Consider the following 54,010-nt stretch of genomic DNA (forward strand, 5'->3'; position numbering starts at 1 on the left):
CAGGACAGTGATATTTTGAAATTTACCTATTTCCAATGAGAAAACGGGCAAATTTGTGTCTTTTCGTTCACATAAAGTCAGAAAAAAACAACATATGAATCCAAATTAACATGTATTTATACTAAAGTAATACAAAAATGACTACAAAAGATTTAGAAGTGAGTAGTTTTTTGAGATTTACAATTATACTGTAAATCACTTTCACGAATCAGCCCCCAAATGTAGTCTCCCATCATGTTCTCGTTATACTGTCCTTGGTAGCGGTGTTCAAAGTCCAGTATATCCCGGTGGAAGTGCTCGCCTTGCTCCTCCGAGTACGCTCCCATGTTCTCCTTGAATTTATCAAGATGAGCATCAAGGATATGGACTTTGAGGGACATCCTACAGCCCATTGTGCCGTAATTCTTCACCAGAGTCTCAACCAGCTCCACATAGTTTTCGGCCTTGTGATTGCCCAGGAAGCCCCGAACCACTGCGACAAAGCTGTTCCAAGCCGCTTTCTCCTTACTAGTGAGCTTCTTGGGGAATTCATTGCACTCCAGGATCTTCTTTATCTGTGGTCCGACGAAGACACCGGCTTTGACCTTTGCCTCAGACAGCTTAGGGAAGAAGTCTTGAAGGTACTTGAAGGCTGCTGACTCCTTATCTAGAGCTCTGACAAATTGTTTCATAAGGCCCAGTTTGATGTGCAGTGGTGGCATCAGCACCTTCCGGGGGACCACCAGTGGCTCCCACTTGACGTTGTTCCTCCCCACAGAGAACTCGGTCCACTGTGGCTAGTCCCGCCTGTGGTAGTGCGCCTTGGTGTCCCTGCTGTCCCAAAGGCAAAGATAGCAGGGAAACTTGGTAAAACCGCCTTGGAGACCCATCAGGAATGCCACCATTTTGAAGTCTCCTATGACCTTGATGCCATCTCAGAAAAATGCAGATATGTATCCACTTAGGCAGCTGGAACTAAACTGAAATTTATACTACTATTTATATTACTGGAAAGTTCTGGAAAGTTCTGGAAAGTTCTAGAAGTTACTCCAAGTTTACTCAGCACTGAATCTATGTGGAATGTTCTGGAAAATAGGTCAATTTCAAAATATCACTGTCCAGGTCACAAAAGCAAAGTTTGTGGGGAATAATAACCATGTTCTATACTTTTGAGGCATAAGCAATTAGGAAATAACACTTACTACCCCGGAACCAAAAAAAATAAAAAAATCTGTTACATGGTGTTATTCACTTTTCATAAACAATGCATGTTGTAAAACTAGTTAGAAATTAGTAGTGCACTGAAATTAATATTCTGAACTGTTTACTTATCATTATTATTATTTTTTTGTTGTTGTTCACACCCAAGATCTAACATTAAATCTATCAAACCCTAATTTTATATTTGTTTTCTGCAAGATATTGTGTTTTATTTTACAAACAAATGCTATTCATTTAGCTCTTCAGCCATTTTAAAATTTGAAGCACTGCTTATTCAACAAACAATGCCTATTAAAAGCTATTGATTATATGCATGCATCTTATGTATCAATAACGACAGCAGTAAGAACCTTGACCCAATGACACCACAACACAATGGAACCAAGTAACACAAATAAACCCCAACTAAGGAGGAAACCTCTGGGGTTCTTCTTCCAAAAAATAATAATTATCCAATGATCCATATTATGATCCCAGCACTTGTGACAACCATGGATAGTTTTAAATCTTGTTTAGTTATTTGTATATGTTGGTCCACCCCCCCGCCCCCACTCCCAAATAAATAAATACAAAAATATACATTTAACTACAATAAAACGTAAAACATTATTATTATTATTATTATTATTATTATTATTATTATTATTTAGCAGACGCCTTTATTCAAGGCGACTTACAGAGACTAGGGTGTGTGAACTATGCATCAGCTGCAGAGTCACTTACAACTACGTCTCACCCGAAAGACTGAGCACAAGGAGGTTAAGTGACTTGCTCAGGGTCACACAATGAGTCAGTGGCTGAGGTGGGAACCGGGGACCTCCTGGTTACAAGCCCTTTTCTTTAACCACTGGACCACACAGCCTCCTTGTACATACAACAAGACAATTGAAAACAAACAAAAAAAACATAATTATGGTGATTATTCTTCCTGAAAAGGCTGATTGCTTTTACTTGTCCTGTTCCCATCACTTTTTAATGGCATGATAATTTAATATAAGCCCTACCTCTACCACACATGTTACTGCGTGGAACCACTGGCAACAGAAAGCATCCACAATCCACAGCATACAATGTAATGTTGTATAATTTGGAATTAGGAAAGGAACAGCACAACACACACATGGGCATAGTCACTGCAGTACACATTAATGGTTTGTACATTCAATGCAATTGACAACTGTATTAACATACCAAGCAAAACCATGATACAACATTGTGTATACATGTTTAATTAAACAGTTGTATGTTCCTTTTAATCCACTACCAAATGATGTTTTCATAATTCTCCTGACTATGAAGCAAAGCAAAAAGAAGGTATAATACTTTTAAGCCCACAAGTCTTGTAAAAACTATTTCTGACTAATTACATTTGCCATCTAAAAGGGGCGAGAACAGGAATGGATCACTGTTGGTTGCATTGATACTTACTTGCTAACTGAAAATGTCACTTTTGCATAAGCATAAATGCTCAACATTTGTTCATTGTGTTTATTTTTTACACTAGTAGTTTAAATTCAAAAGTTAAATAAGAAAAAAAAAATTGTGCAGCTTTGATAAAGTTTGAAAAAAACAGTTTTCAGTATCATCATTTATTTCATTTTTCATTATTGTCAAAATTTACTAAAGGTTAACATACCGTGCTGTTTGTTTTTTGTTGACAAAAAGCACCATTCCCAGTTCTATTTCCTCTTTCAGGTTGATTTGATTAAAAACGAAAGAATTGCGAGCAGAAGTAGTGAACTGCAAAATCAATTGTTCTATATTGATAAACCACCTGCATATCAAGAGGTGCGTCATTTCTAATATCTGTAAAAAGGTGATCATCACGCTTAAAAATTAAAGATATTTTACTAGTGTGTGAAAATTTCAAATGAAATAAAAAAAAAACTAAAACAAGGCTTAGCATTCTAAAAAGAAATACAATGTTGTTGTGATTACCAACTCCAACAGCAACAATTTTTCTAAAATTGTTCCTATCCAACAAAAGCAAGTACGGATGTGCATACAGTGAAAGTGAAAAGTATATTAGAAAAAGATGTAACTTGGATGGTTGTGCATGCACTGTGCCAGCACATTGTAAAGCTCCTATTCATTAACATCACTCTAATACCAGTTCAGCAATTTGATATGAGACATATGATATGAGAGAATTACAGAGATACAAATAAAAAAGATGTTCCACTACACAAACAATGAAGGTGTAAATACATCGTCAGCCAAATGCTGGTGTTGTGTGATACACTGCCATTACAGATTCTGTTCTGGCCTCTGTCAGGTTAGAAGCTCTAAGACCACAAAACCAGGCGAGCCCGGCTCTTTTGCATGGTGTAGATCAAAGGTGCGCAACCAAACTTTTATCACGGGCCGCATATCCAGAAAACTAATTTAACCTAATGTGTATAGCAGGCTGCACATTACTAAAGAATAATCCGAGTTTAACTTTTAGCTGCAATATATATATATATATATATATATATATATATATATATATATATATATATATATATATATATATAGGCAATTTCCATTAGGATTACTGTTAATTTTATTTCTTACTGCACGAAATAAAATTAACAGTAGCAGCCAGCAATGTAGCAAAAGTCACAGGGGAGTGACGTCACTTCCCTAGCAACAAGCCTCCTATGTTGTTCTTTCAATGCAGCGGGTTTGTGCATTTAAGAAAGAAGAGGAAGACTCATAAAATTAGTTGGAGACAAGCTGATGAGAAGCAATTATCATCCACAGTACGAATTAAAATGGTGCGCTGCTTTTTATGCGAAAAATTTGAAAAAGCAAGTCAACAAAGTTAAAAAAAATATTTACGATAAATTCATAAGTGAAATGGAATTAATACACTGGGCTGCAGTCAGACAATAAACGGGTTTAGATGCTTGTTTGTGCTGCGCCTTGTCGTCGGTTCGCACCTGGCCTTCACCATGTTACACCTGCAGTTATTACCACAGCTCATGATATTTACAGAAATCTTTCACCTCAGAGTCATGGTAAAACACCACCCATATTACAGTGTCCAAAAAGCCATTGATGTCAGATCATTTGTATAACACCATTGAAAGTATAAATGTAATAGCTGTCAAAGTTTATTATTTAATACAGTAGTTGGCCCAAGTATAATAAGAATAAAGAATACCCCAGTGTTCTTATCGCCAAATGGAACTGTAAATAACCACATCATCAATATACGCTGCTGCATACTCACGAGGTGGGCGTAAGACCTGGTCCATTAGTATCTGAAAAACAGCGGGCCCACTATGTAGCCCAAGCGGCATCGCTATGAAATGAAACAGATCATCAGGGGTAGAAAATGCAGTTTTCTCCTGTGAAGGGGATCTGCCAGTATCCCTTCGTCAGGTCCAAAGTTGAGATGAACCTTGTCATTCCCTGTCTGTCGAGAAGCTCGTTGACCCGAAGCATGGGGTAGGCATCGAACTTGGCAATAGCGTTTACCTTATTGAAATCAACGCAGAAGCGGTTGGTGCCATCCTTTTTGGCGACTATCAATTGGACTGCACCACTCGCTCCTGGAAGGCTCAATCACCCCAAGTTCCGGGATCCAGTAAGGTCTCTCTCGAACCGTGATACCTGGGGGAGTGATAATAAAATGCTCAACAAGGTTAGTTCTGCCAGGCACATCAGAAAAAACATCTTTGAACTCTCCAATTAACTCACGCAGATCTCTTTTCTGATCTGGAAGTAACTGTTCCCCCATCGGAATGCTCTGAGTGCTAGGGGCCTCTATACAGAGTCCAAAATCATCCTCTACCTTGCCTGGGGCTATAAATAAGGCATCCCTTGCCTACCAGGGCTTCAATAAATTGATACGTGATAAATTTCACACTCATTATGCCGATTGGGCTGACCAATTTAGATATAGTAAAGCATGTTAAAAAACATGGCAAACCATGGAACACTAAGATAAAGCCATAGGATAACCATGGGATAAGTGTTGGAAAACTGCAACATTACTGTGCAAATTTACTGTGGTAAACTTTTATAAGGGAGGTACTGAACTAGCTGTCCTGGAGACTGAAATCCTGACTTTTTCTATTCTATGCAGTTGCAATGTGCACTCCCCTAATGACAGTGAGGACCACCTACTAAGTGTGTGAGAGAGCAGTTCAGCCTCCATGCCATCCAGTTATTGGCCCTTCTATTCAAAGGTAAAAATCTTACTCTTTTCAAAGCTGATGTCATAGCATTTGATCTTCAAGTCCGCAGACAGAGAATCATTCATGTGATGGTCATGGGAGTCTCCAGGCCTTTCTGAATAGGAACACAGGTTCTCTCCACACTGCATATAAAAGGAACAGGTACACTATATATATCCCAATGCTTCGGTGTGTTTGTAAACAAACATTTGAGGTATTTACAGGCTTTTTGATGCCATGGTAACTACACATTTATTTCTCTTTAAATCTACTGTCTTTGTGATGTCATTCACTATCTAACTAATGATGTAACGATCTACTGTTCCTTTCTATTTAAACCTTCAGGCATCATGGTATCAAGTCTATTTATCCATTTATTTTATTTTATTTTTCTATTCTGTACATTAGCTAATGAAATTTTTTTCTAAAAACACAAACTTTAGGTCATCCATGGTGTGTCCCTTGTAAAGTGCTGAACTATTGGTTCATTTTTTTAATTTATTTCTTATATTTGATAAGTGATTCTGTATTCTTTTATATAATGATGTACCTGTCTCTCCTACATATTTTATTTTATTACATGTTATGCAAAATATACCATATACAAGGTTGCTATCCTTACATGACGGATATATTAAGACTGAATATTTATTTTCTTTATTTGTGATTTCACTTTTATCTTTACCAATATATTTGCACACTTTACATGTGCTTTTACAGGTTGCAATGTCTCTTAATGTATCTATGACCCCCTTATGTTTACTGTGGACTAAAATGTCAGCTAAATTTGCATCCCTTCTAAAAGCTACGATCGGTGCTTTCGGAAATATCTTTTTCATAATATATATACTCAAAATATTGTCATGACCTACAATTTGATATATATATATATATATATCTATATATATATATCTATATATATATATCTATATATATATATATAGATATATATATACAGTATATCTCAAATTGTAGGTCATGACAATATTTTGAGTAGTTTAGCCATTGGCTCCCCCCAATTACTAACAAGAATTATTTTAAAAACTTGTGTTAATTTTTTGTGTAATTCTGCTGTGAACCAGTGGGGCAAGTGAATGCCACCTATAGTTATATAAAGTCATGTAACATAGAGGTTTTAAAGTGAAGAAAAACTAAAAGTTGAACAAACCAATAATAAGGGATGTGCTGCGGAGGTCACTGGAGCTATGTACCACACGCTTACATTTCTAACTGCTTTCCCTATAGTAAATAATATGTAAAATAACAAGACCTTACCAAATAAAACTTACCTTCTCACTGACAAAGTGTTCTGGAATGGTCAATGTTGAGTCTGCTGGTAGGGGACAGGCATGCCACTCATTCTAATGGATTCCAATACTATTATTTTCTATATTAAAAAGAAAAGCTGAAAGATCTAGCGTTGAATAAATTCACCGTTACATTTTCTTTTGTTTGTTTCACTGGATCTCATTTTTTTATATCTACCTTGCATTCATTTACACTAAATCAAAAGACAGAATGACTGGGCGAATTGCACTCCTCATGAAGATGCAGAGCTTTATATAATAAAAGAAATTCCCTGAAACTCTTAGTCCACTCTTTTCAATACGTTGTACAGTACTTGGTAATACTCCATGAATGTCATATGTTTATTTCATGAGGGTAACTCATTTTAGGGAACAGGGGCCACAACCCTACATTTTTGAACCTCCAGCAAGGCAGCACGATCCCACTGATCAACAGAGGCAGCGACTAAATGGGGATCGACAAGAAATTGATTACCAATAATATTCAGTATCTATACTCTGTAATTAGTTTATATTAGTTTAGCGATTGTCTGTTATGGCCTATAATACCCATTTTGTCTGTAATCACAGGCCACAGACTGTCACAGAACAGCAGACCACTGGCAGTGACATTGTGAAATCTTTTCAAAGATGACAAATTACAAACATTACATGTATGTACAGTAGACATACGGATTGACAAGATGGCATTATATAAAGCAGATAAGACAACTTCAGCAATGAATATGGAAAAATAAACATTTCTTTACTCACCATTACGTCAGTGGTACAAATTTTCTGATGCAATAAAGTTTGGATAGTTGTTTGTAATCCAGAAATACAGGTTTATATTCCAATATGGTAATGCCATAACAACTATTTACATGTTTTGTATCCTGATGATGCACACACAATAATTAAAGTCTCTCTATAATTTCAAAAGTGAGTGCCGAAATTATGACTGTAGGTTTCTGTCAAAAATAGTAATGTAACTGAAATACTGTAACTTACTTACTTGTTAGGTAAGCAAGGAAATTAAGAAACAGACAACTCCACAAATCAGCTTTTCTGATAACCATGATCTTAAAAATTGCATCATAACCTCTTCGTAATCCCTTTGATACTTAACCCCTTTTCAACCCATTATTTCCATATGATCATTGCAGCTAGTTTTATCCATTTTCATTACTGTATACTGCACGCAATACGCACTTTCATAACAGCCTTGACTTACAAGGCGAGTTGTATGTTTCAAATTTATTTTCATTTAAAAAAAAAAACTTGCCTTATATTTAGGCTATTGTGGGTATATATATATTGTGAGGGAGTGTATGTTCCTGATGTAAGGTTGACAGCTTAAGGACACTGGATGTAAGCAACAGAATGTAAACCAACTGGATGATGAACAAAGTAAAATACAAAAAATAGTACAGACAATACATTGGGGCATTAGGACCCTGGGAAGCCGAGCGGGACGACAACCTGAATTAACAGCTTCTTTACATATGGTACCAGAAGTGGGGCGTTTGTTAGGAACCCCGAGAAATGGATGAGCTTTTACAGAGAATTCTACAGGCTACCGCTGCTCAGCAGCAAGCTACGCCTGCGCTTCAGGAAAATAATCGAATCCTCGCAGAACAAGCCGTGCAGGACCGCCTTGAATTGCACGCAATGGTTCAACAGCTGGGTACCGCGTCGCCGGCTCAACACCAGGTACGGGCAAGCCACTTCCTTCAGAAAATGACAAGCAGATGATGTGGAAGCGTACCTGCTGGCGTTTGAGAGGACCGCCGAACGAGAGACGTGGCCTGTCGACCAGTGGGCAGGGATTGTTGCCCCACTTCTGGTACCATATATAAAGAAGCTGTTACCTCCTTTGAAGAGCTTGACTGTGTTAAGTGTGCTATAGTCCAACAAACCTCTCGACACAGTACTTTTACGGAAAATAAGCCGGGTGGCTGCTTTATTTGGAGCTCCCCCCCAAACCAATACAGAATTGTACCAATAAAACAAAAGAAAACCTACCCCGTGTTTTGGGGTCAAACTCAACTTCACACGGTCCCTGTCTAACCGGGGACAGGCTATTCCTGATTTCCCCGGGTTACACACACTCCGAGATTATTTTGGTTTCGTGTCTGTCTTCCTTTGTTCGTTTCTATCTTTGTTGATTTGTTTCTTTCTCTCGTTCTTTGTTTCTTTCTCTCATCAAACTCCCACCAACATTCAACTCCCTGTGCACACACCTTTCCCCGTTTTAAACAATTCATCTCCCTATTAACCAATCAACCCATAATAGCCAAAACCAATTAATTCAGGTTGTCGTCCCGCTTGGCTTCCCAGGGTCCTAATGCCCCAATGTATTGTCAGTACTATTTTTTGTATTTTACTTTGTTCATCATCCAGTTGGTTTACATTCTGTTGCTTACATCCAGTGTCCTAAAGCTGTCAACCTTACATCAGGAACATACACTCCCTCACAATATATATATATATATATATATATATATATATATATATATATATATATATATATATATATATATATAAAATCCCATGCTATATTCAAGTAAGTCGTCCTTCAGAAAATCACTGTCGGGAAAGTGTGCGCCACAAACAACAGAATTCTTTTGGTGAACGGATTTCGTGGTGGTCCTCTCTTTTGACTTGTACAAACCGCACCCCTCGAAATAATACCATAGTATTATTACTATTATTATTATTTTTATCTTACAAACCTGTGGGCCAGGCATACAGGCAGAGAACTGTTTCCCTTTTGAAACGTCACATGTGACGTGGTACAAAAAGGACGTGTTTTTAGTAGCTGTGGTCTGTGATCCACATTAATCACATTTTAGTGGCCTATAAAATGTTTTTAAAAAAAAAAAAAATAATACTAATGCTACTAATATTCTTAATAAACACTGCTGCATCCATTTCAGTGATAAAAAAAACATGTAAGATATACAGTACTTTAAGTACAAGCATTATTTTTTAATCGCCATACACCCTGTTGCAAAGAAAAACATCTTTGAGGAGATAGTAATTAAAGCATTCAGTATATCATCAAATAAGCCTGTGCTTAATATGATGAATATAACACTTGCATAATTCTGTTCTTGTCACCTGCATAAAACATTTAACAAATATAATGAAACTAAGAATATGATACATTCAAATTAATAATACTGCTCTTAAAAAAACACTTAAAAAGTTAATATAAAATACATTTTCTACTCGTACCTTAGATGTTGAGGTCCTTGTAAAGAGTATTGAGACATCAGATCTTTTCTGGTGAGCAACTTTTAATGTTATTTTCACTCATATATCACTTTCACTTTTCACCCAAGACTGCGTCACTCTGGAAGTGTCAGTCAGGGCTCCTTATCTCCAAGATGCTATAATTCCAACCACAACATCAATAATCCCAACGACAGCATCCTTACCATCCTTGTCTCCTCCTTGACCATGAACTCTGCAGTCTGGAAATATTCATGTACCAACCAACAGCATGGCAAACAATACCGTGCCTATGAAATCAGTGCTGTAGTTTCCCTATCAATAACCTCAAAAGAAAATGATACGGTAAAGCAAATATGAAAGTCAAGTAGACAAATGCTTCTACTGCTTGTGCCTTCTTCAGTGTGCAGCAGGTTACCTTCATGACACAGGGTGGTCTATTCTATTGATGTAAACTGTGGCGGATCCAAACACCACTATGATATAAATCATTTGAATACTACTCTTCACTGCTTTCACTGGAGGTTTCAATTCCATAACCATGGTCTCGTTTTTGATTATTTAAACAATGGTGGTAATTAAATCAGCCACCTTTTTGAGCAATTGGATGAACCCTAGGATACCTGATGGGAGCCTGAACTAACACAACAGGGACCATATTAGCAAAGCATTTACACCAGTGCTGTTTTTCCAAAAGAAAACACAAACTTTATGTTACAAAGCCTCAAATAAATATTGGATGTAGGAGCTCATACATACGCTCAAGTAACATCAGCAGCTTGTTTTTCCTTTTATAAAGAAATGCTGCACAGTGAACACTAGGCATGTCCCCAGGTCTTCCAGTAATTGTTATTATACACATAGCTGACTTCCTTTCATGAGTTTACAGGGCATAATTTCTGAAATGATAGAATGCCAAAATGCAGTAGAACTCTATGTACCTACTTTTTTGTTTTAAAAAAAGAGAAAAATGACAAATCTGGCTAAAATATCACATTTGTAAGAAACAACTCGTTCATGTTTCAGTTTATTGTTTGCTTTTAGTTGAAAACACACAGGTCTGTTAAATTGATCTAAATAGGGATGGATATGAATACCGCCATCTTTTAAGTCATTAAAACAGTATAAGTCAATATCTTTATTGTGTTTTTGTCTTCAAACATACGTAAAATGGCGTGTTTGGTCCTAATTTAATATTTGAATGGCGCAGGTATTTTGATCTGCCACTGTTCATATTAATTTAATTGACTCCATGGTTATTTAGATGATGCCTCCTGTGCATGTGAGGGGAGCTAACTGGATCACCAACACCCAAAACCCACCCCCTTTGTTTTGTTTTGTCACCCAACAAAAAAGAAAGTCACCTTAATATTTTAATTTTTATTATGGAATTGTAAAAGTGTAGAATAAGGAAAACATTTTTTTTTTACATACAGTATGAATTCAATTATTTTTGGCTTACTTAAAGATATATCTGTTTACTTAAGATATTCTTACAAAGAAAGCTGTTAAAAAAGAAAATGTACACCACATTTGATATCATACGACGATCCACTGTTACAGAAAAAATAATGCATTCACATACATACAGTGCAAAACATTTCTAAATACCTTATTATAAATTACACAATTAAAATGGCAATTATGTGCCTAATATCGAAAAGTAGTTAAAATGTTATAGACCATGGAAACCAATAGTTTTATTTTTGCAAATTAAGCTTTTTACAGCATTTCACTTCATGAATGGGTCACTGAAGTTCATCCATTCATTCAGTGACTTCCTTATTCATGAGAAAAGAGAACTTTCTTCATTAAATCATATAGCAATCTCAGGTTAGGCTCATGACAGTGTTTCTTTACTGGCCCTGTTCAAAGATCTGGTGGCCAAAACCGAACTGAACAAATAGTGTGTGTTGAAGACATTAAATGGGTCAGTACCAAATTGTCATTATTGATAGCCAAAATGGTTGTGTTTAAAATGAGACTCTATGAAACAGAGTCTATTTTTTATGGTGCCCACCTGGTTATTTGATGTTTTACATCGTGATGTCATTTGAAACATGGCTTTGGATTACTGAATAGTTCAAATCATACTCTGTTTCGCAGGTGTAATTACCGTAAGTGTTTTGCCAGTTATCTACGTTGTAATAGCCCTGCTCTGTTGGGATGTATTGGTAGTACACAGTCTCCCTTCCCAATGCATGTGCCGGATTGAGTCTCTGCAACACCACTGGGTTGAACTGGTAGGTCAGCTTCCTTCTGATTTTAATGATCTCTCCGGTCCTGCTGTAGTTTCTCAGAGCCCGGGCCATTTTCTGGTAGGTCATGGTTTTACGGTTGCCTTTTCTTTTGCCCCAGCGCTCAGCCAGCTTCTCCTTGTATTTGGACACAAACTGAAAGGTGCCGTTGCCTTTGTCCACCCACTGGATCGAGTCGGACATGTTTGTATCGTACAAAGATTCGTGGAGATACTCATAAAGCCGCAGTTTTTTTCTCCCTGAATAAAGAAATTCAGTACATTGGTAATCCAACAAGCAAGTGCTGGTGCCACAAGCAATTTAAAATAAAGCATGTTGTTGTAATACATGTATAAGGGCTACATGTCCTTGTATCTGGATATTACTATGTGCACAGCGGCAGGCACTGTAAATAAGGTTTTTCAATCTTTATAATCAGCATGAAATAGTAAGCTCACAATAGTTATCAGTTATTAGTTTATTTTAAAATATGCAATGTATATATATATATATATATATATATATATATACACACACACACAGTACACCCTCGCTGTGATGAACCTGTTGGAGTCCAAGCGTTTTGTTTGTTATATTGAGGGGTTTGTTATAGCTAAAAGACAATCAAAATGAACAATACTGTTGGAGTAAGTTAATGAGATGATACTGTGAATAAAAGTAGAATTACATGTACCTGTTCATCTCATGCATGCAGTATTCTGCCTTTGCTTTATCCAATTCGTTAACTAATTAAAACACAGTACAAAAAGCAAAAATCCCAAATTGGAGCTGAACTTTTATTCAAAATCAATCTGTAATCCAACATGCAAGAATCTCAAACTGAGCTTTTATTCCAAATCAACCTAACATGAAAAGTTTGACATGAAAAGTTCATGAGATCCTCAAGTTTTTTTTTTTCATTGTTTTTTTTTTCTTTAATCAATTTTGCTTTGCCGCATGGTTGCTGAACAAGCCAAAAAGTGCTTTTACAACCTATATTCATGACTGAGATATGCATGCGTTACTCCTTTTTTCAAATTATCAATATAGTTTCCAGCTTTGTTGCAACATAAAATGATTTTCATTTCTCTATAGTTACACAGTACGCACTTTTTATTAAACAAAAGAGTTGACTTCACTGCGGAAGTGGCATCCCGGGCATACAGACCGGGATGTTGACAGGGTGTGTTTATTCTCTTTTTTTTATTTTTTTATTTGGGGTCCAGGGGCCAGGTTCATTATAGCCAAAGGGCGTTATAGCGAGGGTGTACTGTATGTGTGTGTGTGTGTGTGTGTATGTATATATATATATATATATATATATATATATATATATATATATATATATATATATATATATATATATATATTCTGTTACATTTATTTGGGAAAAAATTACATAAAAAGAAAAAAAAAGAAAAACAAAACTGAAGATTTTTTTTTTTAAATAAGCAAAATATGTAAAAAGAAGGACTAGTAATAGTGCAAATAGAGAAAATGGCATTCTTTTCTACCCACCTTTCCCACTTCTTGGTGGAGGGAAGGCAGAATAGACAAGCTGATTTTCCGGGCTGCTGGTAAAGTTGTGTGGCACTGGTCCACCTGGAATAGTGTGGACCCAATTCTAAAGAAATGAATAAATATATATTTTGTTTTTCTCTTTATGAAGTTATCTCATCAGTTATTGTTACAACTTTTTGGACTCAATTTGAAATGCTCAGTTTAAATGTCTCCTCATCGCTGGAACCCATTTTACCATCTGGAGGATATCGGATAATTGGCAAGTTCTAGTCCAGCTGTCAAGGTAATCAAAAATCTGAAAACTATACAGTATACCCTTTATATGTCTACAACACAATAATTGTTGATTGTAGTTTGAATCAGAATATGCTATATTCAGTCAGGTTAGCCTTAAAAGACTATCAGACTCCTTGTTAATGTATTTTCTGTGTGTGTTTTCATACTTTAAAAAGATTGATCTATTATTTAAGGATACCTGTTGTGTTAAAATAAGTAAGACATTATTATTGATAAGACAATAAAATTACCATATCTTAATGGATCATATGATAATGAAAACTAATTATATAAATAAAACCATGTATGTTCATTTGTGCTTGTATACTTACTGACATCTCATTCCAACTGAGTATTGGTGCTTCAGGAACAGAATAATAGTTTGGGTTGGGTCTAAAATGCATCTGGTGGTTGTTGAAATTCTCATAGTTATTATATTCTGGTTAAAAAACAAAAAACAAATGTTATAGGACATACATATTTTAAGATCCTCTAAAACAGTACATGCTTATATTATGTTTGTATTATAGATGATTATATATATAATTTCAGGATGTTTCGGACAAAGGTCCCGAAGAAGCTAAAGAAGGACTTTTGTCCAAAACATCTTGAAATAACATTTTTTTAACCATTTAACTGTTTGTTTACATCCCCAAAAAGTGTTTTTTATACAACACACTATGATTAGAAACACACTATGATATATATATATATATATATATATATATATATATATATATATATATATATATAATTGAAAATAATTGATTTATTTGTAAAAAGTAATACAATATAAATGTAGGAAATTGTACAATACCTTACCCGGTTGGTAATGTTGACTACTGTCTGAATGTTGCTGTATAACCTCATTGGCATCTTGGAATTGTTGGCTTAAGATGTCTTGATCAGTGCAACTCTACAGAAAAAAATGAACTGCAGATGAAGTCACAGCAAATAGTTTTATATTTATTACCGATTAATTTGCTGATATATAATTAATCGTTAATATATTTTAATAATGTTACGAAGTAAATATTTATAATGACAAAAATTAACTCACCATTTTGTAAATTTTGAAAAAACCTAAAATAAAAAAAAAATACAATATATCAGATAAATCAAAAATTGGTAATTAACTGACATTTATTTTAATATACAAAGTTATCATGATAAATATAGTTTTAAAATTACAAATTCCTAACTAAGAACACTTAGTTAATTGTACATACAGGTATTGCTGAATATAATTTCTTCTTTTTTATATATAATTTATATTAGATTAAATAACCAGAATCCTGTACCTCAGCTCTGTGAAATAGTAAGGTTAAGTTACAAAGATATATGACTATTTAAATCTTAACTGTAAACGTCAGAAACATCATCTGTACACACCTCTTACAGTATGAAACATTTTCACATAGTTCCTTCTACTATAAAAAAAAATACAGCATACATTATAATGGCTTTATTTTTTGTTTGCCCGAGACACATATTAAAAACGGAATACATGTACATAAGTTATACTGTAAAATATTCCAAATGACTTTTCTGAAGTTATCCTTTGTTATAAAGTATCGAGTAAAGATAATGTATTTACAATATGCAGTATTGTTTTATGGATAATTGTCACAGTGCACAAAATGTTTCCACTCATGATAACCTACCTTTACAAAACCCTGTCCAAGTTCATAGATTTATATTTTTGGGCTATTGTGTTCTGTGGTGTTGAGATCTTCATTATATAGATCATTTTGGGGAAGTTCTGGGAATGGGGATTTTTTTTTTAAAGTATATATATTTGCATCTTTAATACAGCATTTAACGAATGATCATTCATCATTATACAGGTTTCACAGTTGAAATTTTCATCCAAGATACAGTAGTTGTTTTTAGTTGTTTTAAATAGTCTGTCTGTCTGGGGATGGTAGGCATCTGATTAAATTGGGATGTTATATCTCAGTGGCCTTTTCTGTATACAGTAAATGGTTTTAATAATAAAACATGCCTGTCAATCAGTACCAATTTACAAAGAACTTGTTTTATTTATGTATATCTCTGCAGTGATATCACTACATTTCATCCAAGCTTCCTAATGACAGGTCCCCAGTCATAGTTGGCATGAACTCTTTGAGAACTGTTGATACGCTTGGGCAATACAGTGCTTACTAAGATGTACATTAAGAATGTCTGTGGGGAGAAATGGGGAATTAAAACATGAACATGTATGAATAAATACATACATTACTATCTAAGCATAAAAAGCACAAAATGTTCAGCAACATATAGAGATTTTTGTATACAGAAGCTGCTAAATGGCCTAAAATACTGCAAAGGTGTGACTTTTTTCAAGTCTGTTTTTTCAATTGTTTTGTATTGTTACCTCTAATTGTCACACATTCTATAATGTACTGTATAACAGGTCAATAAAATGAGTATAAGTCTTTCTTTGTCTTGTATACATGCACAATCTTATATGCGTATGCATGTACTCTGAAAGAAAATGACTCACTGAAGATCTTTAATGCATCTTTCTTGAGATTAAATAAACCTAAATGATTAAATGTTATATATAGCCTACCATTTTATAGTGACTTGATGCTGGGTAAGACAAACTGCAAACTTCATAATTCTTGTAGCTTCTTAATACCCACCAAACGCTGTCATTACAGGTTAAATCTACCCTGTGTAATTGTATTACCCACTGAACTAAATTCTGGTTCTACAAAATCATTACTATTGAATGGGGTTTGTTAGTTTGAACTGTGAACTTTTCTAGTGGGGCATTCTCGTTATAAAACCTCAAAAACCTTGTACATATTTGTTATTTCATCTAAACAATTATTTTCCACCAGGATTGTCTAAATGTCTTACTTTTAAGTTTGTATTCATGCATTATCCACTAAGCAGGTTTGTTGAAAGTCTTTTCAAAAAGTAACTACAAAAAAATCCTTGTTGGCAGAAATTGAGGGACTCAGCAATAAATAAAAAAAAACATCCTGGTTGAGCAATCTGGTTGCTGCACATCTGTATTGCTGAAGTGGATGAAAGTATATCCTGGGGGGGGGATGTAAGTGACAAATAAAAGGCAGAGACTGTACCTGATCTTTGAAAATACTATTTAATCCATAGGATAAATTATTTTCCTGCCACCCATAGTCTGTAGAAACTGTCACCGATTTTATTGAAAATTGACAGTTCCATTAAAGAGAGGGGTTTGTGGGACACCATGGGTGGCTGTGTGGTCCAGTGGTTAAAGAAAAGGGCTTGTAACCAGAAGGTCCCCAGTTCAAATCCCACCTCAGCCACTGACTTATTGTGTGACCCTGAGCAAGTCACTTAACCTCCTTGTGCTCCGTCTTTCGGGTGAGACGTAGTTGTAAGTGACTCTGCAGCTGATGCATAGTTCACACACTCTAGTCTCTGTAAGTCACCTTGGATAAAGGCATCTGCTAAATAAACAAATAATAATGGGAATCCTTGAAGACCCCACAGTAAATTAAACTACAATTTAAAAAATGACTATAAATCGCAGCACCTTGTTCATTCCACATATCAGTACTCTATAGAACAGACAAACAACACAAGTGCTGATGAATAAGATATAAACAAGGGGGCTTCTTTGTTTCTTTTTAGATGTATGTAACAGGATAGCATCAGGAATTAGACTCAAGAGACCAGAAAGCTGCAGTTCAAAGTGCTGGTGCGCACATTTATTAACAAACAAAAACACACAAACAAATAAACAGGCACAAGGGCCAAAATAAAAGGTTAAACAAAAAACAATTAGGCTGTCAGGCATTCACCTTCCCTGACCAGTTTCTCCATAACACAGTATAGCCACAACTCACCAGCACTCCTCTCAAACACCAACCCCTAAAAGGATTTCTTCCCTTTTCATACCATGTGGATAGAGCCTAATTAATCATCAATTATTCAATTAAGGCTCCAGCCACTTTCTCCCATGTTTTCTGGCAGGGAGAATTTTAACCCCCACCCTGCCAACCCAATATTCACACACAAATATACAATTAGGGCTTTCGTCTTGCCTTTCTTGCCACCCGTCCATACAGGCCAGCTTTGTGTAGGGACTGGCTTATTTTTTCTGTGAGACACAGAACTTTGCAGATCTCTCAAGGTCATTGTTGGCTTCAGAGTGACATCCCAAACCAGTTTCCTGCTTGCTCGGCTGCTCAGTTTGGGAGGGCGATCTGATCTGGGTAGTGTCTGGGTGGTATGATGCATCTTCCACTTCTTAATGATGGACTTCACTGTGCTAAGAAAGATAATCAGTGCCTTTGAAATTTTCTTCTACCCTTCTCCTGCTCTGTGCCTCTCTACCACTTTATCCCTGACTTGTTTCGAAAGCTCCTTGGTCTTCATGGTTGCTTTGTTGGATCACTATGTGAGTTGCAGCTTGAAAGTCTTTATATACCTGAGGGAAATTATCTACAAGTTAAACCACTTTGAGTAAACAGAGGCTGAAACCATTTCACTAATTTTGTGACCTTTCAAACAAATCATTTGCACCTGAGCTGATTTAGGGCTGCAGTAGCAAAGGGGTTGAATACTTATGCAACTGAGATTAATCTGTTTTTCTCTGTAAATCTTACTTATTTATATTCTATATGCATTTTTTTAACTTTATCAATGTAGAGTAGTTTGTGTAGATTCTACATGTAAAGTCTAATTTGAAAGCATTGTGGAGTTCCCTCAGGTGCCAACAAAATGTGAAGACTTTGCAGGGGGGTGAATACTTCTGCAAACCACTGTGTATTTATATATTTATATACACCCTCGCTATAACACCCTTCATTATCACAAACCTGGCCCTTGGACCCCAAATAAAAATAAAAAAAGAATATAAACACACACTGTCAACATCCCGGTCTGTACACACGGGAGGCCACCTCCGCAGTGACGTCAACTCTTTTGTCTTAATAAAAAGCGTGCACTGAGTAACTATGCTTCTGAAATTTAAATCATTTTATGTTGCAACAAAGCTGGAAACTATATTGATCATTTGCTTCTGAAATTTAAATCATTTTATGTTGCAACAAAGCTGGAAACTATATTGATCATTTGAAAAAAACGAGTAACACAGGCATATCTGTTGTGAATGTAGGTTGTCAAAAAGCATACTGTTTTTTTTAGCTTGTTCAGCAACCATGCGGTAAAGTAAAATTGATTAAAGAAATAACAACAACAACAACAACAACAAAAAAAACTTTAGGATCTGATGAACTTTTCATGTAAAATTGTTCATGTCGGATTGATTTGGAATTAAAGCTCAGTTTGTGATTCTTGCATGTTGGATTAAGTTTTGGTGCAATTTGAAACGATTCATGTCAGATTGATTTTGAATAAAAGCTTCACTTCAGGATTTTTGCTTTTTTACTGCGTTTTAATTATTTAATGAATAGGATAAAGCAAAGGCAGAATACTGCATACATGAGACGAACAGGGAAATGTAATTCTACTTTTATTCACAATCTCATTTCATTAACTTATTCCAACGGTTTATCGTTCATTTTGATTGTCCTTTCACTATAACAAACCCCTCAATATAACGAACAAAAGGCTTGGATCCTGTGACAGGGTGAGTGAGTGGAGAGACACGCAGGATTGGTGCGTCTGTCACGCCCCACAGGCACGCAGGATTTATTAACACATAAGAGAACGAAAGTAATCAACCAGGTCATGTGACATTACCAGCGATGGTAACGCACAGAGGACACATACAGCAAGCTGTACAAAGGCAAAATAAAACACAATACAAAAACTACAAATAAAAGGTGCCGTAAAAATGGCTAGCGCTACTCCCCTAAATAGGAGGTCCCGCTGGAATACACTTCTCTCTATACTGCAGGCTTTTGTTGCCTGAAACTAAGCTCCGTTCCTACCCCGCCCCGGATACACACACAACCGCCAGCGATTGCAGTTTCTTCTTGCGTGAATGCTGGAACCCTGACCCTGGTTAACCCATGCAGTCGTCAGCAGTCTCCAGTTCTCTCCAGCGGGATTCCAGACCTCTGTAGCGCAGAGTCTCATGGCCTTGCAGCAGCCTCGACCAATCTCGGCTGAATGTTTTTAAGGAAGCGGACTCTCAGTTGGGACACGCCCACCTACTGGTCAGGGATTAGCAGAACCAATCGTTTATTGTCTTTCCCCTCAACCAAACACAGCAGGCAGCAAGTCCCAACCGAGTGCCCACTAGCAAACAATTATTTAATTAAACATAATTACAAAAACACATAAACAAACACATTTTCACATGCAGGGGTCCCCTGCCACATATCCCCCTCCTCAGAATGGACCCCTCAGGGACCATTCGAAAACACCCTTCATTACACCATTATTTAACAGTAATCTATAATAATCATTTAACAATTGACTACAATTACTAATACTAACAATTTACAACAATTACTACCTAATTTATCATTAACAATTAACTATCACTAATAATAATCCATCAATCAACTAATCAACCCTAACATAATAATTTACAATAAACAATCACAAAAGTCTCCTCTTTATGTGCATGGCCGCAGCACTGCTACAGACCCCAACAGGTTTGTTATAGCGATGTATATATAAATGCTAATTTGAAAGTAAAATGTACCTTTTCATAATTTCCTTTTTTTGAGAAGTGCATTCAATACACTCTAGTTTTAAATATCAACTGAAAGGTGCCACAAGTTCCCTTTTCAGAAGTTAATGAGTTTGAAATGAATGGTGGTTTAATCTAAATCTAGATCTGTAAAGATTTGACAACCATGCATTGATAGATTAAATCAACACATTGTGGACTGAGGTTTTATTACAGTAAATTGCACAAAGGTATTCTAGAAATAGACACTGAAAAGAGGTAGTAACCCATCATGGCGTATCCACGGTAAAACTATAAGAGTAAAATAACTAATAGACAAACATTTCCATACCCACGAACTGCAGCTAACAATTATGTAACACAATTTTTGTTCCTGGGTAGTAAGTGTTATTTCCTAATTGCTTATGCCTCAAAAGTATAGAAAATGTCTATTATTCCCCACAAACTTTGCTTTTGTGACCAGGACAGTGATATTTTGAAATTTACCTATTTCCAATGAGAAAACGGGCGAATTTGTGTCTTTTCGTTCACATAAAGTCAGAAAAAAACAACATATGAATCCAAATTAACATGTATTTATACTAAAGTAATACAAAAATAACTACAAAAGATTTAGAAGTGAGTAGTTTTTCGAGATTTACGATTATACTGTAAATCACTTTCACGAATCAGCCCCCAAATGTAGTCTCCCATCATGTTCTCGTTATACTGTCCTTGGTAGCGGCGTTCAAAGTCCAGTATATCCTGGTGGAAGCGCTCGCCTTGCTCCTTCGAGTACGCTCCCATGTTCTCCTTGAATTTATCAAGATGAGCATCAAGGATATGGACTTTGAGGGACATCCTACAGTCCATTGTGCCGTAGTTCTTCACCAGAGTCTCAACCAGCTCCACATAGTTTTCGGCCTTGTGATTGCCCAGGAAGCCCCGAACCACTGCGACAAAGCTGTTCCAAGCCGCTTTCTCCTTACTAGTGAGCTTCTTAGGGAATTCATTGCACTCCAGGATCTTCTTTATCTGTGGTCCGACGAAGACACCGGCTTTGACCTTTGCCTCAGACAGCTTAGGGAAGAAGTCTTGAAGGTACTTGAAGGCTGCCGACTCCTTATCTAGAGCTCTGACAAATTGTTTCATAAGGCCCAATTTGATGTGCAGTGGTGGCATCAGCACCTTCCGGGGGTCCACCAGTGGCTCCCACTTGACGTTGTTCCTCCCCACAGAGAACTCGGTCCACTGTGGCCAGTCCCGCCTGTGGTAGTGCGCCTTGGTGTCCCTGCTGTCCCAAAGGCAAAGATAGCAGGGAAACTTGGTAAAACCGCCTTGGAGACCCATCAGGAATGCCACCATTTTGAAGTCTCCTATGACCTTGATGCCATCTCAGAAAAATGCAGATATGTATCCACTTAGGCAGCTGGAACTAAACTGAACTGGTGGGCTTAAGGCCCCTGTATTTATACTACTATTTATATTACTGGAAAGTTCTAGAAAGTTCTAGAAGTTACTCCAAGTTTACTCAGCACTGAATCTATCTGGAATGTTCTGGAAAATAGGTAAATTTCAAAATAACACTGTCCTGGTCTCAAAAGCAAAGTTTGTGGGGAATAGTAGCCATTTTCTATACTTTTGAGGCATAAGCAATTAGGAAATAACACTTACTACCCAGGAACAAAAAAGAAATGCAATGCTTTGCAATTTTAAATACTGTCATGTGAAATGTGAAGAGTAGTCTTACCAGCAATGTCAAACTACTTGTCCCTGTATAGTTTCTAGTATAAATACATATGTTTTGCTCCCATGCCTATAGAAATACTTCTGTTTGTGTTCATTGGTCCCCTAGAAGGATGTTGGGAACCACTAAACAAAGAGTTAGATATGCAGAATCTAAAGGTAGTGCCTATTTTTTAAATCCTTGGATATTACTTATTTTGTAATGTACATGGATTTGTTATAAGATCAACACACAGCTATGGCCACAAGTTTTGCATCACCTAGAAACTACAAAATGATATTGCAAAAGTCTACTGGAAGCCATAATAGTAGTACAGTATTTCATGTTTCAATTTTGGACAGTTTTTTGATAAGTATGTGGAAAACTACAAAGCGATATGTAATTCAATACTGTATGTTAATGTAACATTATTCAGCAGGCTTTACATGACTTTATGAAGCTAAATGTGTTAACTCTATAGGTTAATGCAAAACTTTTGGCCAAAGCTGTATTTATTATTTATTTCTTAGCAGACGCCCTTATCCAGGGCGACTTACAATCGCAAGCAAATACAAATACATTCAAGTGTTACAATACAATTCATACAATAAGAGCAAGAAATACAATAATTTTTTCAAGTGTGACAAACCACAATTCAATAATACAGCAGATAATAGTGAAAGTTACATCAGGATATGATTAAATAGTGATAGTTACATCAGGATATGATTAAGTACAAAATGTATAATGATATCTTTAGTGTTTGTTTCCCCACTTACTTACCTAAATATCTGGGCATCCCTAAATGCATGCTTTTCATATATATATATATATATATATATATATATATATATATATATATATATATATATAACTTGCTCCAAAAGTCTTCTTTTTTTAAAATAGACATCTTAAAGCTCTGTTTTCTCCAGTGGGGAATCTATAAAGCAAAAATAACAATAATATAACACTCATTTACATGAGCATAAGAATTCCATAAGAATTCCATAAGAATTTAGTTTTCGTAAAACTAATTCCGATATCAAAAGTCTTGTAAACACACTTTTCAGAAAATGTATCGGAATTTTCCGAAAGTCAGTTTTCGGAAAACAGCACCTAGAAATTTCCGATTAAATTCCGAAAACTAACACAATGTATATCATGTAAAACACACTTTTCGGAAAACTTATTCCAATAGCGTACTGACCTTCATTCCTGCATGTGGTTTTAGAAAACAGAAAATAATAATAATCTGTAGTCAGTCTGCATGCATCCATTTGTCTGGTTAGGGATAAAGTAACACATTTGTTAAAGTTCGTATGTATTTGTTAATAGCCCATACTGAAGCAGCAAATGTTTTCCAGCTTTAAAATGACGTGATAATTTAAAATAATGTCTGTAAAAGAAACTGGTAATATAGAACAGGATGAGCTGTTGGAAAGACTGATTGCACATTGTGGGGAATCTGAATAGAGGTATAGGATAGTAATCTTTGAATTTAAGACCTGGCACTTCGATAAAGCACTATATTGGATTGGTCTCTGTTCTATCGCAGAAATGTCTGATCTTCAAATCGTACTTAGGCTACTACAGTACTTTGCATGCGAAAATATCCTGCGTTTTCCGAAAACTTCAATCCATGTACTGTATACAGTTGAGTTCTAATTAGATTTTCTATCGTTAATCATGTAAACACAGAAAAGTGACGTTTTAAGAAAATCAGTTTTCCGAAAACATTAGTTTTCAGAAAACGCTTTGTCATGTAAACGTACTGACTTTGGCTTTGGAAGTATGTGTTTCAGGAATACAAAACACTGCACCCAAAAATAGTAGGATCAATGTATTGGAATTTTAAACTAAAGAAAATATAGGCTAGCATGAATGCTGTATGTAATTAGGTTACTTATCAATAAAAACATTTTGTTTTGTCAAACAGAGGGGCACAACTGGGCTTGCTGTTTACCAAAAATAATGTTCTAGGAGAATTGTTTGATGTCCGGCTATGTAAAAAAAAAAAGAAGCCTATCCTTTTGTATCCTTCACAGAGTTCTGGCAGCAATAGTGTCAAGGATTGTGCTTTTGTAAGTATTTGGTACACTAAACTAGAAAACCCATATACAGTGTACCTCATTTCAGTTACCAGCTCCTTTTGAAAAGCTGCTCAGATCCTTTGAAAACAATGACATTTAAGATGAGTGCTCATCTAAAACCATTTTACTCAGTGTGTTTGGTGGTCCTAATAAAGGGATTCCAATGTACTTTATTCAGTTCTGACCCACAATAAAAGATTTATTTTTAAATAGGCAATGAAAACTCGTACAGTATGCAGTTTCTGCTGCCATCCAAAAATGCACCTCCACTCTAAATTATCATATCTGACACATATTGTATAAAGATCACGCCACAGTGTTATGACCAGCGACACCACAGAGATTTTAATGATCAGTCCTTTTTCATTTTTCCAGAACCTTGAAGGAAGTGGGCTGTGAGTTGGCAGTTAGGGTTGTTAAACTCTTGGAAAAAACACAATGGTCCAATTATCTCACACAGACACTATTCTGGAAAACAATGAAGAAATAAATCAGTGTGAAGGAAATTCTCTGTAATCTTAGCTATATATTTTCATATACTATTCTTGCTAGTTTTAAACAGTGTGTTTTCTTCCTGTAGTACAGCCCTGTAAGTTAGAGTGGAGAAGGTCCTGCTTGATACTATCACAGTAAGCATAATAATATGGTGATATGCATACTATGTGTGTACAAAAGATGATTAGTCCCATTGTACAGAATATATATATATATATATATATATATATATATATATATATATATATATATATATATATATATATATATATATATATACAGTGCCTTGCGAAAGTATTCGGCCCCCTTGAGCTTTGCGACCTTTTGCCACATTTCAGGCTTCAAACATAAAGATATGAAACTGTAATTTTTTGTGAAGAATCAACAACAAGTGGGACACAATCATGAAGTGGAACGAAATTTATTGGATATTTCAAACTTTTTTAACAAATAAAAAACTGAAAAATTGGGCGTGCAAAATTATTCAGCCCCCTTAAGTTAATACTTTGTAGCGCCACCTTTTGCTGCGATTACAGCTGTAAGTCGCTTGGGGTATGTCTCTATCAGTTTTGCACATCGAGAGACTGAAATTTTTGCCCATTCCTCCTTGCAAAACAGCTCGAGCTCAGTGAGGTTGGATGGAGAGCATTTGTGAACAGCAGTTTTCAGTTCTTTCCACAGATTCTCGATTGGATTCAGGTCTGGACTTTGACTTGGCCATTCTAACACCTGGATATGTTTATTTGTGAACCATTCCATTGTAGATTTTGCTTTATGTTTTGGATCATTGTCTTGTTGGAAGACAAATCTCCGTCCCAGTCTCAGGTCTTTTGCAGACTCCATCAGGTTTTCTTCCAGAATGGTCCTGTATTTGGCTCCATCCATCTTCCCATCAATTTTAACCATCTTCCCTGTCCCTGCTGAAGAAAAGCAGGCCCAAACCATGATGCTGCCACCACTATGTTTGACAGTGGGGATGGTGTGTTCAGGGTGATGAGCTGTGTTGCTTTTACGCCAAACATAACGTTTTGCATTGTTGCCAAAAAGTTCGATTTTGGTTTCATCTGACCAGAGCACCTTCTTCAACATGTTTGGTGTGTCTCCCAGGTGGCTTGTGGCAAACTGTAAACGACACTTTTTATGGATATCTTTAAGAAATGGCTTTCTTCTTGCCACTCTTCCATAAAGGCCAGATTTGTGCAGTATACGACTGATTGTTGTCCTATGGACAGAGTCTCCCACCTCTCTGCAGTTCATCCAGAGTGATCATGGGCCTCTTGGCTGCATCTCTGATCAGTCTTCTCCTTGTATGAGCTGAAAGTTTAGAGGGACGGCCAGGTCTTGGTAGATTTGCAGTGGTCTGATACTCCTTCCATTTCAATATTATCGCTTGCACAGTGCTCCTTGGGATTTTTAAAGCTTGGGAAATCTTTTTGTATCCAAATCCGGCTTTAAACTTCTCCACAACAGTATCTCGGACCTGCCTGGTGTGTTCCTTGTTCTTCATGATGCTCTCTGCGCTTTAAACGGACCTCTGAGACTATCACAGTGCAGGTGCATTTATACGGAGACTTGATTACACACAGGTGGATTCTATTTATCATCATTAGTCATTTAGGTCAACATTGGATCATTCAGAGATCCTCACTGAACTTCTGGAGAGAGTTTGCTGCACTGAAAGTAAAGGGGCTGAATAATTTTGCACGCCCAATTTTTCAGTTTTTTATTTGTTAAAAAAGTTTGAAATATCCAATAAATTTCGTTCCACTTCATGATTGTGTCCCACTTGTTGTTGATTCTTCACAAAAAATTACAGTTTCATATCTTTATGTTTGAAGCCTGAAATGTGGCAAAAGGTCGCAAAGTTCAAGGGGGCCGAATACTTTCGCAAGGCACTGTATATATATATATATATATATATATATATATATATATATATATATATATATATATATACATATAATCACATTTTAATATATTTTAATTTGTATACATTATATTTCAATTTATATAATCTGGACATTAATGTTTTTCTTATTCTCTCAGTTGCAGATTGGGACTGTTTTGACAGTGTAATAAAATGTATTGATAGACAGGAGATTGTGAAACTGGTTGCTAGAATTTCAAAGTCAATGACCTCTGTGCCCAGAGCAAAGTCAGGAGTATTGTGGTAGTGTGGTGATAACAGCACCATGTAGACTAAAATATAGACTCCTATTGTTTTGTCATTTTAGAGGATGCAGTGGAGACTTTTTTAACATTACGCTGCAAAAGACAGCACACTTGAAAATTACATGTAAGGCAATACAAAATTTAAAACAGAAAACAAATATACCAGAAAATAAGACTGATTAGCAGAGAAAACTGTAGTCAAAGCAGACATCTGATGATGGAGATAATGTCCATATTTAGGGTTAGGGTTGTGTTAGGATTGGGGTTAGGGTTAGGGTTTGTGCTTTTCATTTGAGCTCCTCCTCAGCAGCCTCCACCTCACTTTAGGTCCTGTTGGAAGTTAATCAAAATTCTAGAATCGAACCAAACCCAAACAAGTCAACTGCTCACTTGTTTATTATGTCTGTAATAAAATGTTTTTTAAATTGCTTCTAACAGTTTTAACAGGGGTAAATATTATGGTACTAATGGACTATATTCAGAAAATTGAAAATAATTTAATGTCTTCAAATAACTCATGAGTTAGTTTTGCAGGGCCCAGTATTCTTTGTGCTAGCATATCCAATATTGTATTTGAATCATCACAAATAAAGTGGCTCTTACCACCCCCTTCGGTCACTGGATGTATAATTGTACCCGTGTTAAGTTTCCTATCTATGCTTTACTTTATAATCCTTATGGGTTTTTTTTTTCCAAACTTGGTAAGGCAACATATTATACCCTATATGGAAGCAGCATGTTTCATGTTTCACATTGTACATTGTAATCACATTAGCTTCCCAAGGCATTGAGCCTATTTTTTATGACTTTGTGGAGCACACTGTTTCCTTGAGGCCATAACCACAACACATTTGGGATTGTTGACTGTTCCTGAATCATAAATCAAAAGTACCGTAAATTATCATCCAGTAATATAATATAATAATATATCAAAGGTATAGATGCCAAATTCGCGCCTTCGCAAACCTAGCCTAAAATAATGATTGTTAGTACTATTTGGCTACTCATACTGATTCATGGTACAAATGTTATGCAAGTTTATAGAACTGGTACATTCTGTGTCTTTTGCTAAATGTAAATGAGCATTCCTTATCTTTATTTAGACAACTGCTGACAGTTTGCACTGATTCCCTATCCATCAACCTAATTAAAAAAAATAAGCTTGTCAAGAAAGTATTGTTCTTTGTTTACTGGTTCTGAGGCACTGTAGTGTTTAACAAGACAAGGTTAACATTTCTTTGAACTATATAAGTCAATACAGTTACTCAGGTGACTTTTCTTTTAAGAGAACCTGAATTACCCTGAAAAGCCAGAGGAAGATTCTACTTTATTCTGCTGTGGTTTACTGAGTGATAATGTTAAATATTGATATTGATATTATTATGTTCCAACATTAAATAGCACTGGTATTTCGTGGTGACAACCCTGTTTGGAATTGTATGTAAACCATTGTGTTTAACTGAGCTTACGATTAAGGGTAGAATCATTTGTTGGGAAGATGTTGTTTTTATGAAAGTGCTGAATTACTGAAACTCATTCTGGCACATGCAGAAGGTTAAAACTCACAAACGTGGTTAAAAGAGCTTGGAGTTTTTAAATTTGGGCTCACAAAAGGAAGTACCTTTTCCCCAAATACCTGTGGCTAAAGTGTTTGTTCTTAACAGTAATATAATTTTGAAAACACAAGCAAACACATATGAAAATCTGTCACACAAAACTCAGTTGTGGATATTTATTCTGCAAGTTTCATGTCTTGGACAGTTTCGCCTTACATAAAACTATAGGCCCGAAGTTTCAGTTTCATGTAAAAGCCCCTATGCCATGTCAGTATAGGCCTAAGGCATATTTTAAAGTCTGCATTTTGAATTTCTTGAAACTCTGCTCCATTCTGTGCTGTGAATCTTTTTTAAATAAACAGAATGCTGCTTGGATTTGAAGTTTACTGTGTAGTTTACTGCATGCCAGGCCATAATGTATTAGGGAAACAAGAACACTGCCATGAGAGAGTATGAAAAAGGCAGGAGCTAAATATGTAGGTTGTAGGTACTGAATGATTTGGGAACATCCACACTTTATGGCATCTGTTGTATGGAGAATAATATTTCAGTTATACTGCTGGGGTACTGCATAGCAATTATACTATCTGATAGTGACTTTACGTTTGGGATTAAGTTTTAGGTTTGGGGTAAAATTGCAATTTAATGTTAGTACTCTGTGTGTAGATGCTCCGGAAAGCATGGGCGTTTGGCTCTGGACAAATCGGCACTAAAAATGGTCATTAGCTCATGGATAGGGGATATGAAGCAAAAGACATGTTGCTCAGCTGCTTTGAACTTTTAATAGGCTGTAAAGTGGTGTAGTATTTCCACACACTGGAACTGGCAGGACTTGATGTCAGTGTCCTACTCTCACCTGCTGCACAGCTCAGCCTCTTCAACATTTTCTGCTTTGCCTTTTTAGAATTTACTGTGGTATACACAGAAATGAGTAGTTCATAGAAAAATGATTGTAAAACCCATTTTTTGACATGTATGCTGCACTGTACATGGGTAGGTTGCAAAGCAGGTGTCTGTTCTGTATTGTGTGCTGCTGAACTGAGCAGTTTAGATGAGCAGGTGATAATGGGCTTGGGGAAATAGACAGATGAATACAAAAAAGGGGAATTGTTGATTGAAATGAACATGGTAAATAATGTTATTGTTAGACAACACTGTTACTATGACACTAGTTGACACAGTTGAAATCTAAATTTAATATGCAGTACCAGTTGCTTTAGGAGAAACACATACTCAAAAATATCAAGCCAGCCACAGTCCGAATTTAACAAGCAGTCTTAGAACAAGTCAGGCTTGTTCTAACACTGCTAACACTTAACATTTCAGTGGTTTCCTTGGTGGGATTTAAGGATCTCCAACGGGGAAACTTTTCCACAAGCAATGTTGTTTTTTTTTTTCAAAACAAAAGGTACAGTTAGGCAAATTCATTTTACAGAAGAGGAGAGAATGGCACATGCATTTTTTTCACCTGCCTCTGACTGATGGTAAAATATTGCTATTATTTGCAAACAGGTGGTTGTACAATCCCCCTCCCTTGGGTGTACAATATAAGAGAGGACGAGCCGGGAATCCCCATGCATTGTGCTGGCATTTCCAGTAAGGCAACCGCCCTTTTCGAACAGACCCATGCTAATGTGTGAGTTCCATCACTTTTCTTCTGATAAAACAAAGTCATTTTCATAAAAAGTCAGCAATTTACTGGCAAGCTGTACTTTTTTTTTAAATTACAGTAAATCTTATTTAAATATTCAAAATATATATACACTTTGGGCCCTTTTTATAAAGGTTACCTAGGGTAGGATTGTTCTTTTATATGATTGTAGAAATTGTGCCAGAGGCAAGCAGAAAAGTGAAATGACATTCTTTAATCACTAAATGTAACAACTACCAACACAAATGGAAAAATCGGATGAACCCACCAGCGTTAAAAGCCATATGAAATCAATGCTAATCAATATATTCAGTGATTTCATTAAAAAACAATTGCCTGTTACTGTATTTCTGCAACTGAAATGCAACATGTAAAATTACATGTATCACCAAACAAACAAACAAAAAATGAATTGTAACTTGCAAATGTTTTACTGTATTTTTAAAATAAATTCATTTACGAATATTGTATCACCCATACCACATGTACATCCAATAGACACCGTTTTAACCTGACACACAGAAAAATCTAAATATTTTTTGCATCCATATTGAACATTAAAAAAAAAAAGCAGAATCAATAACCAATTTCAACCAATGGGAATGTACTGTCAGAACTGTACACTACCATGGGAAGTTTGTATTACTAAGCAAAAAAGTGGCAGGAAATAATACATCCTTTTATTTAATAATAAACTACTTCTTTTTTTTTTTTAAATGACTTGAAACTTGCTTAGCCAACAAAGGGCCTTTCATGAGAAAAGTCAAAAGCTTACCAGTGACATGACAATTAGATTAACAGTTGTCAACATTTTGTATGTAAACATGTATTTGTGACATACTGTATGGACATCCTTAAGAAAGTACATACTGGCACCTCAGTTGTACCCCCTTTTCTACAGGGGATATAAAACTGCAAGAAATTAATTCAGTTCGAAGATAGTCTGCATCCCCTACAAGTTTAAGTCTTTGTTATGGGGGGGGGGGGGTGGACAATGGTAAACTGTGCAGAGTACAGTGGGATCCAGTCTTGCAGCCAAGAATGCTCACATGAAACCCAAGAGCTGATAACAGGGATTCAACATGACTGTAGTGTGCTAGTCACCCGTCATGTTGTTTTTTAAACACCTGCTGTGAAAAAAAATTGAGTAATTAACAGACCGCATCTTATCAACAACCAGTTCACTCAACCCCTGGCTTCCCAGACCATCCCTGCTGTCCCACACTACCAGGACCCAGTAAGACAGAAATGGCCAGGCTTCACTATGACCATGTGGTATTGGCTCTGAAATCTGAAATCTTACAGCATACTGGTAATTTAACATTTAAGTAGGATTTAAGGCACTATTTCAGTAGTTTGTTGACATTAAAACATTTCTGCAATGTTTTAATGTCAACAACATCCCTTTGATCTTTTAAATCGATACATTCTACGAATCTTCGATCTAAAAGTGGCTGTGTGGCTTTAAAGAGAAGGGGAGCATGGGGCAGATATATTGTTTATAACAAATCCACAGTTTATGCTACAAATCCACAGAAAACTGTTGATTCGTCAACAAAACCACAGTCAGAACAATTCAGCAGAAAAGCGAAAACCATTTTATTACGCAACAATCATTTCAACAATTAGTTAGCAAATGTAACACTTAGAAAAGGGCTTGGGATTTCAGTTTAGCATTTTATATTGCTAAAGAAAAGTAATACCATTATACATTAACATAATGTTAAAAAAACATTTTCATAATTACAAACTCACTTCCACATGAACATCCCAGTTTCTAATTTTAATTTCACATTTCTTCTGGACAGGTTCAGGAACAGCAATTTTTTTGTCTCTTGGTAAAACTCCATAAATTACACGGCTCAGCTTTTGCATTACTTTCGTTTAACCCTTGTTCAAACAAGCATACAGCCCACTTACATTTTGCCTGAGTACTTCTTGAAAACTGATCACTGGCAATGATATTTAGGTCTTCATCTGCTTTAGGTCCCATAAAACGATCAGTAACTTTAACTTTCCATTGCTGTTTCATATTCCTTTGTTTTTGTATTTTTATTTTTGTAATGCCACTTTCATGTTCAACATCTAAAACATAGTCCTCATCCTAATCGTCACTTGAGCAGACACTTTTGTCTGTGTAAGTGGGATTTCAAACTCAAACTCAGAAGAACTCACAACACCATTCCCACAATGCGAGAGAAAACATTGTATGTTTGAAGCACAACAAAAGAGCAAAAACCAAATCCAATTACCAAATTAACACTCAATTGAATCTCATTTTCAAACAAGTATCAATTAGGAAGAAATGTTTTGAGTGGCATAAATAACTCAGTATTGAAATCGGTAAGAAAATAATCCACAGTTTCTTGTGCCTTACGGCACTCAAAAAGAATGAATTATTTTAACTGATTCAACAAATCGTTGTTTATCCCTTACCTAATTGCTCATCATATTTACAGGTTTTCATGGGTGGGTCTCTAAGATGTTGTCAATTGTGGCCATATGTACAATTGTTTTTGACAACTGGGTCCAGAAGTTTCTGACCAGTGTAAAGCAGATATACTTTTCTCAGATTATGTTTTGTAACTAACCATTTTTTTTCTCTTTCACAAATAAACTACAAATTATGTGTTGGTTTAATAACAATTCAGCCTTGTAACTAGTTTGTTATTGAGTACAGTAACGTGCATTTTGAATTGTCTTATTTACTGTATAAAAAGTGAAGAAGTTTCAAATATACAAATGTATTCAAAACAGAGACTCCACCTGTCAAATTAGAGGGTGTTTTACCAATGAATTATAAGTGAAAGGATTTTGCCTGCTAAAGAAGAACCACTTTCCTTCCCCTTCTGTGAACAACACCTATTCAAACATCCACCGAAACCGACATTGGTGACCGCAACATGTGACCTTACCAACTTCTTTGTTTACAGAGCGAATTAAAAAAAATAAAGAAGTACAGTCCAGCTCCAACCTACAGTAAAAGAGCTAAATCTTTTCAAATACTGACTGAATCCAATGTCAGATTTGAATGGTAAATGTACTTCACATTATTGATTTGTAACCTTGGAAGGTTATCAGAAACAATGTTTTTTTCTTTCTCAGATAAAATGTTGGGGTTGTAATGAACCGAGTTGAATAATATAAAGTGTAGTTGCTAAAGAACAGTATTATTGGGTTTAGGCACAGTATCTTCCTATGTCCAATCATTAACACATACTGGCTTTTTTTATACCGCATATGCACAAATTATCTATAGATCACTCTTCATGTGGATTGACAAACTCTTCACTACAGTTTGCTAGCATGTCCAGGTCATTACCTTGAAACCCAGGGAGTCACGATTTCTCAGAAGAGGGAAATAAAGGTATGCTTCTCCTGGTTCCAACTGGAGTAGATATTGTCAAAGGCATAGGTATTGGGCAACTGGCCTAACAAGGACAGGATGTTTGAAGCGTCCAGCGATAAGAGAAGTGGTTCAAACAGGGAAGCTAAACTAAGGGCTAGTGCCGTGTTGTGAGTGATTAAATACCATGGTGTTGATAAACAATTTGTTAAACCAACAACCACCAATTCTATTAGGAGGTTCAGAGGGTACTGCTATTCAGAAATAGCAATGCTAAAGACACATATAATAGGGCCTCTTGCTGTCCATCTCTCGTTATGATTTTATCCAAACTTTTCACCTTGTTCCCCGATTTTCTGTGTCCCTTCCATTGCTGTTCTGTGCTGTTACGTCACTACACATTGGCTCACCTACAGTACGCAATGTATTTGTTTACTGTACAAGTACACAAACTGCCTGGAGCACAGAGACTCGTTGAAATTAGCTATTCAGCCCATCCTATATACTGTTTGCAGTTACCCATTTATTAAAGTAAATTTATTAATGGTAATAACAAGTCAATAGATCTGCAAAAAGGGTGTGTATCCACCATCAGACTGCCATTGCAATTTAGTGCTCAAATGCCTGTTTTGTCAAATGTTTGTTTTGAATGTTAAGTCTTATATTGGTAATCTCCTGCTTCAAGATATATTTGGAATAATACTGATATCATGTCATTTTAATATGGTTTAATTGCCCTATTGCATATCTATTGATTGCTTTTAAGTAACTGAACTTGGGTAACTGCATATCAATTAAATAAATAAAACGTTGAAGGTGCTAAGATTAGAAAAGGGTTGTGAAAAAAAGGGTGTGTATCTCCACTGATCTGAAGCCCATATTAGAGCAGGGTACTGAACAACAGTATGTGTGTCTAGGGTACAGTGCACCACCCAGGATCAGTGGTATGTGGTGAACAGTTAATACATAACTGACAGTGCCAGCTGGGAGCAGCAGAACCTTCACAATACATTACAAGCTCTCTTATGTCAGAAAAGGACTTAAAGTTACAAATGTAGACCACTTTCATATACATGTGAAAACACTGTTAGAGTCAATAAAAAACATGAAGTTTGCAGTGGAGCTAAGCCAGTTGCGTTATGTTAAAGTTAATTATAATATATTGCAAAAAAATATATTCCCTAGACAAAACATGATTTTAACAAGTATTAAATAAATAAATGATATACCTGATGTTAAAATGGGAATTTAGCAGTGATCTTGGACTAGATAACATTACCTTACAAGTACAGCCAAGATTAGTGCTAGCCCATGAAACTAGCTATATGCTATATTATACATATAACTGAATATTTAGCTTCACCCAAAGGTTAACGTATTTCAGAGCTACACTGCCACCTATTGCCTTCAAACAACTTTACAAGAAGTAAGTTTCCCTATCCTAGATATTTTGTAACATGCATATCAACTTTTTCCAATATGTTTATCATTGGTTAATAATTATTCATCAAAACCATGCTGTTGTTTTTTCTTCTCTAAATTAATCAAAACTCACTATAGCCATCTTGCAAAGAAATCTGGCTGCAAGATCTGTTACATTTGTTTAAAGCTTCCATTATGTTTTCATCTTTAAATACTTCTCATACACTATGAAGGTTGAAGTTATCTTCTAATTATAGGTACTTCGGTTCTAGTACAATTTAATATGGGTATTGTTATATTAATGTTCATGATGTTTTAGTATAATAGTTTGATTTAATTACATTTGTACATTACTTTATTTGTATGTCTTTATATAAACTATTTACATATAGTGTGTCAAACAACATTACATTGAATCTGAAAAAAGTACACTGGTACTGCAGTGGATAACCAATGTATAGAGGATACTGCACGGAGTTAACAGAGAGCAGCTGCTGGTCCACAAAGGATAGCCAAATAACCAATGAGCCTCCAAAGTGGACTGTTTACCGTCATCCTCAAGAGTGAAATATTGATAGCACTCCATCTGAGTATCCATTACAGTACCAACATACTCCACAATGTACAAACATTGTTTTTTTTTTTTAAGTTATGTTTAAGCCTAAAAAAAAACAGTTGCAGTCTACCAATGGCTCCTACCATCATACCTGCTCCCTGTCTTTTAGTTCAGCACTGTAGTGCCACTGCAGCACAATTCAACATAATTTAGTTGGGAATTTACTGTGGATTAGAGTTTAACTATTCCGTCCATTTACACTACTCTTCACTCCAAAAGGATATACATTGCAGAAATATTATAATTTAGAAAAAGTGCAAGAAAATCAAAAGCATGAGTGTGCTTTTCATAGATATGCAATAGGTTATTGCTTATCACTTGCTTTCTGTGGATGCAGCAAGCAAATCTGTCATCTAAACTCACTTAATCCAAAAAAAAAATTTCTTCCAAACTAAATTACATCTAACTGCATAATGTGACAGAAGATGTGTTCATTCATTTTTTCTTACCTGTGTTCTAAAGATGATAAAAGGTTCCGGAACTGTAGTACAGTAATAGGTTACCAAAACTGCGTACAAACAATATATTGCTGTCGAGTCGAATAATATTTAGTAAATGGCTGCATTCCTGTAGACAGACTATATGTCACACTAATATTTTCCAGAGGAAATCAGATTTTTTGCCTATTCATATTTAATTTGCTGGGGAAGTACACATACTTTGAATGGGTACTGCTTTCTTCCTCAGGAACACCAAAATAACCTAGAATTATGCATTTCATACAAAAAAGTAAGTTCATTAGATACCATCTGGCTAATGAGACTAGTCCTATAACTTACTACGATTGGGAACAGACCAACATCAGATGCCAACAGCCAAATCCCCCTGGACTGTATCAACCACTTTAGTGGCACAGGTAATTCTGCGCAATCCAGAGGTGCACTTCAGAGCTGTAAAACTAACCAATACATTCCAGCTGTGGTGTACCCCAGCAGTCCTGTAACACAATATTGAAAAACATTCTTAACTGGTAGTCAAGTTAAGACATTGAACTAACAGGATGCATAGTTTTTTTTTTTTTTGTTTTTTTTTTAAATATACATAATATTGGGCTTTTCTCCAATTTGTCCCTTGCACAAATGTTTCAGAAAGTGAGACATGTATGTACGGCAAGCTCCTCCATATATCTCCAGATTTTGATACTCTGCATAACTTCTGGTAAAGAATGTTGCAACCAATTATTTTAAAATTATTATTATTATTATTATTATTATTATTATTATTATTATTATTATTATTATTTGTTTATTTAGCAGATGCCTTTATCCAAGGCGACTTACAGAGACTAGGGTGTGTGAACTATGCATCAGCTGCAGAGTCACTTACAACTACGTCTCACCCGAAAGATGGAGCACAAGGAGGTTAAGTGACTTGCTCAGGGTCACACAATGAGTCAGTGGCTGAAGTGGGATTTGAACCAGGGACCTCCTGGTTACAAGCCCTTTTCTTTAACCACTGAAATTGGGTGAATGGTTCTATAGGTGAACAGTACGTAAACGTGCAAGTAAAGACGGATGGAGAAGCTCTTCTTAGATACCCAGATTCTGATACATAAGGTCTTCTAAAGAAGGTCCTAACCAAGTTTCATCAAAACTGGACAGGAGGTTCCTATGTATAGTGCATTTCTACTATATTCATCCCCTGCAGAGGACAATAAAGCTTATCCATCCCTGAACTGTTGCTAGTAAGTAGTTTCTTATCTCCAAATAAGTGTCTCCAGTGTGACTAATCACAGGTGGATTTTTATTTTTTTATTATTATTACTATGTTATTTTAAATTATTTTTTGATTGTGTGCATTTTGATATTATGTGGGGATTTGTTTGAACACAAATGTATGTATTGGTTTATGTTTCATTATTTCTATTTTTACTATTTGTTATGATTTTGATTTAAGCAGGTATTGTTTGTTAATTAGTTAGATTTAGTGAATTCCGTGCTCCATTAAGAACATCTGACTGCCATTAGCTGCTCTGTATTGTGCACCTGTGGCTATGTCCAATTAGTTGACTATTCCTGTAATATAAAAACAAGAGTTGAGAAGGGGACGGGGTGAAAGAAAGCAGCGGGGGGAGGGGAGGGCAGGGCAGGAAGGATTTAGATGCAGACCGTCTATTAAGCTGTGGTGACCGGAGACGGGAGACCTATCACACGGGGTACCCAATCTCCCTACAGCTGAGTGTTTCACTTCTATAGGTGGATTCTATTTTGTGACACGGGCAGTGTTATGATACAATACATCCTGAAGACGGACCATTTCTGGGTTGGCTCGGGGATTTGGGGAAGGGACAGGCATCCTGCTCCTCCTTGTATACTGTGGCCTACCAGTTTGCTAACCCGCTGCTAAATCCACTGCTTAAACCTGCTATGCTGATAATTTCCTGCCAATGTGATGTTATTTTGCTGTTAATCCATAGATTAACCCGTTATAAAATTTGCAACTCGTTGTAAACGAGCCGGTAATTTCTGCCGTTCACTTACAGGGTTAGCTACCAGCTGTGCTGTATTACGGGAGAGCTCTTGGAGTGGACATTGACTGAACGGTGGAGGCAAAATACCATGCTGGCAGGGATGCAGTGACGACGCCCTCTTCTGGAGGATTTTTTTTTTTTATATTTATAATAAAGGTATATGGAAATACTTAGCTGTTAGTTGCCTCTATCTGTCCATGTGGTTCTTGGTGCAGTGGCTGGAGTCCTAGGGACCTGTAAGGGTTATGCACTGCACCAACCTTGTGTAGGTCACATAAGCCCAGTAAGTTACTACTTGTTCATTATGTTCAGGTATTATTGAGACATGACCTTTTGAACTTGTTTATCAATACAATTCAGGACTAAGAGAAATGCATAACATACCTGAATAAAACAGAGGACCACTTATTGATGCCACAGCTCCTCTCAAAGAATGTAACAATATTTAACACCAGCATTTCTTGTATATTTGTTTTTTTTTTAAAGCTGAAATGAGGAAAATATCCATATTGCTGTTTTTCATAAATCACTTAGTTTGGAAAGTTACTGGACAGGGTTCTGGAATTCAAACCTTCTCTGTAACTGGGCACACTTGTGGCAAATTCATTAATGTTAGGAAATGTAAAGTATTGCATAATAATCCATGTAATAAGCATAAAATAAACAGAATGGAAATAGGAGACAAGGACTTTAAAAAAGGATGTGAGGCTTATAGTGGAGTCATTATTAAAAGTATCTCGCCAATGGGGTAAGGCAATGAAAAAGGCAAATAGAGATTATAGAATTTTCTAGTTGGATCCTAAATTGTCAGTGGTGCTGGAACAATTTTTATAGTGTGGGTGCGGACAGCCATTGAACAAAACTGTAACGCCTGTATTGAAGTCATGCATTCGGTGGCGATTATGTTAAACATTAATAAAAACGAAGCCAACATCAACACCTGATTAAGTAACCAAAAATATTGCTACAGTGGTTTACAACATGCTGGCTATAAAACATTTAGAGTAAAAAGTAGTGCAAACTGTCATGATCCACTTAAATATTACAATTTAGAAATGTTTACTTGTGAATAATTGTATTTTATTGTAGTCGTTGACAAGGACAGTCAGAAGGCTCCAAAGGTTGACTTCCATTCTGATATCATGCTGATGAATTTTCTCATGAGAGAATGGACCTCTAGTATGTCACGGTGTAAGTGTGTTTTTAGTATTGCTCCACAAAACAATGTATATATCACTAAGTGAATCAAAGCAGATTTGTTCCCTGCACCATTGTTTTAGGGTACGATAATGACAACTCAAGTTCTGATGTTATCAGAAAGTCAGTTACCCATTTTACTCTGAAGCAGAGGTAGGCTATAAAGCAGACAGTATATACAATTAACCAGAGGAGTCCTGTTTGTATTGCAACATTGTATGTGCATATCACTTAAATGTTGAATCCATTCTTTAATATTGTCAAATAAAACATTATGTAAAATACCCCCCCCCCCCCCCCCCCCCCCCCCCAGGTGGTTTAATAAGGTGTGGTTTGAATCTGCATGGATCAATGCTTTAATAACTGATTGGTAATTTTTTTGTAAAGTTGACTCTTATTCTAGTGTCTGAAATGCATCTATCGTGGACATATCGGACACAGCTTTTAATCAATCCAGCAAATGTAGGCTCTAGTTTGTTTCTTGTATGTATTTGTTAAATTTAATGCCTGGGTTCATATCCAAGAAATTATATATTGTATACAAAAACAAACAAACAAAAAAAAAAAACTAATGATTGGGTTTCTTTATTTAGCAAGAGGTTCAGGTCACTGAAAATAAAGTAATTCCATCCCTTGACAGAAATGTCTATAAAATAGAATGTGGTAGGAAGTAAAATAAGTATTTAACTTGCAGCTGGTTTTTAAAGTTTAATATATATATATATATATATATATATATATATATATATATATATATATATATATATATATATATATACACACACACAGATTAATTTAGTCGTTGCCAATTTTGTTATTATTTTCTCCCAATTTAGAATGGCCAATTATTTTTTAGGCTCAGCTCACATTCAAGCAAACATTCAAGACAAAAATAACACATTCAAATAAAAAATGACGAGGGTAATGGTAAATATTACTAATGCAATCCTATATATACATATTTAAGGTTAAAGTTTATTTTAAGTTTAACTAATGCTGGTAAATTATGTGGACACTGAATAACACCAATAAACTTTTTGATAGTGAACATAATATAAATATAGAAATATCATCTATGTATTGTCTTCTCTGTGTTTTCCATCATCATTCTATCTACAATTTCTACATACTGTAGAACAGTGTCCCCTGAAATTTGAAGCAACAATGTTGAAGCAACAGCTTTCATGCTACATTTTCTAGCAACATGTAGACTAGTGTCCCCTTGGCTTAAGTTTAAGCAGTTGTAATTTTGTACGATAATATAATTCTTTGTATTTATGTGATTTCTGCTTTTGTTTTAATACCTTTAACTTCTCGAATAAATGTTTATCTCTTATTTCCTGACCTAGTAATAATTTTCTTTTTAAACTGTGTTCTTTCTCGGGACAGATCTAACATTTTCTTCTCAAAATGAGGACAAGCTCGCTGGCGTACAGCTTGACGACCCATTCATGATGGCTGCACTGCTGTCCCAGTATCTCCTATATCTGCACCATCTCTTTCCCCCTCATCCCCTCTCTCCACTTCAATGTTCCAGAGGAGAATGTCCAATCTGTTGCCCTAAAGTTTCTCTGTCAATGTCTGGTACATCAGAAATAGGTTCAATATTTCACGTAGTGGACAATCCTGCAGTGTTTTGTGTAATACCGAGTTGTGAAACTGTATTCTGGGTGTTTGTATTGGCAAATCTTTACAAGTACAAAATATATTTCTTAAAGACATTTCGGTTTGTTTTGAAGTTGAAGCATGAGCCTCTTGTGTTGCAGATGAAGTCGCCGTCAGAGTGGAGGAGACCAAGCGAGAGATTCCACCAGAAACATGGGAACCACTCCTGCTGGCGCTACAGTCCCCTTTCCTTTATAATTCCTAAAACAAAATGTTATAATTGGTAATACAGTACATATGTGCAGAGAGTGGGCACTCACAGGCGGAGACAGAGTTACAACACCAGTTACAGACTAAGTAGTGTGGCTGCTGAGACAACTGGGGGATATCCAGGGGGAAGTGTTATTGTATTTTTTATTGTATTTGTATTTTAGTGTTTTGGATAGGGTTTTAGGTATACCAGTGCACTGGGTAGAAATCAGGATTGTATTGTTTTATTGGTGGTTTTATGGTATTTCTAGGGGTCGGGAGGGGGGGGGGGGGGGAGGTTCATTTTTAGGTTGCACTCATTTTAGGTGCTATTTCTAAGAGGGTTTTTTTGATGCTGTGGGGATGTCACAAATGACTCAAGTGTGCTATTGTTTTTAAACGTGATATATAAATAAAGACTTGGAACTTGACGCTGTGCGTGGTGTGTGGCATACTGAACCTCCTGTCTAAGTTACATTGGGATCTGACTGGCAGTGGAATACCCGCTGAACAGACAAAAAGAAAGGTACCTTTCAATTGCTTGGATAAATGACATTGGTTTTGTTGAAGTGTCTTCGTTCCTCCTCACGCCCCGTGTCTTTTTCAGCACCTGTTGAGAGTACCAGTATACTTTATTATTGTAACGTAATATTCAATTGTAGACCTAATATTTAATCTGATGAACAATAATTTTAGTAAATTAGACCTGGTGTTTTAGGGACAGCCTCTCGTGTATTCACTCCACTCCACTTTATCAACAGCACCTTCCACTGCCGCAGGTAGATGTGGTACCATTGACTGTACTAGGCTGTAAACCTGGGACACAGCTTTCCAGACTAATGCTGTTGGCTTTGTTTTGTAACAGCGTTGAGTGTCTCAACTTTCAGCCTCTTCCACAGATTTTTTAAATTTACTATTGTACTTGGCTGCCTCTCTGGGAAGGCAGCATTAAGTCTGCTTAAAAATGAATTCCATGCAGTTGTGCGCTGCAGAATTGTTGTGGAATCATTTTGGCCTCCTTCACAGTTTCAACAAAATAGTTTTTGCTCCACTGCGTAGTTTTGCACACGACTGGCCATGATTGCATTCGTATGGATATACTGAGAAATGAAGCTTTTTAGGCTATACCTCTAATATGTCCTAATTATTGTCAGCTGTGTTGATTCGACCTACAGTCTACAATACTTTGGTCGTATAAATGAATATATTTGTTTTGTGTGTGAATTAAATAATGAGGACTAATAACACCTTCTTTCATTTTGGTGGTGTTTTAGAAAAATTAGATTATACATGTGAATTTAGTTTTTGTTTTTTTTTTAAAAAAAGGTAAATAAAACTGGCAATTCAGCCTTAGTATTTATTTACTTTTGTGCGAATACATTTTTGTACACACTTTTCTTAAGTTTAAAACTTTTAAATTAAAAATACAATAATTAAGTTGTTAGGTTTCTTTATAGTACCGTATTAGAAAGTACTCAACTTAGTACACAGCTCCGTGCTAACTCTGAAAGTTCGTTCCAGTTGACCCCTTATGTTTTCATAGCTCCACCTGACAGCAGAATAGGTTTAAAAACACTCAAGTCTCAAAGGACATTATACACAACGCATAGCCTATATAACTTGTTAAGAAACGAAGGGGACACCAGTTTCCACAACTATAACAGTATATCCAGTCGTGGAAAATGGTGTCCCATTGGTTTCTTAACGACATAGTAACATTATAGGCTATGTATTGCACACAGCAATAAATAATGATTCACATTACAGCACTTTGAAGCTGTTATATCATCGCACTAGGTGGTATGGACTCTTATCACATGACGAGGGTTTTGTGTCATGTTAGCTCAGTCCGTGGGTTAGCTGTTAACGAATTAAATAACACATTCGCCACAGTGACTACATTTATCAACAAAGTACTTAAATATATATATATATATATATATATATATATATATATATATATATATATATAAAAAAAAACTGAACAAAAACTTGAATAACTCTGATTAAAAATCATTGGTTTAAAATATTACTATTATTCCCAGACAGGTCGAAAGTAGTGTCGAATCGAAATCTACCCAGGTGCCCATAGTTTTACATGCAAAAAAGCGACACGTCACTGAGATTTTGAGCAGCAACACAGTTGGGAAGGTAATTTTAACGAGATAAAGAAGAGAAACCTAACTTAAAACAACATGGGTAAGTTATTCAAAACAAATCACACTTTAAAATTACACGCGGCATATTCAATTTCGTTTAATCAAATACAATGTGAATTTTCACAACCAGGAAATGGACGTGGTTTGCTGGCATTTGTGTGCCAGTACCACATCATATGCAGTAGTTCAGAGGTGGGGATGTGACATTAAATGTTGTGGTTATTGGCAACAAATCCAACATGTGCCTGGTGAATGTAATTTTAATAGACAAGATATTTTTCATCTTCTTGTTGAATAGACTGAAAAGTTACATACGTTGAAATAAAAATGTTCTGTATAACATAATTGCTAACTGAGTATGTGGATGTGCCTACATAATAATAATAATAATAATAATAATAATAATAATAACCCCTAAGCGTTTTTTAAGTGGGGGGGGGGGGGGGGGGGGGGGTACGGTTAAGGATCATAAAGGTCTCCTTCCAGCAAAACGTGGGCTACATGTTGTTAATCGGGAGGTCTAGCCACACCACTGGTATAGTAAGTAAAAGTGACAAGTGAAATATGGTTCTGAAGATATGCAGTCGGAAACACAATAATAATATGAGAAACGGCTATTGAACGTTATTTATCAGGGTTAAACCTGCATTGTAATAAATGCATTGCACCTTTTTTTTTGCCAACAATCACTGCAGGCATTCACAAAATGGAAATTACAAGAAAGTAAGGGGAAGGTAAAAACAAGGGGTCCACCGTAACATTTTGGTTAAATCAGAATGCATTTGTCTTTTCATTGCTAATAACAATTTGCCTCAGTGCAAGAGTTGATCAGAGCATTCAGTTGAATCATTTTTAAGTATCATTTTTAATAATATCAGCGATATTTTAACTTCCACAGAAGCATATACCTTTTTGGATCATTTATTTTTTTCAGTAATTTTAAAAAAAGAAACTCAAAACTCAAGTTTTCAAATATACAAAGCTTCATGGAAATCAACATATTCAGATGTAAAAGCCCAACGTTGTACTGGCTGTAAAGTTTTGTGCCCTGCTCTTTGAGGACTGATCAGGGGGGTAGCTAAGAATAGATTACAATTACCGAAGCAAAAATATTATCCTGTATGTTATGAAGGTGAAAGTTATCATCTTATAAAGCCTGGAGACTATTAATACAAACTGCAAAGCAATATACATCGCTAACTCTTTAGCCTGTGACCCACCTTGGATGATGTTTGAAATTTCATGACCCATATTTTTGAAAACAAATTGTCTCCCAGCAAAACCACACCAACCTAAAATTAGCCTATTGACATTGTTAGAAATATGTGATATTAAAAGGAAAAGAAAAATACAACTTATAAATATGAATAAGTAGATGGATTTATACCTTCATTGAGAGTTTGGTTCACTGCTGCTGAGGTTAATGCTGAGACTGGTGACACTGATTACAGCTGGAACTGGTAAGACTGGGCATTTACTGGACACTGCTGGAACTGGTAAGACTGGTGCTGCTACTGGTGCGGAGTGTCCCACCCCTTTGTTTATTATTTATTTTATATTATGATTTATATTTATATTACGGCGAAAGCCGATTATTTGTTATTGTTTTGCATTTTAAAAACCTTGTGAGGATGCGTGACGGATCAGCTACTGATTATTTAACTAGCTGACAGTCACGCATCCTTATTAAACTCGTGCAGACTATGTTGTTGAAGCTGACACCATGGGATCCTTCAAGAAGCTACTTGATGAGATTCTGGGATCAATAAGCTACTAACAACCAAACGAGCAAGATGGGCTCAATGGCCTCCTCTCGTTTGTAAACTTTCTTATGTTCTTATGTTCTTATGGCCGAGGGGTAATAATGAATTAATAGCTAGTTAACCCCTCTGCCAGAATATAAAAGCCTCCAGTTGTCCGCGCTAAAGCGGAGAGTGTCAGAGGCGAGACGGGTTTTGTAGAGAGAGCGAGCAAAAGAGAAACAACTGCTAAGCGTGCTTGTTTTCACCAGCACAATACTTATTTGTTTGGCCAACGTGCCCTTTTGTTTGTGGTGTTTGTTTTGTTTAACTATTCACTGCTGTACTGTAAATTATGTATGTAGATCATTACCTGAATATATCTTGCTATATAACAATCATATGTCATCTCCTTATCTTCTTTTAAGGTGTCTTCTTCTCCAGGCTTTTCTCTGGTTTATTTGGGACAAGGGAGATGAGAATCTTGATTCTTGGTCTAGATGGAGCAGGAAAGACCACTATATTGTACAGACTACAAGTTGGGGAGGTTGTCACCACTATCCCCAGTGAGTATCTGCTTCATTTACTGATTGCTATCTAACTTTTTTCATTTAACCCAGATTGCACAGATATGTGGGAGCAATGGTGAGTTCTTATTGAAGAATTTGATATTTTGCAGAATCAATATAGACTAGACCGATAGATGAAGAGCATGCTTTGAAGTTCTGTAAAGAGTCTTGGTTCAAAATTATTCTGGACTTAAAAGCCTTTTACCTGTCTTGGTTTATTAAACATTTGTGGTGTTTCAGTTGTGTATTCTGGAAAACCGTTGTATTAATCAAATAATTAAATAATTATGGTATTAGCTATTTCATCTGAAATCACCCATGAAGATCAAGATGGACTAACATTTTCTTTTTTTCTTTCTTTAGCGATTGGTTTCAATGTTGAAACAGTGACATATAAGAATCTTAAATTTCAAGTTTGGGACTTGGGAGGACAGACAAGTATCAGGTAATTCATTAAAAGCATAGACTTGGATTGTAACCCCTTCAACTCCAGAAATTGCTGCAAAATACTATTAGAAAGAAAATATAACATACATCAGTAATACATATAACATTACCATTATCCCCCTGTGTGGCAGTAAAACAGAAGTAAAATAAGATTTATACTTTAAGATTTTATACCTTTTAATTTTATAAACAAAAAAATATGTGTTTTTGAAAAGAATAACACAAACATCATACACAAAACAAACAAATAAAACATTGTAAATATAATACATACAAAACACAAGATTTATAAAGAATACAAATGTTTTTTTATAAACAGGAAAATATCAATATGCAAGATTTGTGATGAATAATAAAATTCTGTAAACAAGAACTTATTACTTTATGACGCATACTTGCTTGTTTGTTGTTGGTGCGAGCACATAGAGGAATTTGAGCATCTTTGAAAGCATATAGAGGTGAGCGGCAGGTGTATTCATCTATTGCTGTATACTCTGGTGCAAAATTTAAAGGATGGTTTTGGCTCCAGGTCTTCACCATCTTTTTCACAAAATAAAACCTTCTTTCAAAGTTACTGTTTTCAAAACCACCCGATCACGCATTAAACTATTTTTTACTTCCGGTGTCTGAATCAATCTTATATGACCTATTTTGTTTGCAATAATAGCAAGCAAGTTATACCAATATAAGTGAAAAGTAATCCAGTAATACTGTAAGTAAACTGTACCAAAATGAAAGTAAATACTATATATATATATATATATGTGTGTGTGTGTGTATATATATATATATATATATATATATATATATATATATATATATATATATATATATATATATATACACAGTGCCTTGCAGAAGTATTCAGACCCCTGACCAATTCTCTCATATTACTGAATTACAAATGGTACATTGAAATGTCATTATGTTTGATATTTTATTTCAAAACACTGAAACTCAAAATCAATTATTGGTGACATTGGTTTTATGTTGGGAAATATTTTTAAGAAAAATAAAAAACTGAAATATCTTGCTTGCATAAGTATTCAACCCCTGTGGTGTGGAAGCTCCCGGTTTACACCGATGAAAGAAATTGCCCTGACGAGGACACAATTACCTTACCATTGGCTATGTGTGGCGCAAACCTAGCACTGCCCATGCCTCAAGACACACCATCCCTACAGTGAAGTATGGTGGTGGCAGCATCATGCTGTGGGGATGCTTCTCATCAGCAGGGACTGGACATCTTGTTAAAATTGAAGGAAGAATGGATGGAGCAAAATACAGGGAAATACTGGAAGAGAACCTGCTTCAGTCCGCTAAAAAACTGAAGCTTGGGAGGAAATTCACCTTTCAGCAGGACAATGATCCCAAGCACAAGGCCAAAGCAACATTGGAGTTGCTCAAGAACAAAAAAGTGAATGTCCTACAGTGGCCCAGTCAAAGTCCTGATCTCAATCCCATTGAGAATCTGTGGCACTATTTGAAAATTGCGGTCCACAAGCGTCGTCCAACCAACCTGAACAACCTGGAGCAAATCTGCCAAGAAGAATGGGCCAAAATCACTCCGACACTGTGTGCAAAGCTGGTACATACTTACCCCAAAAGACTTAAAGCTGTTATTGCAGCGAAAGGTGGCTCTACCAAATATGAATGTGTGAGGTTTGAATACTTATGCAAGCAAGATATTTCAGTTTTTTATTTTTCTCCCAGATGAAATAAGGGATATTTGCGCAAAATGCGATTGGTTAAAAATTTCAACCTGGGCTACTTATGCACTCACCAGCTGTATAGTTGGCTTATCGATCTGAGTGCCTCTCGTGGCAAAACGTTCTGCCAAAATTGAGCTACAACAGTATTGCACTGAAAATCTTAAATAGAGTGTATACAATCTACGTTAATAACTTTTACCCTTGTCCAGGGTACTACATAAACATAATGTGATTTCTACAGTAAGTAGTCATACTTTAATTGAATACCAATTAAAGCCAGTAAGCTGTGTACTGCAGTGTTTTGTGGCAGACTGCAAGCACCAGCCAAAAAGGGAAGCTGCTGTAAATGTCCTATAGTAGCTCATGCTAATCTCCTAAAGAAGTGTTATCTCAATTTGTGCTAATCTGTAGTAATAAAATTAATAAGAAATATCCAGAATCATTTGTGTATGTCATTTGTACACCAATTTTCTGTTTCAACATTACTCTTTTCCATTTGAAGTAGTTTCCATGTTTTTCCAGTTCATATACCTGTAACTTGATATTTATGTACTGGACTTGTACTTTCAAGCTACATTGTTCAAGTAAATGCCAATACATTATTGTTATTTGTATTTATTTTAATCAAGCAACAGTTAACAGAATTTAAAAAATATTAAAAACGAAAGAACAAATAATACAACTTTCTGTAGAAATCACATTAATGTTTACAGAAAATGCAACAGAAAACTTATGATAACTGTAAAATCAAGTCAATCGCAGTTTTTGCAAGCGCATTTATAAAAATGTATTTATTTATTTATTAATGCACTTGTGCATTCTCGGACTCGGTAGTTAATGAGAAACTGCGCCATGGGAAAGTATGTATACTCAGAATCTTAGAAGACTACAAATAAATGTAAGGACTGTAATGGAATACATTAAAAAATAGAAAACAAAATACAGCTTATGGCTTGTCTTTTCTGTATTCAAATGTACTACCAATTCACATTTTTCACATTTTTCTCTTCTGTCTCACTTCCTATTGTGGTATCTATATAATGTGACATTGTTTGTTTTTGTGCCTGTAATATCATTTCTCTGTTTCATTGGTGTGTGATTCGGTCTTTCTTTCACCACTTTTTTCTGTCTGTAATAATTATTGCAAAACCAAACAGAGTTTTTGCTTAAATATGTGGACTTTACTTACTTTTAAATTTACTGTGTGATTTAAAATTCTAATATAAATCACTATACTCGAATTTAAGACGCAGGCTATTTTTGAGAAGCAAAAAATGGTTTTAAAAGTGTGTCTTATATTCGAAGGAATACGGTATATTGAAATTCACTCCATTCAAATTTTTGATGAGTTAATTTATGGCATTAATTACCTATACATAATTTATTAACACGTATGTATTCTTTTAATTAATATATATTTTTTAAATGTCCTTTTAAAATCCATGTAAGGGCTAAATAAATGTCAGCCGAAGCATTCTGTTTATTATGGATGTTTGCTTTTTTTAAACTCCATCCACAGTAATTTCTGAATGTTTTCATTTCAAATGATGAAGCACTGAACGTGTTTTGTGGTATGGCAATTTTGTTTGGCATAATTATTTGCATACCAAGGTTTTCTCGTCCGGTTCCTCAAAATACTTACAAACGTGGCTTTGCTTTGTAACAAACTTCAGAAAAAAATGCTTGTCATTAACTTTATTGCACCGTGGAACTGATACCATACCACGCCTACTAGAGCAGAAAAACAGAGTGCACCAATGAAGCGCCAGATCGACCAAGAACAAAACCCGCCCCAGTGTCAATCTTTCTGTTGCACCAATTAGAAGCTACTTGGAGGCAATTTCCAAACCCCTTCCTTTTTATAATATTGCGACGGACTGCTGTATATCAATACATTAAAAAACATTTGTTTGGTGAAATTTGTCACGTAGCATATTATTCAACGTTTAACCACTTTGGAGTTTAAATGTTTAAAATTCCCATCCCTACTTCTGTGTTGTCTCGTCACTAAAATAGCAGTACTATAGAAATAGATGTGCTCTAAATTATTTAATTAGTGTTCTCCTTTATTTTTAGGCCGTACTGGCGATGTTATTACTCCAACACTGATGCAATCATTTATGTAGTAGACAGCTGTGATAGAGACAGAATGGGGATCTCCAAGTCGGAACTTGTTGCCATGTTGGAGGTAAGGAAACCTGTGTGGTTTCATAAAATTCTACATTTACAGTAAATAGTACAGTAGGCAGCTTTGTATGTGTAAAATTTGAATAATCCTTATTTTGATTTTATGAAAATGTTTTGTAAATAAAATTGGCAAGGGTAATGGAACAGTTTAAATATTCATTAATGTTGAAGATGTTATTGCTATAAAATACATATCTATCATAGAAACCCTAAAATATTATAGTGCTTCTTGTTGCCAAATCAAAATTTCAAGATATTATATTTTTTGTTAAGTATAATGAATACAGATTTCCTTACCCACTGGGGACACATATCTTCTGTACAAGTATATTGTGGAAACACCCATACGTACTTAAACTAAATGGTTGTACACTCTATTACAGGAAGAGGAACTCAAAAAAGCTATATTGGTGGTGTTTGCAAACAAACAGGATATGGAACAGGCTATGACACCTACAGAAGTAGCAAATTCACTTGGTTTACCAGCACTAAAAGACAGAAAGTGGCAGATATTTAAAACGTCTGCAACTAAAGGCACTGGATTGGACGAGGCAATGGAATGGTATGCTGCATAAAGTCTGGTGTTTTATATATTTGTGAGGTCTATAGAAAGCAGGCACAGCAAAAATAAATAAAGAAAATGCATATTTCTATGCTTGCAGGCACAAACGTGTGACTGCTTTAAATCCTGCTCCACAAATAAAACGTGTGATGCCTAGATTATTTTGTTTTTGTTTGCTCATCCGGACGTTCAAAGAAATTACAAAGAGTTTTCATAAAATCCTTTAAAAAGCATTTTAGATGGACTTTTAAAAACAGACACATGGCTTAGCTGTGCTAATGCATACTTTTGACTGAAAGAGTTGCATTTTAGAATAGATATTCTATAAATGCAAACATGATTTATAAATTTAAAAAGAAGCTTTATGAATACTGCATAGTTTTACAGTTTTACTAAATGTTATTGTTTTACTAAATTTAAACATCTTTCTGAATGTCTCTTCTCTGATCTATTTGCAGGTTGGTTGAAGCACTGAAGACCAGACAGTAAACACCTGCTTTTAGCGTTACAGTAAATTCTGTGATTTGAAATGTCTTCACTACTTTCTGTTGTTACCTCCTGTGTACCGAGTATTGTTGGTATTTTTATTTAAACACGAACACCCTGGTCGTTGATCAGCTGCGTTGTTTCTCCCAAAGTCATTTCACTGCCTCACCAGTGTGTCTTCAGAGGAAATGTTCTGGATGCATTCTGAATGTCCTTTTGCTCCATAATTTTGTCTAAATCGAAGTCCCTCTTCAGTCACATTGCTGTCTTGAATTTGTAGTGTTTATTTACATAGAAGATTGCAGTATGAGATGTGAGCAGTGAAACTTTGGAAGTGATGACCCATGATTGTGATTTGTGTTTAAAAAAAAAAAAGAAAACAGTATTAACAGGGGAGTGTGTTCACAGGTTACAGGCAGCATCCTTTTTAATTCGAATGACAGGGAAGTGTTCAAAACTCATCCAGTTAAGGTGAACATCGAGAGAACATTGGCATGATGACCTGTGTGACTTAACAAACAAAAAACAAACAAAGGTAGTTTGCTTTATTACAGTATTCCATGTATGATGGGATCCATGGCAACTGAATTAAACACCGCTCTGTACTATAAACTGCTTATTTTTATTCCTTTCATTGCAGTTTATGTACCGGTGTTAATTATTTTATATTTATGTGGATTTGTTCTTTTTCCAGTTGGTGTTGGGCTTGCTTTTGGGGTATTGTCAGTTTCGTGGGAGAGATCTTGTTTGCTGTAGGTTTTTGTTAGTATTCAGACACTAATTCACACCCATCTGTAGTGATTTTTACTCCTGGATTTGATGTTTATTTATTGACATTTACAGTAAAGGATAGCTTCTGTAAAATGTGAAGAATTCATGAAAATCAATAAACCATATAACATAATCATTGCATTCTGTTTTAATGTGTTGACAATTTGAGTCACCAAGTCAAATTTAAGTGTACTATTGTAGAAAGTTAAATGATATACTGTAGTATTATAGTTAATATATGCAATGTGGGGAATCTGTGTGGTTCAGTAACTTTTCAATGCCATTTGACCACAAGGTTGCACGTTCATTCCAGGATACTGTATGTTGGTATAGACCAAAGCTTTTATGGCTTTTGTGGTCAGTTTTTCGGAATGATCAATGAGTTAAAAGAACTTTTCAGAACACTTCACAACCACAAAATTCTTTATCGGTATGGTTCGACAGACAGAGAAAACATGAGATGGCTAAACTAAATGAGGCAACATTTGTGCACTAACTAGTAGTTACACCACTGCAAACCGCATATCTAATTGTGATATTGTCCAACTCAAGCTAGATAGATAAAAATAAAAATGTTATCTGCCACATATTTATAAATATTTCGAGAGCTGCTTATCCAATTGTAAGGAAACTTGGTTTGGACAGGCTTAAGAAAGTTAGAGTTTATATTGAGATCCTTTCTGTCTGTTTATTTTTTACATGTACATATAATGGATGTAGATCATAGTGATCTCAGTCTTGATATTGACACCGCTAGTTTTGTATTATTGAGGTGGATGGGGTGCTACTAAACTGAAGGACAGGTTTTTTTCAATGGAAAAGTGTGATGGACAGGGTTTTCTAAGTAGAAAAGTGTAAAGGACAAGGGTTGTCTCACTAGAAAAGAGTGTGTCCTTCAATGTTGTTTGTGTGCAAAAGACTATTTAATGCAAAACAGTAATTCACAGCTGGATTTTATCTGTCATGCTCCTGCTTTTCAACAGTAACGTTGGAATACTTATTTTTTATATCATAATGAAGCTTTTACTTAGTTTACTAAGGGCAACGTGGGTATTTTAATTTGATATATATTTTTTTCTAAAATGTATTAAATACCTTCAGAAACAAATCAAAGGGTAGATGGTAAAAATGTATTACCTAACTGCTAAGGATCCAACATGACATGGTGTAGACCAGGGGCGTCCCTCCTGGTTTTTGTTCCAACTGTGCCCTAAATTACTTAATTAGAATAATTGGTCCAATTAAGTAATTTAGGACACAGTTGGAACAAAAACCAGGAGGGACACCGGCCCTCCAGTACCAGGTTTGGATACCCCTGGTGTAGACAGAGTGTGTATGTGGTTTCTAAGTGATAATGGCAGAAACTCTCAATTGCATTTAGTTATGTCTAGTGATGGAAATGTAGGAACTGGGAGAAGATTCTGCATGGGTCAAAAGTATGGTTAGGAATGTACTTCACAAAGAAAGCTGACATCAACACTATCAATGTAACATGAGCGAGGTGGCAGAAATACTGTTGACCCAGCGTTCACAAGTTGTTTTATTTCTTGTACAATGGTTAATTGTAATTGTTTTCGTTTTGTTTCGAGTATGAATAAAACCTGTTACGTCTTTCATTTTGTTCTGTTTTATTTTTTTTAAAGCTTTATTTTTTAAAAATTTATTTTTTGTTTAGTGATTTTACACAACTTAAACCTATGTACTGCTAAATAATTCAAGCCAATTTCAAATCAATAATTAAAACATTTATGGTTGACATTGGGTTTACATGCTATAATATTGTTCATTGAATAAAATACTTTCCAAAACTTAAAAAAAAACTTCCAGAACTTTGTTCTTTTCTATAAGTAACATCTCTGTTGATGTTTTTAACTTATCTTGGACTGTAGCCAATTTAGAAAAAACTACTGTAAGACACATTTATGTTATTGCCAGTTATTACAAATGTAGTCTTAGTGGAAAATACTGTGGGCATTATAATAAAGTAATTCAGTAGTCTCAGGCTAAGAGAACACCCCTTGGGAAGCAAGCAAAGTGTTCTCTTAACCAAAGTGTTCTTTAACCCTTTGTGGTCCATTTATTCAGTGCGTCTCAGGCGCATCAGGTCCAATTTATTTTCACACGCGCAGTTTATTTTAGACGCACTGTTTAAAAGTATTTTTTTCACAGTAAAACAGGTTTAAAAGGCACTGCATATCAACAGGACACTTAGTACTGCATCTCCAGCACCGCCCCACCCCTCGTTTGCTATATTTTTCAAATAACTCACTT

General features: G+C 35.6%; 2 protein-coding genes across 4 annotated transcripts; one reads left to right on the forward strand and one right to left on the reverse strand.

The window, feature by feature from the left end:
- Nucleotides 1-11,266: 11,266 nt before the first annotated feature.
- Nucleotides 11,267-36,144, reverse strand: LOC117415016 (transcription factor Spi-C-like). Of its 3 annotated transcripts, none has more exons than XM_034024920.3 (6): nucleotides 36,036-36,144; nucleotides 14,984-15,006; nucleotides 14,746-14,839; nucleotides 14,256-14,362; nucleotides 13,645-13,750; nucleotides 11,267-12,386 (listed from the first exon to the last, which is right to left on the reverse strand). In XM_034024920.3, the coding sequence occupies exons 2-6, from the start codon at nucleotides 14,984-14,986 to the stop codon at nucleotides 11,926-11,928; spliced, it is 771 nt and encodes a 256-aa protein (XP_033880811.3). In that variant the 5' UTR covers nucleotides 14,987-15,006; nucleotides 36,036-36,144; the 3' UTR covers nucleotides 11,267-11,925. The 3 variants fall into 3 exon arrangements, with proteins under 3 accessions (XP_033880811.3, XP_058883002.1, XP_033880810.3); XM_059027019.1 differs by lacking the exon at nucleotides 36,036-36,144 and adding an exon at nucleotides 15,316-20,918; XM_034024919.3 differs by lacking the exon at nucleotides 36,036-36,144 and adding an exon at nucleotides 15,588-20,917.
- A 7,032-nt stretch (nucleotides 36,145-43,176) lies between these two features.
- LOC117416055 (ADP-ribosylation factor-like protein 1) lies at nucleotides 43,177-53,355 on the forward strand. The gene is made up of 6 exons (XM_034027086.3): nucleotides 43,177-43,306; nucleotides 45,434-45,571; nucleotides 45,938-46,019; nucleotides 49,810-49,921; nucleotides 50,304-50,482; nucleotides 50,941-53,355. Exons 1-6 carry the CDS (start codon nucleotides 43,303-43,305, stop codon nucleotides 50,969-50,971), a joined length of 546 nt encoding a protein of 181 aa, XP_033882977.1. The 5' UTR covers nucleotides 43,177-43,302; the 3' UTR covers nucleotides 50,972-53,355.
- The last annotated feature ends 655 nt before the right edge of the window (nucleotides 53,356-54,010 follow it).

Source organism: Acipenser ruthenus, chromosome 7 (genome assembly GCF_902713425.1).
Source record: "Acipenser ruthenus chromosome 7, fAciRut3.2 maternal haplotype, whole genome shotgun sequence".
Lineage (NCBI taxonomy): Eukaryota > Metazoa > Chordata > Actinopteri > Acipenseriformes > Acipenseridae > Acipenser > Acipenser ruthenus.

Coding starts and splice junctions, on each gene's coding strand:
- LOC117415016 (XM_059027019.1), bottom strand. Junction 14,363..14,745: donor TAGTCAACATTACCAACCGG/GTAAGGTATTGT, acceptor TTTTTTAACCAG/AATATAATAACTATGAGAAT. Junction 12,387..13,644: donor TCCACCAAGAAGTGGGAAAG/GTGGGTAGAAAA, acceptor TTCTTTATTCAG/GGAGAAAAAAACTGCGGCTT.
- LOC117416055 (XM_034027086.3), top strand. Junction 45,572..45,937: donor GGTTGTCACCACTATCCCCA/GTGAGTATCTGC, acceptor TTCTTTCTTTAG/CGATTGGTTTCAATGTTGAA. Junction 49,922..50,303: donor AACTTGTTGCCATGTTGGAG/GTAAGGAAACCT, acceptor ACTCTATTACAG/GAAGAGGAACTCAAAAAAGC.